The sequence below is a fragment of the Setaria italica genome, chromosome I (genome assembly GCF_000263155.2).
Source record: "Setaria italica strain Yugu1 chromosome I, Setaria_italica_v2.0, whole genome shotgun sequence".
In the NCBI taxonomy this organism is placed as follows: Eukaryota; Viridiplantae; Streptophyta; class Magnoliopsida; order Poales; family Poaceae; genus Setaria; species Setaria italica.
Window position 1 is genome coordinate 7,301,209 of NC_028450.1, and position 68,082 is coordinate 7,369,290.

The 68,082-nt window shown below is 46.4% G+C and overlaps 7 protein-coding genes, 2 long non-coding RNA genes and 2 pseudogenes across 14 annotated transcripts in view; 6 read left to right on the forward strand and 5 right to left on the reverse strand.

Annotated features, from left to right (window-relative positions):
• Positions 1-3,740, reverse strand: part of LOC101786077 (T-complex protein 1 subunit eta) — a 5,159-nt gene extending 1,419 nt beyond the window's left edge. Inside the window, exons 1-10 of the mRNA XM_004951777.4 lie at positions 3,585-3,740; positions 3,213-3,473; positions 2,271-2,396; positions 1,974-2,177; positions 1,531-1,700; positions 1,281-1,416; positions 1,079-1,195; positions 820-939; positions 640-738; positions 469-558 (exon numbers count right to left, since the gene is read on the reverse strand). Of these exons, the coding sequence (XP_004951834.1) occupies positions 469-558; positions 640-738; positions 820-939; positions 1,079-1,195; positions 1,281-1,416; positions 1,531-1,700; positions 1,974-2,177; positions 2,271-2,396; positions 3,213-3,473; positions 3,585-3,599 (1,338 nt within the window). The 5' untranslated portion in view covers positions 3,600-3,740. The remainder of the gene's footprint in view (positions 1-468; positions 559-639; positions 739-819; positions 940-1,078; positions 1,196-1,280; positions 1,417-1,530; positions 1,701-1,973; positions 2,178-2,270; positions 2,397-3,212; positions 3,474-3,584) is intronic.
• Positions 3,741-3,983: 243 nt separating this feature from the next.
• Positions 3,984-8,185, forward strand: LOC101785678 (EH domain-containing protein 1). Its single transcript, XM_004951776.3, has 16 exons — positions 3,984-4,239; positions 4,333-4,412; positions 4,527-4,595; positions 4,706-4,763; positions 4,862-4,914; positions 5,001-5,043; positions 5,119-5,180; positions 5,355-5,474; positions 5,569-5,671; positions 5,793-5,842; positions 6,290-6,418; positions 6,495-6,746; positions 6,860-6,939; positions 7,197-7,323; positions 7,401-7,544; positions 7,721-8,185. The coding sequence occupies exons 1-16, from the start codon at positions 4,002-4,004 to the stop codon at positions 7,904-7,906; spliced, it is 1,794 nt and encodes a 597-aa protein (XP_004951833.1). The 5' UTR covers positions 3,984-4,001; the 3' UTR covers positions 7,907-8,185.
• Positions 8,186-8,787: 602 nt separating this feature from the next.
• Positions 8,788-10,265, forward strand: LOC101785275 (ethylene-responsive transcription factor 3-like). The gene has a single exon (XM_004951775.2). It carries the CDS (start codon positions 9,256-9,258, stop codon positions 9,880-9,882), a length of 627 nt encoding a protein of 208 aa, XP_004951832.1. The 5' UTR covers positions 8,788-9,255; the 3' UTR covers positions 9,883-10,265.
• Positions 10,266-22,639: 12,374 nt separating this feature from the next.
• Positions 22,640-25,780, reverse strand: LOC105914046 (protein MEI2-like 7). Its single transcript, XM_012844636.1, has 4 exons — positions 25,128-25,780; positions 24,921-25,028; positions 23,414-23,555; positions 22,640-22,843 (listed from the first exon to the last, which is right to left on the reverse strand). The coding sequence occupies exons 1-4, from the start codon at positions 25,778-25,780 to the stop codon at positions 22,640-22,642; spliced, it is 1,107 nt and encodes a 368-aa protein (XP_012700090.1).
• Positions 25,781-31,091: 5,311 nt separating this feature from the next.
• Positions 31,092-34,568, reverse strand: LOC105914527. Of its 2 annotated transcripts, none has more exons than XR_001164278.2 (6): positions 34,366-34,568; positions 32,958-33,046; positions 32,773-32,875; positions 32,040-32,256; positions 31,420-31,840; positions 31,092-31,312 (listed from the first exon to the last, which is right to left on the reverse strand). It is a non-coding gene; the product is annotated as an uncharacterized LOC105914527 (long non-coding RNA). The 2 variants fall into 2 exon arrangements; XR_001164279.2 differs by having other exon boundaries at positions 32,958-33,049.
• Positions 34,569-34,729: 161 nt separating this feature from the next.
• On the forward strand, positions 34,730-38,535 carry LOC101784349 (vacuolar protein-sorting-associated protein 37 homolog 1). 2 transcript variants are annotated; one of them, XM_004951774.2, is made up of 8 exons: positions 34,730-34,994; positions 35,360-35,401; positions 35,825-36,040; positions 36,655-36,742; positions 37,287-37,326; positions 37,457-37,503; positions 37,713-37,833; positions 38,091-38,535. In XM_004951774.2, the coding sequence occupies exons 2-8, from the start codon at positions 35,376-35,378 to the stop codon at positions 38,249-38,251; spliced, it is 699 nt and encodes a 232-aa protein (XP_004951831.1). In that variant the 5' UTR covers positions 34,730-34,994; positions 35,360-35,375; the 3' UTR covers positions 38,252-38,535. The 2 variants fall into 2 exon arrangements, with proteins under 2 accessions (XP_004951831.1, XP_004951830.1); XM_004951773.2 differs by having other exon boundaries at positions 35,365-35,401.
• Positions 38,536-39,503: 968 nt separating this feature from the next.
• Positions 39,504-40,626, reverse strand: LOC105914047 (annotated as a pseudogene).
• An 11,340-nt stretch (positions 40,627-51,966) lies between these two features.
• Positions 51,967-52,765, forward strand: LOC111257648. The gene is made up of 3 exons (XR_002678202.1): positions 51,967-52,058; positions 52,157-52,246; positions 52,348-52,765. It is a non-coding gene; the product is annotated as an uncharacterized LOC111257648 (long non-coding RNA).
• A 2,231-nt stretch (positions 52,766-54,996) lies between these two features.
• On the forward strand, positions 54,997-63,874 carry LOC101783801 (translation factor GUF1 homolog, chloroplastic). Of its 4 annotated transcripts, XR_214446.3 has the most exons (23): positions 54,997-55,257; positions 55,414-55,590; positions 55,712-55,798; positions 55,948-56,004; positions 56,159-56,224; positions 56,649-56,711; positions 56,835-56,879; positions 56,997-57,097; positions 57,241-57,337; positions 57,899-57,970; positions 58,426-58,580; positions 58,663-58,720; positions 59,427-59,507; positions 59,583-59,669; positions 60,353-60,424; positions 60,557-60,691; positions 61,211-61,284; positions 61,393-61,480; positions 61,973-62,050; positions 62,615-62,690; positions 63,145-63,185; positions 63,385-63,572; positions 63,659-63,874. XR_214446.3 is itself a non-coding variant. In XM_004951772.3 (22 exons), exons 1-22 carry the CDS (start codon positions 55,039-55,041, stop codon positions 63,478-63,480), a joined length of 2,025 nt encoding a protein of 674 aa, XP_004951829.1. In that variant the 5' UTR covers positions 54,997-55,038; the 3' UTR covers positions 63,481-63,831. The 4 variants fall into 4 exon arrangements, 3 of the variants coding, with proteins under 3 accessions (XP_004951829.1, XP_022682694.1, XP_022682696.1); XM_004951772.3 differs by having other exon boundaries at positions 63,385-63,831; XM_022826959.1 differs by having other exon boundaries at positions 55,132-55,257; positions 55,389-55,590; positions 63,385-63,831.
• On the reverse strand, positions 63,784-66,470 carry LOC101783400 (thiosulfate sulfurtransferase 16, chloroplastic). Its single transcript, XM_004951771.4, has 7 exons — positions 66,133-66,470; positions 65,410-65,611; positions 65,163-65,246; positions 64,966-65,042; positions 64,442-64,512; positions 64,206-64,259; positions 63,784-64,123 (listed from the first exon to the last, which is right to left on the reverse strand). The coding sequence occupies exons 2-7, from the start codon at positions 65,433-65,435 to the stop codon at positions 64,040-64,042; spliced, it is 396 nt and encodes a 131-aa protein (XP_004951828.1). The 5' UTR covers positions 65,436-65,611; positions 66,133-66,470; the 3' UTR covers positions 63,784-64,039.
• A 964-nt stretch (positions 66,471-67,434) lies between these two features.
• The window catches only part of LOC105914048, a 6,414-nt pseudogene continuing 5,766 nt past the window's right edge, over positions 67,435-68,082 (forward strand).

Below are 68,082 nucleotides of genomic sequence, written 5' to 3' on the forward strand. Positions count from 1 at the left end.
GTTGTCAAAATAAAAAAACCATCATCACTGTAGCTCTTCCTGACAATACCAAATGCAACAGTTAGAAGATAACCTACAAATCCATAGCTAGTGCTGGACCGACATGAAACCATGCACATTTTCTTGATTTTAGGAAAACTGAAAACCTTACATTCAAAGTATTCTTAATGAGAATAAAAAGGAAAAGAAGAACATCTTGCATCTGTTTCCTCCAGTTATTTGTTTTTTTTTCCTTAAACGGCTTGCCAACAACTACAGTACAGTCTTTTAAAAATTTAATCCTTTTGTCCTTGCCTTCATGGCAAATGGACTTTTAACCAAATCAACAAGAGGTTGCAATACCACACAATCATTGTGGAGTTAACAAAAGAGATTTCTTGCTTTAGTTGTTAAAATTCAAGTGCAGTATAATAAAAGCACATCTCCAAAACAATCAAGGAAACAAAAGTACAGATCGGATATACGTACCTCAAGGGCTTTAGCAAACGAATTTACAAAGAACTGAGACTTCCCAGCAATGGTTCGTGCATGCTGTCTGAGATACTTGCTTATTTCCATCTGCAAAAAACATAAAAGGTCAGCCCAAAGTTATGCAGAAGGCTGAATGATTCATCTTGACAAGCTGAGCACTAGACATACATCAATTGCACCACCACCCGGCACGACTGTAGAGTTCTTAAGAGCTCTCCTAACAATCATGATGGCATCATGGAGACTTCGTTCAGCTTCCTCAATGAACTAGCACAGGATCAAAGAAATTTAAGCACGTTCATTTAAGTTTGTCACAAATAGGTATTGAGATGTGTGTCAATAGAAAACCTGGTCTGCACCACCACGGAGGACAATAGTTGCTGTCTGACCAGAAGGGCAGCCACTAAATATGTTGAATCTTTCATTGCCCACTTGTTTTTCCTCAAATACCTCACAAGAACCAAGTACCTTTTTAAAAAAAAGATGATCTAATCAGCTTGCAATTTACACCAGGCAACTGATATTAGCCCTCAATGTCCAGTTGACAAACCATCAAAAACAGGTGGTTCAACATATAATGAGCACCTTTAAAAAAATGATACTTTACCTCATCAATGACATTATTTACAGAAGTTTGAACGGTTCCACCAGTTGCTGCAGCCACTCGTTGCAGGTCCTCTTCAGTGACACGACCGGCACAGAAAATGTCTCGGTCTGCAAAATACTGCGTAGGACCAAAATATCTTAGATGGGATGCAGAAGTAAATGGCAGAAAAGCAGGACAATTTCAATAAGAAATGCCAGGGTACCTGTGTTGCCAGATCACCAATAGCTAACCGAGACAGAACTATCTTTGCTCCGCTTTTCACACATTTATCCAGTTTGTCATAAATAATGTTCCATTCAGCATCGACAATTGATTGGTATTGCAGAGGATCTGATAATCTACAGGTATGGTGGAAACGTTTAAATATACGAAGGCATAGAGCAACACAAGTAAAAGATTGGAACACAAACTCTGTAGTGCTCAGTGAGGCTTAAGTGACTCAGTAAGAATACCTGATCTCTGCATTTTCTTTCTCAGATTTCAATTCTAGTTCAATGTTCAACAAAAGAATCTTTGGATTTAGGAACTTCTTTGGTTGCTGCTCAAATCCAGCATATGAAAATGTCTTCTTGAATGCCACACCATTCACCAGAAATGAATCTCTCATGGTACCTCCAGGAACCTAAGATACATCACAACATCAAGCTTTAATGTCTCATGCCTAGCATGCAAAAGACCCTGAGAGCATACAAGAATTAAGAGTGCATTATATGATTGTCCTGTACCCCATGTATGTCCTTTCTACAGCTCAAAACTACATTTCTTCCAGATGAAAACAAAAGGCTTTTACTTGGTTACGTAGTGAATCGATCCTTAACACACCCGTTCTGAAGTAAACAAGATATCACTGTTCAACTGAGTATAATATCACAAAAGGGAAAATAACAGGAATTACCTTTTTAATCCCAATAAGATTAAGCCTGTCATCATTGCAAATGGCAAGGACAGCATCCACAACCATAGAAGCAAAGAATTCTTTTTCACCACCAATCAGTTTTGATGAGAGTGTTGTGGCAGCACACTTGGCTAGCAATGATTTCTTCTCTTCAAGGCTTTTCCCTTCTATGCTAACTGCCAATTCTTTAACCCTTTGAATTGCCTGATAGAAATTCATGTTAATGCATAATTAACTTTTGAGAATTGCAGAGAATCAAAATGTCAGAGGTTCAAAACAAAAATGGTAGTTACAAACCATATTGCCCGCAGCCCTATAACTGCGAATTAGACTGTGGGGGTGCACTCCATCCTCAACATAAGGTTTTGCTTCCTTTAAGAATTCTCCAGCTAGAAGCACCACAGTAGTAGTTCCATCACCGACCTGAGTAAATGAAAAATTCAAGGTCGAGCATAATCCGCGTGCCCAAGTTCCATAGTCTAACAAGCATCAATCCAACACAAACTAATAAAAGCTAAAACTTATTAATCAATCAGATAGCTTTATAACTTCGTAAGAGAAACACGAGACCATATGTAAACTAAATTGTTCTCATAAGTAAAAAAGTCTGATTCTTAAAAATGAAAAACCTGACCCAATCAAAAACAACAGGCAAGATTCAAACCAAAATCAGAAAGAGTTTCATCTTCTATGAATGTCAAATTTGACCATCTTAAGTACGCCATTTAGTAAGCTTGTCAACAGAGCCTCAAAAAGCTACAGATGACGCAATGAACTACTTGCACATAAGTGGAAAGAAAATGTAAATGGAATCAATTAATAATCAAGTAAAGATACAACAAAATGGGATTGAATAAAAGCTTTAACAGGTCCTTTCTTTGTGCCAAATGTGTGAAGATAACAGTGGACATATCTTAGCCAAACAGCACAGATCAGTAATTTGGCCAACAATGACTTAGATGTCTTCGCTTTTCAAATTGCATCCCATGCCTTATAGCTCAAATTCACAGCCTATCCACGACTAAATTATGAATTCATGAGTGATTCCCCTAAAATTGACAAATCAACCCTACTTCCATCAGATTAAATGGCAGGAAATACTGTGCAACTGATACTTCAGCGTTCTTATCTGTCTGCTAACATGGCAACTACCAATCTACCTTAGCCCAGAAATGCATCTAGTAGATCACACTGACGCGGGTTTCCACTCCAATCAATGATTTATACTGAGATGGGTACCTCGGAGTCCTGTGACTTTGCGATGTCGACGAGGATCTTGGCGGCGGGGTGCACGATGTCAAGGAGGCGCATGATGGTGGCGCCGTCGTTGGAGATGGTGACGCCGCCCTTGTCGTCGTGGATGAGCTTGTCCATGCCCCGGGGCCCCAGCGTGGTCCGCACGGTGTCCGCCACCGCCGTGCACGCGTTGATGTTGCTCACCACCTGCGCGCGCCCCTGCGACGTGTCCGTGCCCTCCTTGAGCAGGATGATCTGCGGTTGCTGCGGGACAAAAACAAACAGAAACGAGATCACGAACATCAGGATCAGCGAGCCATAGCTTGATAGCGAGCGGATTGGGTTAGGTTCGGTGGAGGTGGAGGTGGCGCTTACCATCATCGCCGCCATGGTTGGGGGCTGGGCGAAGCTAGGGTTTGGGGTGTGAGGGAGAGGAGGAGATCTGAGAGGAGGGAGGGAAAGGGTTTTGCTGTTTCGGCCGAGGAGGTTTTCTGATGGAGATGGAGATCCGGGCTGCTCCACAACAACACGACTAGTGGGCCCGCCACGGGTTTCCACCTACTTTTCATGGGCTGGTTGGCCAACTGGGCCAAAAACCAGGCCCATACTTTCCCCTTTCTAGAGGGAGTGATCATTTTTTTTCTCCCGAAAAATTTGAATCGGTTTAGCCAAGGGTTATCCTCCAAATCCCTATCCGGTCAGGCCATCGGGGAGCGTCCAGCCCTAAATAAAAAATTAAAAGAAATCACAGGGTGGGGAGCGTCTCCGTGAAGTGGGGTCCCCCGTTTCAAAATGGCATCCCGTCCGACGCGGACGAGAGGGAGAGGGAAAACCGAAGGGAGGCGGCCCGTCACGTTCCTGTGTCACCTGTGCTGCTGCAGCTGCTCCTGCTCCAATCCGCGGCGGCGGCGGCGGCCTAGCACCGGGGCGTGGCGGCGAGAGATGGAGATCGCGCGAGCTGCGGCCGGCGTCGCCTGCTCCAAGGAGCACCAGAGGATCTACGCAGAGTGGTTCGCGCTCGCCGACCCAGGTAAGGCGCACCCGCCCGCTCCCGCTCCCGCACTACCTCGAGAACTCGCGGAGGCTTTGATGCTTACGGTTCCGGCGGGGGGCTCTGCTGTAGATGGCGACGGCCGCGTCACGGGCGCCGACGCCACCAGCTTCTTCGTCATGTCCGGGCTCTCGCGCGCCGATCTCAAGCAGGTCAGCGCGGGGCCGCTCGGCTCTTCCTACTCCTCTTCTCCGGGCGGTTTCGCCTCGGGTTCTCGTTGCTGAATGGCTAGTGATGCTTCCCTGTTTTTGGATTTGCGTGCGAAGGTATGGGCGATCGCGGATTCCAAGCGGCAGGGGTACCTCGGATTCGCCGAGTTCGTCACTGCAATGCAGGTTCGTCCCCACTCTTGTGCATCAGTCGTAGCGTGTGCTTCTGATAACGAATGGTGTGGTCGTGCTGCTGCGCTGTGGACTGATGGTCTGAACCAAATTGCATAATGCAGCTCGTGTCTCTGGCCCAAGCGGGGAACGAGATCACCCAGGACAGTCTCAACCGGGAAGGTAGTGGGCTGTGAACTGAACTTCTCCTGTTTTCCCCCCTTATGTGAGTTATTTGGGTGTGGATGTTTGAATTGGACTGTTCATGATTGTTCCTGCAGACCTGAGCACCTTGGATCCACCTGTGATGGAAGGTGTGGATGAACTAGTGGCTGTAAGTCTGAAATCTTCGGATTCCGTGTCATTTTAATGAATTTACCCCTTGCCAACATGATATTATGATGGCTTCTTGCATTTCAGAGATCCAAGGCTGTTGTGAAGAGAGTTCACCCAGAAGACAATGGTAATGATTGTGTTTCCCTCCAGTTATAATCATGTGAGTGAATCGTCCTTTAATGCTACCTATATCTGTTCTCAGGCACCCCTCAGGTCCAAGCTTCATCCATTTATCACTGGTTTGGTTCAAAATCAGCACAGAAGGTATTAGATTGGCGAGTTGATTTGTAAAATCTTCCACAAAATCTATGGACTTTGTTTTCCGTTTGCTTTTCGTTGCAGCGCATGCCATTTTGTTTGTTGTTTGTTGTGTGCGGAGCATTGTGGTTCAGGTGTTCAGCAATCGATCGATTTTGCATTTCTTTTGGCACTCTGCAGGCGCAGATGCCTCTGACTGCTGTTACCTCTGTAATTGATGGCTTAAAAAGACTATACCTTGAAAAACTGAAGCCTTTGGAAGTCGCATACAGATTCAACGATTTTGCTTCCCCATTATTGGTAAATAATTCCATACGCTGTTTAGTTTTGCTGGAAGTTATATGTGATAATGTCAATACTTACATGTCGCCGCATTGCTTCTACCATTTTCCAGACAAGCAGTGATTTTGATGCAAAGCCAATGGTTATGCTCTTGGGTCAATATTCTACAGGGAAAACAACATTCATTAAGCATCTGCTGAAGACAAGCTACCCAGGTTCGATGCTTTATCTTATACAGCAGATTTGGAGTTTTAGCCTTATCCATACCATCTGTCTTGGAATTGATTTCCTCTGATTGCATCGAAATTAACTTTACGTGGCTGTTTTCAATTGCAGGAGCTCATGTCGGACCAGAGCCTACTACTGACAGATTCGTAGTTGTCATGGTAATACTAGCATGAATATTGTATTTTCTTTCAGGATGGATGTGGTACCTGACAGATGGTCGATACTGTAGCACGTATATTAGCAGAGTTTTCCTTATGTTGGCTAAACCAATGTTGTTGATCTTTATTATTTATTAGATTTTAAGAACCGCTAATGTCCCTAGGGTTAGCCATTATCATGAACCTGTGATTGCTGAAATAAACTTTTAATATTGAAAAAGGTAGGATTACTGTTGTGCTGTTTTGTTTACCCTTCTTTAAAACTTCCTTGAAACCATACTGCACACATGGGATATTGATCCATTCTGTAGTAGTTCAGAACAAGACTTTGCTGCTAACCTTTTGCAAATCCTATCAGTTTGCATTACCTGCTGGCTAACACTGTTACTGTATATGCATTTTTTTTCTAATTATTTCTCAGATTAGTTTCTGTTGTTTTTACTTCAGTCAGGACCAGATGGAAGGACTATTCCAGGCAATACTATTGCTGTTCAAGCTGACATGCCATTCACTGGTCTTACAACATTTGGGGGAGCATTTCTATCGAAGTTTGAATGCTCTCAGATGCCACATCCGGTAAGCTTTAATTGTGATAGTGGTACATGGAGAATGCATTCATTTCAGAAACTGAAACCTCCTTTGTTTTTCGTAGCTACTAGAGCATATCACATTTGTAGATAGTCCCGGTGTTCTCTCTGGTGAAAAGCAACGGACCCAACGCAGCTATGATTTCACTGGTGTAACTTCATGGTTTGCTGCCAAGTGTGACCTTATTCTTCTTCTGTTTGACCCTCACAAGCTTGATATAAGTGATGAGTTCAAACGTGTCATTTCATCCTTACGTGGGCATGATGACAAAATACGCGTAGTGTTGAACAAGGCAGACCAAGTTGACACTCAGCAGGTAAAGGCTTTAGTTGCAATTAATTTGTATGGCCTGTTATGCTTATGCTTTGTTTCTTTGTTGAAAATAAAATCTCATATGATGAATAATTTTCCCTCGTATTCATGCTACAGCTTATGAGAGTGTATGGTGCGCTGATGTGGTCTCTTGGAAAAGTGCTAAATACTCCTGAGGTTGTGCGTGTGTACATTGGGTAATTACTATGGCTATTCTTTGTTACTTTACGGTTTGGTGCAATTCTGGAGGTTGTACCAGTCTTATACACTTGTGATAAAAAAATGCATGCTGATGGAGATCCAAAATATATGTTTGATCTGCATTGGGATTTAGCTCATCTTGCAGCTGTCAGCAGTTGATTATTGAAGTATAAATGACATGTCTGAATCATACAAATGAATTTGTTATTGTTACATTAACTGGATTCTCACTTTCGAACTAATTTTGACACAGGTCATTCAATGATAAACCAGTGAATGAGACAGCTGTAGGCCCAATTGGAAAAGACTTGTTTGAGAGGGAGCAAGATGACCTCCTCTGTGACCTGAAAGATATTCCGAAGAAGGCTTGTGACCGCCAGGTAAGTTGAATCACTTATTCATCTGAATTCTTCATTTATGTACGGTACATTTAAATGAACACCACCATTCACTGCAGGTCAATGAGTTTGTCAAGCGCGCTAGAGCTGCCAAGATCCATGCTTACATAATTGGCCATCTGAAGAAGGAGATGCCTGCAATGATGGGAAAAGCTAAGGCTCAACAGCGACTCATAGACAACTTAGAAGACGAGTTTGCAAAGGTACTTCCAGACAACTGAATTGCCTGAATGTTTCTGTCTGAGTCTAATTTCAGCATAAGGTTTTTCCCAATAGTAATACTTATGCGCATGCATCTAAATTCAGAGCAACTGCCATTTTTCTTCTCTATTCCGTGCGACATCCATGTCTGACTGATACACACGGTCTGGTGGAACAGGTGCAGAGGGAGTACCATCTCCCCGCCGGCGACTTCCCAGACGTCGAGCACTTCAAGCAGGTGCTGGGTGGGTACAACATCGACAAGTTCGAGAAGCTCAAGCCCAAGATGGTGCAGGCGGTGGACGACATGCTCGCGTACGACATCCCGGAGCTCCTCAAGAACTTCAAGAACCCCTACGAGTGAACTGAGCTGACCTCTCGTCGGTTGTAAAAGAAGAGTACCTTGAGCCGTCACCTTCCGATGGTTGGTTACTAGCAGTCCCCCGTCGTGTCAAAACCGAGAGGATGCATGAAGATTCAGAGAGGCATAGCGCATAGGCTGTTCAGTCTCAGCGCCAGTGCTCTATGGCGCAGGATTGTAGTACCGTTACTCGTGGTGGTGTCGTCGCCGTCTTGCTGTGATACGTCTTTTCCCCCTTGTGAGTGTTACAGGTGGCGACGCGATAGCACGTTGCAATGATAAGTTTGCGACCATGTGGTGTTGCTGGGCGTGGGCGGCACACGGCGCGTGAATGATGCAGCAGCGCCGCACCGCGAACCCCACGACCCGTGTGGCCGTGCCGTCGGCCGCGTTTCCCGTTTGAGTGCTGGGCAAATCGTTTGGACCTGAATGGACGGTGTCCGGCTGACTCCACACACATGATAGTGGCCTTGCCCATGAACTGGGGCCGTGTGTCCCATAGTCTCGCTCAGAACGTCCAACTTTTTTTTTTAACAACAGAACTTTAAAATGAGCAGGCCGTTTTCTATAAATAAAAAACCATGCGTTTCAAATTTGTCCAGGATCAAGCATGGACTTGTAGTTTTAAACTTTTAAACACAGATTAACCTTGCTCCGCGGCCAAACTAGCTCATTTTACTCGTAGTGTGTAGACGGTCACCGACTCACTTGAACGGTCTCGGATTCAGCTCACGTTTGCTTCCACTCCGCTGAGCGCTGATCCTGTCCACAGCCACACAAGCGGGGGGTCACTAGAGGCAGGCGCGCGCGAATATGCCGCGCCCGCGCTAGTGGCGCCGCGGCTACCACCACGACACGGCACGGCGCGCACTCACCCACCCGTCGAACGAATCGCAAAAATCCCCCCGCGCCCAACCACACCGCACCACCCGTGGTCTCTGGTCTGGCGTGGGAGGGGAGAGGAGGAGAGGCGAATGCGATGCGGTGATGGCTGATGATGAGGGGAGCGGGAGAGCCAGCAGGCAGCAGGAGGCAGCCGCGGGAGGCCGGCAGCCGACCGACCCCGGGACGTGGACGTGGTGACGCGGTCGGCCGGAAATCAACCAACCAACCAGCGGACCGACGCGGCGCCCGGGTCGTGGCGGGCCCGCCGCGTCAGCCTCCGCGGCGCCGTGCCGACCAAACAGGCGGCGGGTTCTCGCGGGAGGGGGAGGGAGGAAAGGAAAGAAAGGCTACTCGGGGCAGGCCAGGCCAAACGCGGAGTCGCCGAGGACACGGTGAGGACGGCAGAGGAGAGGAGAACAGGGCAGCGAGCGCGTGGTCGGAGGCGAGGCGGAGGAGGGGAGGGGGGGATGCGGCGGTCGAGGCTGCCGCCGGTCCCGGCGCCGGCGGGGCACGGCGGGGCGGAGGTGAAGTACCGCGGGGTGAGGCGGCGGCCGTCGGGGCGGTACGCGGCCGAGATCCGGGACCCGGCGCGGAAGACCCCGATCTGGCTCGGCACCTTCGACTCCGCCGAGGCCGCCGCGCGCGCCTACGACGCCGCCGCCAGGAACATCCGCGGCGCTGCCGCGCGGACCAACTTCCCCTCCTCCGCCGCGTCCCCCGCGGTCGCACCGGTGGCGGTGGTGCCGCCTCCTCCGCAGCACCCCGTCACGGCGGCGTCGGCGGCGGCGACGTCTAGCCACAGCAGCACCGTCGAGTCCTGGAGCGGCGGCGGCGGAAGCGGCGCGCCGGGCGCCGTTACGGCGGGGTTCCTCCGCGGCGCCGCCCCGGCTGCCGAGGAGGACTGCCGCAGCTACTGCGGGTCGTCCTCCTCGGTCCTCTGCGAGGACGGCGCGTCGGGCGCCGGCGCCGGCGACGAGGCCGCCGCGCCGCCGCGGTGCTCGCCGCTGCCCTTCGATCTGAACGTGGCGGACCCGGAGGCGGCCGCCGCCGCCGACGAGATGGACTGGCGCTGCGACACGCTGCTCCACCTCTAGCCGCCGCCGCCGCCTCGGCGAACCAGCCACGAACCAACTGCAAAGCACTGCCCCCGAAATGGTACCGGATCGTGCTCGCTTCTTCGTGTTCTTGGGCTGCCTCATCCGGTGGAGCAGTGCTTACTGCCGAGTGCTATCTCGATAGACATTGATAATTTTTTTTCCTGCTTCTTTTAGTCTCTTCTACCGCTGTCAAGATTCGGTAATACTTTGTGATAATGTGAATAACAATCATGTGCTCCGTCGAGAGAATCTGTTCTTGTAATCTTCCCGTGTATCTCTACCTATAGTATGGTGTCTTCTGTATCCACGGCCTCTTGCTGTAATTCCGAAGAAGACAATGGAATTAAGAGAAATTTACACAGACCTTTGCTTCTGCTGAATCCCTGTAACTTGGTAGCTCCTGGATGTTACTTATCCGTGGATTTTGAGCACAAGTTTGAAAAGTGAAACATTACTTCTAACCTGACTCAATTATGTCCCTAATTCAGTATTGCAAGAGTATCATCTTCAGTTCAAGGCATTCAGATCCTGAAAACAGATGATCTTTCCGAGACGCATAACCGGAAGGCATTCAGATCAGCAGCAGTTGCGTGCTGCAGAAATACCAGGACCTTCCTGGTACTTCGTTGCAAGCTTCATCATTTGCACGCACTAATCAGTGTCACTTGGTCAGTAGGGGCATGGAGGTTTTGAGGCTAAAACCTACACAAACTGCAATGTCCAGTGAGTCCGCTCGCTAAGTCGTTGGTCACTTCACTTTATGCTGTAAGTACGGGTGCTATTGACAAAAGATGCAGTGTGCCTTCAGGAGAGGAGTTTTTTTTTTTTTGATAAAGGAGAGGAGGTTCAGTCAGTCAATACAGGAGCTGAAAAGGAAGTTGCAGGCTGGACGGTGCTGTTTCCATCAGATACGAGCCTATCTACGGCCCTGTGCGCTGTGGATCCAGGCTGCGATTGGGTTGATGACACGGCTGTCAGTGCTAGTGACTGGATGAGCAAATCTCCAGCGTGGCAGATAGCGTTTGCAGAGACCTTGCTTGCTTGCGCTGAATGTCTGTACTTGGTACCCTCCTCGCACAAGTTTGGAAAGTGATGAAGCACTGCTACTTGACATGATCATGTGCCTAATTCATGATTGCTGGAGTCCAAGCCCAGCTGAAAACATCCGCCTGACCTTGCTGGGGTGCATTGCAGCATCCTACCTGCAGGGCAGCCAGCCTGAGATCCATTACGATCAGCAGCTGCATCATGCACAAGTGCTGTGAGGCTCTCTCCTCTGGTGCTTCCCCGCCCTGCCGAGGGGTCGAGCCCCCACCACAAATTCAATCGCTGGAGTGGATCAGGCTAACCCAGACCGAAATTTCATTTCCCAGCTCTTCTTTTCTAGTCTGGCTGAAGCTTTTGGAAGGCACGTACAACAAGTCAACAACAATATACAACAACGCCGATCCTCCGCCGCATCGGGACGAGCCGTGTGCCTGCTCGCTCCACGGCTACTGCCTACTTGAACGACGCTCGCGGCTTGCCCGAGTAACGTCTTCGGTTCAAGGTCAGCTGAAACTGAAACACAGCTGGTCTTGCTGAGATGCATGGCGGGCGGTGGTGGTGTCCGGTCCGGTCCGGGTCGGTCCCTGACTCCCTGGAATCGGAGCAGCGCCGGCGATTGGATGAGACAAATCTCCGATTGGTTCGCCGACGGGAACAGAGTCAGAGAGAGGAGAGGACAAGGCTAGGGAGCGAATCAGTAGTTTTGTGTGATCACGACATGGGCTGGAACCAACAGTCAGCTAGCAGGCTCGTATTATTACTTCACTCTGCTTTTAGGGGCGTTCGTATCGTTAAAGTCTTCCGTGTTAGCTAATTAGGAGGACTAAATATTAAGTTAATTATAAAACTAATTACACAGAGGCTAATTCGCGAGACGAATCTATTAAACCTAATTAATTCATGATTAACACATGTTTACTGTAGGATCACATTGTCAAATCATGGACTAATTAGGTTTAATAGATTCGTCTCGCGAATTAGCCTCCATCTGTGCAATTGGTTTTGTAATTAATCTATATTTAATACTCCTAATTAGTATCTAAACATTCGATGTGACAGAAATTTTAGTTTGGACAAAAGAATCAAACACCCCCTTATTTTGTTTGTTTATAGAATCGTCCAAATGAAAATCAAGTTTTAAGCACCACCCACATTTACCTCGAGCACAACAAATTATTAGGATCCTCATGCTATATATATATGTATCTTCACACTGAAATTTTCAGCTATGTCTACATAAACAATGGCAGACAAGCATTTATCAGTTTGAAACTGCTTGGAACAAAGGGAAAGCAACAATACCCGTTCAACCAGACATAATTAATCCTAGGATACGGATTGTTCAAGTAAAAATCCATCCAACCTAGTGTCTGTTTGGTAGAGCTCCATATAATTCTGATTTTTTATGAAAACTGAATCTCTAAGAGAAGTAATTATGTGGCTGAAAGTCATAAACTGATAGAGAATCATTTCACGGAATCAGGAGAAACTACTTTTTTCAGCTCCCAGCCTCTTAGTTCATTTTAGAGAATCACTTCACAAAATCAGCAGAGAATCACTTGTCTATAAAAAACTGTTTGGCAGAGCTCCTGCTGAATTCAGCAAAGAATACCTTAGAATCTAATTGAAGAATCCCAATCACCAAAGAAGAAATGATCACAAATCGAGGAAGCATTTCAGCTAGCACTGGATAGCTGCAGCAAATAAGTTTGTATTCGAAACATGGATGTCTAGTCCGGATCACCTAACCTAAGCTGCTCGAGAGTGCATAGCTGAAAACGGCATTGTGGTCAGAAAGATTTGTACCTTCCAAGGGCCTCTTCTTGGGACAAACCATCACCTTCCTGCTGCTATCTTTTGGGCTGGGGATCGATCTTCCGCTTGTCAACCCTCATTGAGTATTAGCTGCTCTCCTTAACACGTATCACGTATGGCAATCTCTTCTCAGGATGCGAGAGGTGTCTCCTCTTGTCAAAATTTATCCATTCTTTTTCTTCTTTACCAATTACCAGAATGCATGCATGCCAAGAGTTTGCATTTCAGTACATTTCATGGGGTTCATTTTGGAATAATTAGAACATCTCAACATCCATAATAAGTCACAAGGATCATTGCTCCAAGAGTTTTCTCTACTTTGAACTGTAGATGGAGAACAGCCTGATGCACGTTTAATATTCATCCATCCTATTGCACTGTTCCAAGAGAGTATTCAAGTTGCAAATAGCTGAAATACAAGCTCTATTGTGAACTGATGGATGACTGAACCAAGAGTTCACCACATTGTACGTGGTGCAAGCTATTCTCTCCACCACGAGAAGCAATGCTTGGACCAACATCCTATCAGTATCTGACGCGCCTGCTTGGATTGTAGAAGTAAAATCTGGTAACTATCTTACTATTACTAATTGGAGGTTCCTTTTGAAACCTCCAGGTGAAGCCACCTAGGATTCCTAGATGTACACTCTAGAAAAGGAGAAAAATCCTAGAAATTCTGACAAAAAAGCAAAACATCCAACCAACAATCGATAGATTCAAATCATCGTAGCCATTGGATCTATTATGTTTTTAAAAAATTACCCACCTATGTCATTATGAAAATAGCCTAAATTAACCCCCTAAATCTATATATAAATTACCCACCTCTATCATTATATAAAATAAACTAAAAGTAACCCCCTAATCTTCATCCAAATTACCCACTTATGCCATTATAAACAATATTTAAAATAAGCCCCTAATTTGCAACTGAATTGTCTACCACTATTACTTAAAAAACTTAAAGTAACCCCTTCAATTTGCACCTATATTACCCACACATGCCATTATTAAAAATAACATGAGGTAATCCTACGTTTGAATCAAATAACCTTATTTAAAAATATAGAGAAATATATGATTCTAAATAGTCTATATCTTTCACTACTGGTATACGATATAATAATTAAGGTCTATACGCATGATGTGTGTCACCATTTATAAGGATATAAAGTGATGAGAATATAGATTTCTATGTTAAAATTGTATCTCAAACTTAGGGTTCATTAAACAAATTCAAGCGCATACATACAGTGCAAAGTGAAAAGTTAAAGATTATAAATGTGGATGAAAATATTATAGAGTAATTATTAACTAAAATCTATCACAATTGGATGAAGATATTAAGTATATATCTACATAAGTATTGTGTTCGAATATTTAACAAACGAGAGATAGCTTATGGTAATAGTTTTGTAGCAATGTAGTCTCATTTTTTTTCATTGGAGACTCCGCATTAGTTCCCACGAGACAAGCTAGAAAAAAGAGACAAATTCTCATAAAAATTAAAAACATCAAACACCAATCCTGTAAACTCTAATAATCATAGCCATTGATCTATTATATTTTCTAAAAAGTATTGTAAAAAATATTTAAAAATGAGCTCTAAACCTATATCTAAATTACCGAGCTCAGCTATTATAAAAAATAATCTAAACTAAATCCATAATCTTCATCCAATTTACTAATACACATCATTATAAAGCATAACTTAAAATATCATTCTAAAATTTTATCTATGTTACCCACGTGTGTCGTTATTAAAAATAACCTAAAGTAAACAACTAAATATTAATCTAATTATCTTCAAGTGCATCATACAGAAATGTCAAAAAGTAAACTAATATATTATTCTAAATTACCTATTTATGTCATTGTTAATATAAAAATACTAAGTTAAAGTATATGCACATGATAAGTGCCACCATTTAGACCATTTATATATGTACATGAGGAATCGATGAAAAATATTAATTTATATGCTAAACATAATGTATAGAGGATTGGAGGTGTGATACAAAATGGAAAAAGTACGAATATGGGTGAAAATGTGCATAGAGTAATTATTAATTAAAATCAGTCACAACTAGATAAAGATAGATACATATCTATATAAGATTACGTTGAAGTATTCAAAATAAAAGAGTAGTAGGTAAACAATTTTGATTATGAGCTAGGAGTTTAATTTCTAAATAATTTTCAAATACAATAGCTTCTAAACATATTAGCCTGTGCGGGAGCACGGGTTGATGAACTAGTCGGTACAAATCAGAACGAAAACCTGGGAACTATCGCCATTGCTTGGATCTAAAATAGATGAACAAACCTTGAGCGAGCAGCCTGGTTACAATGATCGCATTAGTCCTCCCTCTCGTGATGTTCGTGTAATAATCCAAAAAATTGTAATATTTATTTGAGTGAATTTTGTAAAAATTTTTAAAAAAAATTATTTGCATGGTGTGCTCATTTGAAAATGTTAGCCAATTCTTTCCTCTTCTCAAAATTTCATTTCAAAACTTGTGTGGAATGATTTGGATCTTCTTGGATTGGATTTTATTTGCATTTCATGTTTGAGTGTTTGTTTGAATTTTGAATTAGATTCAAAATTCAAACTAAATCTAAAACTAAAACTAAATCCAAAAATAAACAAACCTAACCTCTAACCCATCCAGGCCGGCCGCAGCCCACGGCCTGGACCGCTAACCTCCCTACCCACCCTATCTCGCCTCGACTTTCGGTCTGGCTCGCACTTGCCCGCCTCATCGTCGCCCCGCGCCTGGCCCAACCGGCCGCCTAGCTAGCCGGCCAGCCCAGCTCGCGCCTGTGCTGTACCTGCGCTCCTCTCTCTCTTTCTCTCGCTGCCGCATGACCCCGCCTGTCAGCCTCACCTTCCCCCTCTCCTGTGCATCCTCCACCTCCTGCCGTACTTCCCACTCACGCTCGCCGCGCGTCCACACCTCGCCCCCACCCTCGCACCTCACCGCCTAAGCTGGAGTGCACTATCGCACCTGTGACCCTCTCCATACCCCCGCTTTCGTGATGGTAGCCCCAGATGGGTGCCACGCCGCCGCGCCCGAGCCGCCGCCTCATCCCGGCTACCCACGTCATCGGCACCGCACCACTAACCCTAGCGCACCGCCGCTCGATCCAGAACCTTCCCCCGCAAACCCTAGCCACCTATCCGCTATAAATATGGACCCCAGGCGCCTTCCTCGCCATCCAAGCCACCGGGGTCCTCTGCACTGCTGCCACCTAAGAGGTCAGAAAGGAAGGAAGAGGGCAGAGGGGAAAGAGGAAGGAGGAGAAGGAAGGAAAGCAGAGAAGGGGAAGAGGAGAAGGAAGGAAGGAGAAGGAGGCCGCTCGTGGAGCTGGAGCTGCCCGACGCCGTCCGCCGCTTGCCGTCAATACCTCCACCTCTCCACCCTACACTTCACCGTGAGCTCCGCCACCCTCTTTTCCCCTCATCTCTTTTGTCTCCTAGCCACTGTCACCGTAATTGTAGGAGGACCGCGCCTCGCCGTGCCGCCGGCCACCGCAGGCCGGACTATCGCGCCCCATGCGCCGCCGCACCATGACGCGATCGAGGGCAACACCGGGACCACGCACACGTGTGGCCATGCCGCGCCACGCGCCCACGGCCTCGCGTCGGCCGGTCGACGCGTGCAAGCGCACGCGTGGCCGCGCCACACCCGCACCCGCCCGCAGTGCCACGCACTGCACCACGACGTCGCGCCCCACCGCGACGTCCTGGGCGCGGTCACCGCCGTTTAGGCCCTGCGACGTCGCGTCGCACCACCGCCGTGGGCCACATGGCTACCACATAGGCACCACAGGGCGGCGCCACGTAGGTTACACACGCCACGTGGCACTGACGTGTCTAAGCCCAGGCTTACTTGTGGGGCCCACTTGCTGGTGGGGCCCACCGGTGATGTTGCCCGTTGATCGGTTAACGCTAACGTCATCATGACATCAGCGGATACGTGGCACGCCCTCGTGCTGCCACATGGCCCAATCCGATGCTGATACATGTCACCCTTTTTGATAAATATTTTTAAAAATTATTTTAATAATTAAATAAATTCTTTAATCTTTAAAATTTCATAACTAATTCATTTTAACTCCGAAAAATATGAAACCAGTTGCATTAAATTTGTAAAATTGAGCCCGTGCTTTTTGTAGATAGTTTGATGTTATTTGGATCTTCTAAATTTGACTTTGTTGGACTTTTTGCTTAGATGTAATGTCGTTTAATTTACGTTACGTTGTATCTCGTTCTGTTCAAACCCAAGCTATGACCTGGACAGGGACAGGGACAGCACGTGACTGATTGGGACAGCTTTTGTAACTCTCACGCAAACCCAACGCACCTCACTTGGGACGAGTTTGCTACAACGTTTCGCAACCACCATATTCCTGAGGCAATCATGGACCGGAAGGCAAACGAGTTCCGCAACTTGAAGATGGGAACTTGAAGATGGGAAACATGAAAGTCTAGGAGTACGCCAACAAGTCTCAGGAACTGATGAGGTACACACAGGATGACTCCAACACGGAAAAGAAGAAGATGTACTATTTTCGCAAAGGACTTCACCGGGGCATGGAGATGCACTTGTCCACTCACGACTGTCCTACTCTACACGCACTTGTGGGCAAGGCACTCCGAGTGGAGAAGTTGAGACTGGAGTTCGAGGAGTTCCAAGGGTACAAGAGGAAGCGCCAGGACCAGTTTGGACGCTCAGGGCCGTCTCAGAGGCCGAGGACAGGACCCCACAATTTCAACGGCAGAAACCCCGCAGCTACCCTTCACAGCCGCAGCGGTACAGTAACATTGGTAGAGGAGGTGGAAGTTTAGGTACTTGGAAGCCTAGGCCCCAATAGCCTACCTCTCTTGAGGGTGCAAAGTCGATTGTCTGCTACACGTACCGTCAGTTCCGGGAAAAGTTGTTCGAGTGTCCGCAGAAGATTCAGGCAGAGGATAGAACCGCACCAACCAGTACCAGACACCAGCACCAAGAGGACCCTAGCAGAGGAACACGACAAGGACCGCACCGCCACCTATCCGAGGGTGCCTGAACCACCTGACTGCCGAGGACGCCGCAGCAGTGCCAGACGTCGCTCTTGGTAAGTTTCTTGTTGATTCAATCAAAGCTACAGTTTTGTTCGATATTGGTGCCAAGTTTTCTTATGTTTGAATTAAGTTTGTGGAAGAACGGTCTCTCTTCACTACGCCTCGACCAAGACCAATTATAACCAATTCTCCCTTAGGAGAAGTAAGGAGCACCTAGAGTGCAAGACAGTTTCGTTGGTGATCGAAAAGCAGCAGTTCCTAGCAGATTTGACAGTGGTGAAGCGGTGAAATCTTCAGGCATTGATGTAATTATAGCCATCAACGAAACAAAGTCCGACTTTCATAAATAGAGTACTAAGCGCTTTCTCCCGTGGCCTTTTCAAAGCGGTGCATAGACCAAGCTAACAGAGAATGAATCGATTCATTCCTACTAGAGGACAACGAATCTTTGTGCAGATGAATGAATCGGCTCAAGAAAACGAATCGGTGCATGGACAATAAGAATTATTTGCACGCACAGTAAATGACCAACCACTTCCTTGCAAGCTGCTCGGGTGGGAAGAGAAAGAAAGAAGTTTTTTTTACTGTATGTGATCCCAAGCGACGTTTCGCCACTACCGACTAGTTTCTTGCGTAGCCGATTTTTCTGATACGAGCCGGATCACTATTATGGATGCTCTAAGCGCTGCAGCGCTGAGGTATGAGCCGCTGGACCAGGCTTTCTCTGTCGGAACGTCAAATAAAAACCAACCGAGGTAGAATTTTTTTAGGGTGGGATGAGACGACCCTAAACTTGTCAAGTCTCTGTGACAGTATGTTTATATTTATTTTTCCTACCAGAAGCTGAACTGAAACGTCGCCAGTTCGCCACTAACCTTAGGATTGGCAGAGCATCATCTCCAGTTGATGAAGCCCAGCTGGAAGCGCCTGAGTTTTGTCTGTTGTCTACCGTAGCGCTGTGTAGCCTAATGGCGCGCGCGACCTGGCATGGTCTCAAGCGTTTTGTGGATCTGATCATTCATGATGGTCGTCATACTAATCCTCTGACGCATGCCTTGTCCTTGGCTTCTTTGCACGCACGTATCATGTCAAGCATGGAGCTCGCCAAATCCAAACTTTCAGCCAGTTCCAATAGGTCGAATGGAAGCTGCTTCAGTCTGACCCTGACACCCCTCTGTCCTGAAAAGGATGCAACTATGGTAAGCGTGCCAGTTAAAGTGCTTCACGTTTGACCATGTTTGTAGTAAATAGTATTCACATTTATGGCTCCAAATTAATTTATTATGAAAATACATTTCATAATTAATCTAATAATGTTTATTTGATATTATATATATTTATACTTTTTCATCTATAATAGGTCAAACTTGACACAGTAAATCATGACACTGTTCCAGAATTGCATTTTTTTGGGGACGGAGGGAGTACTACCGAGCCTGTTCCCCAATCCCCATCGCCACTAATCTGACACGACACGGTTATGACCCCTAACCGATCGAGCGGCGACCACTGACTGACTTACCATCAAGTTTTTGAAGCTCAGCTGCTCAGGTGAAAGCCGTCTGATCTTGCAAGATGCATTGGTCCATGTTCTAAACACCGGAGCTGAGGTGTTTGGATGTCAGGGACTAAAATTTAATCCTATCATATCGGATGTTTGATCACTAATTAGAAATATTAAATATAAGTTGAAAACTAATTGTATAAACGAGAACTAATTTGCAAGACGAATCTATTAAGTCTAATTAATTCATAATAGCACATATTTACTGTAGCATCACATGGACTAATCATGGACTAATTAGGCTTAATATTCGTCTCGTGAATTAGCCCTCATGCAATTAGTTTTATCATTGAACTATATTTAATACTTCTAATTAGTGTGCAAACATTTGACGTGATGGAACTAAAGTTTAATTAGGGGTATTCACCCCCTTAATCGAAGCTTGATCAGGTGAAAGAAAGCTGCCGAGTTCAGTCTGGCGAGAAGGCTGCGCGGCGCGCCAGTGCGGAATCGCGATCGGGAAGGTTGGCATGGCATGGCATGGCTGCCAAAGAGAGGCAGAGGAGAACAGCCTCTGTCCCTGTGTGTGTGGCTGTGTGCACTGTGCGCGTTGCACTGCTGCACCCCTGCGTCATGGCTTCGCCAAGCACAACGCCAGCGATCGTCGGATCACACATCCATCCAGGAGTCTGGAACGTTTGGACCCGTCCGTGACAGGGCGTTACGGATTTTCGGAGCCGCGATGGGGACTCGACACGACGCGATCGGATCGGCCCCCTAAAGGTGAACCAAATCGAATGCCTGTTGTTCGTGATCGCTGCAGGCTGCAGCTCTCCCAGGCCATCAGACATGGATCAGGGCAGGGAGAGGATCCCAAGTTCCCAACCCAACGAGTCCGTCCAAAGCTAAAAGGCCACTCCACTCCTTTCCCCCTCGCGCCAGTGCTGGCGAGGCCGCTCTCTCTGGCACTGGCACCGAGCTTTGCAGCTTGCATCCTTTCGACGGGGCAGACGCAGAAAAAAAGAACAGGACAAGGCACAAGCTTTTCATCGAATCAAAGAACTTAAGGCCATGTTTAGTTACTCCCAACTCCCAACTTTGACACTATGCAAAAAGAAGATTCCCCATCACATCAAACTTGCGGTACATGCATGGAGTATTAAATGTAGATGAAATTAAAAACTAATTGCACAGTTTTGTTGTACTTTGCGAGACGAATCTTTTGAGCCTAATTAGTCAATATTTGGACAATAATTCACAAATACAAACGAAACGCTACAGTGTGCTACAGTGCTGTAACAGTAATTTGGCACCTCCCAAATTCCCCAACTAAACACGGCCTAAAGCACCGTCGCTTTCGATCCATCTGTTCCGATCGATCTCCCTTGCTTTGCTGCTACTGCAGGGTTCCTCTCTTCCTCCTTGCAGGGCAGCCACTGTCCCGTCGATCGCAAGTCCCAGCTCAATCACGTCGTCCCCGGTCTGCTGCGCGAAGCGGGAGGCCATGATTGCGCCGTTGAAAATACCCTCCTCCTTGCCGAGCAACCGAGATCGGCCGCCCCGTCATCCGTCAACTCCGCAACCCGTGCCGTTGCTTCCCCATGCCCATGCGCGCGGGGGCGCGGCCGTAGCCTTTTCGGCGTAGAGGTAGAGCTGCGCGCGGCGCAGCCTTGCAGCAGCGGGGTAGGTGGAGTACGTGGAGGCCAGGGCTGTCTCGTTTTCACCTGCCGGGCCAGCGTACCGGAGCACGAGCCGCCCTCCCTGATCCGCCGTATCGGGAAGCTCTGGAGCCCCTGGGTCCGGACCGGATCAAAGGCTGCCCTCCTGCTGCTGCTGCCGCCGTCTCTACCTGCTCCTCAGGACACTTCCAGCAGGCGAGGCAGGTTCACTACCCTGCTATTGACCCCTACTGTATACGAGAACAAACCAAACCAAGAATTCGTTCTGCTGCCACCGCGCTACCCTCTCGTGCCGTCGCGCGTGAACCATTGCGGATCCATCTACACAAGAAGCATCGCTCCTGCTGCGCATCCGGTGGCCACATGCGCCGCTTGCTCCCGCCCGAGCCAACAAGGGGAGGAGAACGACGGCGGCCGGAGGAGGGAGAGGGACACTGCAGGAAACAGGCCGCCCGGACAGCGCCAGCAATGCAGCACGACCAGCAGACCAGCCGCGGACGAGCCGAACGATCCAAGGTACGTGCCGACAAACATGCTCCTGCCGAGGAGATATCGTCGCTCCCGGCTGCCGCAGCGCAGAGATCTCGATCGGCGACCGCGCCGGCCGAACGGCGAGCGGCTCCGGGTCTCAGGCGGACAGGTAACAGGTTTCAGTTTTCACCGAAGTGGCAACTGTTTGACCACGAACCCTCGCCCGCCCGCATTGATGGCGCCACGGATCCGGACACGCGCAGCGCAGGGAACAGAGATTCTCTTCGTCTCTCCTCGTTCTAGGAACCAACCACAACCAACCTCCTTGCAACTTGCAAGTGGCCATGGCCATGCATGCCACAACCCTACAACATCACAAGAGCTTCTACCAGTTCCATGCAGCAGGCAAGGCAGCACGAAAGTGAAAGTGGGACACACCACACAGACATTGCCTACCGTACCCTAGACGCCCTAGAGCCCTACAGGCAGCTGCCGCTGCTAACCCTAGCTGAACACACACAACACAACACAGCAGGTACAGATGACATGAGACACACACGCTGCACTACAGTACACGGACTACTGCTACGCTCAACGGTACAGACTACAGAGAACCGATCAGACCAGACCACTACGCAGCTACCGTCCAAAGTCCCCCAGCCTTCCCCTCCTCGCCGGGCGGCGTGCATCATGAACAAGAAGCGTGTTCTTGCAGGGATGTTTGGATAGCAGGTCCTAAATTTTAGCACCTGTCACATCGGATGTTTGGACACTAATTAGAAGTATTAAACATAGTCTAATTACAAAACTAATTTAGTCTAATTACAAAACTAATTGCACAACCCCTAGGCTAAATCGCGAGACGAATCTATTAAGCCTAATTAATCCATCATTATTTATATGATGACGGTACTCGCCATTGTCAATCATGGACTAATTAGGCTTAATAGATTCGTCTCGCGATTTAGCCTAGGGGTTGTGCAATTAGTTTTGTAATTAGACTATGTTTAATACTCCTAATTAGTGTTCAAACATCCGATGTGACATGTGCTAAAATTTAGCACATGTCTCCCAAACACCCCCGAAGGGGAAGGCATGCCTGACTTCGGATTGACCGCGCTTACACTACAACGAACGGGCTAGAGATGCACACATGCTTCCAGAGCAGCTTCACTGCTCCTTGGGCGCCGGCGTCGCTGCAGCGGCGCGCGCTGGCGCCGTCGTCGTGGCCGGACGCCGGGCGAGCCTGCCGAGGCGCTGGACGATGCCGCCGGCGGTGACACCGTCGCGCGGCGGCGAGAAGACGGCCGGGAGGAACTCGTCCTCGCACTCCAGCTTCAGCTGCTTGAGGTGACGCACCAGCTTCGCCTGGCCCTGCGCACACATCCACACCCATCCATGACCATCCATCCATCAATCACAGCCGCATCATCATGATTCTGAAGGAGAAGGGCATCGCATCAAACCTTTTTTTAAGTAAAACACATCAAATCGTTTTTAGGAGTACCCAACAAAAACAAGGCCATGTTTAGTTACTCCCAACTCCCAACTTTGATACTATGCAAAAAGAAGATTCCCCATCACATCAAACTTGCGGTACATGCATGGAGTACTAAATGTAGATGAAATTAAAAACTAATTGCACAGTTTTGTTGTACTTTGCGAGACGAATCTTTTGAGCCTAATTAGTCAATATTTGGACAATAATTCACAAATACAAACGAAACGCTACAGTGTGCTACAGTGCTGTAACAGTAATTTGGCACCTCCCAAATTCCCCAACTAAACACGGCCCAAGCTTACTCCTAGTCCTAGCTAGCTGCAGGCTGCATCATCAGCCGCCATGCATCCTTGTGGTCGTGGGGCTCATCTTTGCGTTGCGTCTTTAATAGTTTATTCAATTTGTTCGCAGGAGGAAGAGGATGAGGATATGTGTGTGTTCACCTGGATCTTGGCCGGGACGATCTGGATCACCTTCTTGGAGCCGTGCACCGTCCAGCCGGACCCCTGCAGGGAGTAGTAGAGCATGCGGGACGCCGCCGTGGTGGTGAAGTTGATGAACGCGTAGCCGAAGTTGCAACCCCGCCTGCACATCATCAATTCAAGGTTACATCACAATATCACATGGATTTGTTTGATCGCAATCGAATTCATAAGAACCAATACACACAGCAAATGCAGAAGCAAACAAGATGCATACAACCACATCAGTTCATCAAGTGGTTACTACTTATGCAGATAGATTTGAAGTAACACAAAAGCATCCGATTAATTTGTTCCTCCAAAAAATTATTGGCATCAAGTTTCATCTTTGTGTTGGTTTGTCTCTTTGTTCTTTACCAGCTTTTCACAGGGGGAGGACTGAATAAGAGACTGAAATTTGTGTGTACAAAAGAAGAAAGTACCCTGAAAGTTCACTTTCGTTAACCTTATACTTACAGGTTTCGTTCATGTGGCCTTAAACAGCATATATCCAGTAATTCGCACCAAGAAAGTGCAGTATTTTAGTCTACAAGAAAATGCTAGTGACTACTCCGTAGCCTACAGCTTTGTGGCAATGGCCAAAGTCGTCGACAAGCAAATGCCGGCAAATTAATCTACATACTTGTGGCCATTGGCCAAGCTCGTCAAGAAGAAAATGCAGGAAACTAATCTACAAATATCACCATCGGATTTTATTTGTGCACGACAAAGGGATAATTAGAAGATCATATAATATCAGTACTACTTATGGCCACTGAGCTTCGTCAAATTTGTTGTTCCATAGACAAAAATGTTAGCATCAAATTTCACTTGTGCTCTTTTGTCTACTTGTTCTTCAGCTTTTTCCAGAGCAAGGACAACTGAAGCCTGCCTTTGTGTGTGTACAAAACAAGGAAAAGAAAGGGAAAGTACTCTAAAAGTTCACCTTCCTTGCACTTTCCTACAGTTTTCATGTGCTTTCAAATATCACTACAGCAGGGACCCTCAAAGAAAAAACAGGGAGTACTACTACATATACCAATTTGCGCAAAAACATGCAGGAAATAATTCTACACTCGTGTGCAAATTGCAATGGCACAGAAAAAACACTGCAATAGTGTGGCCAGAGGAGAAATGGACGTCCAACAAGCAGATGCAGCAAATATTCAACACAAATATTCCTTGCAAGAAATTATTCTGCCCTACTATCAAAGTTTTAATCTTTCAAAAACTATCAAATTTTTTTTGTTTTGTTCTGTCGACTGTCTCCTTGTTTTATAGCCCTTTTCAGAACAAGGACAACTGAACCCTCTCGTTCTTGTATGTGTCAAAAGAAGAAAAGGAAAAGGAACACAATGTGATCGAGTATGTGACCTCATTTTTCATTCAGACTTTGCCTTTCATGCAGGTTAATTTCATGTAGTGTTCTCCCCCAACAAATTGCAGCAAGAAAATGCAGGCAGTTTTACAAGTGATCTGGACTCATCACCTGAAATCCATCGGCAGGTAGAGAACGTCGTACGCGGAGACGACGGCGCCGGCGGCCGTGTTCACGAGCTTGCAGTGCTGGTCGAGCAAGGAGATCATGTCGCTACTCCTGCACACATCAAACACCAATGAAGAATCATTTGGATGGGGGTCAAGAACAAGAACAGAACGCCGCCATTGTGATGATCGCTGCTGGTCAAGCGCGTACCTCAGCTTGTTGGGGATGTTGCGGAGCATGACAGTGTTGGTGATCCAACCGACCGCCGGCTCCGGCAGTCTCTTCCACCACCGCGGCCGCCTCGTCGTGTACTGAGGCGGCGGCGGCGAGCTCTCCCGCTGCGCCTTCGCGGCGGCGCGCGCGCGCGGGCCGGCCGCTTTCCGGGGCCGTGGCGCCTTGGTCTTGGACTTGGCCTTGGCCACGCTCCTCTCAGCCTTCCGCCGCGCCGCCCGCGGCTTGCGCGGCCCAGCCGCCGGCACCAGGGCAGGCGGTGCTGCGGCGTCGGGTGTGGGTCCCTGCCACGGCTTCACGGCCACGGCAGCCGCGGCCTGCCGCTTCCCCGCGCCGCCGAGTCCGGAGAACGCCGCCATGAGCTTGTGCGGCGGGCGGCCGTGCACCGCCGCCGCCGCCGCGGGGACGCCGCCCTTGCAGACGGCCGGCGGGGAGGAGGGCGGCTGGACGGGGAAGCAGAAGCCGATGTGGCCGGCGGGAGGGGCGGCGACGCAGCAGTAGGTGATGAAGGGGAACTGCGGCGGGCAGGCGGCGTCGACGGGCGGGAACGGGGGCGGCGCCGGCGGGGCGAGGTGGAGCCCGTAGGGGCACGGGAACGGCGGCGCGGCCGGGTTGAGCTTCGTCGCGGCCATGGTGGCGGCTCCGGTGGGAGGGGCGAAGCGGATGGAAGGAGACGGCGGCGAGGGTTAGTTGCAATGCAAGCAGGAACGCACTCTGAGACGATGCGAAGCGCGGCCGCGTTCGCTGGAGACATGGCCGCCTTTATTATGGAGCCGAGCGTGGCGAGGTGGGGAGCTGCTGTGTTGGCTCGGGCGCAGCGTTGTGTCACTGCAGGTGGGACCCGCATGCATGGGAGTCGGAGGGCCGCGAGCTCTGTAGTTCAGGTTTGAGTTTGATTGACTAAATGATTGGTGTGAATGTGTGATGCATGGTGTGTGTTCCAGATAAAATCTTGCCACGTCATATGGCAACAGGAAAACAGAACTGTTAAGATGTGAAAATAAATAAATAAATGTACAATTTTATTTTTTGCAATGAGGAGTTGTAGCACTCTACGAGAGAGCATGCACGGCAAGAGATCGAGTCCAGAGATCGGGCACGAATGCACGATCGATCAGACCCGTGTTGGGTAGAAAGAAGCAAGAGTGGTAACGTGCTTCGCTACTGTCCAAACCAAACCAAAGCGGTGTCCGGCCGCAGCGGCAGCCTTGTCCTCCCCATCGGCTGCCTGCCTGCCGGCCGGTGGATGCATGAGGATGAGGCGCTCGGAAAAGAGAAAGGGGAAGGTGTGCGCAGCGCCACAGCCTGCAGCCTCCGGATTGGCCGTGCGGCATCGCGTGCCAGCCCAGCCACTACTCCTGTCGCCGGCCGCCAGGCAGGTGTCAGCAACCCTCCTCCTTGATCCAACAGAACAATACGAGTGGTAGTGTGATACAGTAGTAGCTGAGTTTAGGATACAGATATAAGAGAGTAGAATTCGGGAAAGGGCAGCAAAGCAAGGGAATGGAAATAGACTAGAGATTCATTAGGGATCACCGGAGAAGAAGATCGGAGTACAGGGGAAGGAAGAGCAACAGAGAGGAAGGAGAACAACACGAGAGACTTGTTTCTGATAAAGTTCATCGATGCCCGCAACACTCGATAGAGTTGCTGCTCCTTTTGTAATTTCTGTCTAGGCAAGGCCCAACCAAATCACGCCCCGAGCCCATACAACGGCCCAAGCATAGGATGTTCCTAACAGCAGGTTACTGGGAGAGGACGTCGCCGACGAGGTGCGCGCGCGGGGGATGACCGGCCGGCGCCTTGCCGTGGGCCGTGGCAGGGGGAGCAGAGCAGGATCGGAAGGTACCAAGTAGCATTCTTAGCGCCCGTAATAGCGGTCGCTACCGCTACAAGGTAGCGGACTATTTAAGACAGTATGTTCGGATTTAGCGATCGCTATTGTCCACTATTGCTTGCTATTGTGGCCGCTATTGCTCATATTAGACCGCCATTTGCTACATATATGATTCAGGTGACATATAAACATGAATAATGGTAATAATAATGTTTAAAATAATTATTTAGATAGTGATAAAGGATTATGGGATAAAAATGATTTTTTTTATTTATTAATATGAGAACTTAATATTAATATATATTCATAAATTTTAATTATATCTATTTATTTGTGATTCTTACCTTGAAATGTAACCGCTAAATTAAAATTTTAGCTTTTTTAAAATAAACTTGATGCTAATATTCATATATACTCTAAATTCTGCTACTAGAACTTAACGTCCGCTATAGCACACGCTATCACGATCTGCTACACCCATCTTAATCTGCAACCAAACCGCTCAATAACTTTAGTACCTTGGATCGGATCGATCTCGTCGGCGGAAGATGACAAGACCTGGGGGAGCGACACGCACACGCTGTCCATGATCCACTAACCGCGGCAGGCGCGCGGCACTGCCATCTGATCTGATGCACGTCTAGTCTCACCGCCGCTGCTTGGGCTTAACGTAATACGGCGCTATAAAAACTGATCAAGTGCTGATGCTCACAAAAGAAACAAGCTTAATTTGTGTGCAGCTAAAAGGACTAGTGTGCTCCAGCTGCTGGCTTGCAGTTTGGCTACATTTGTACGTGCATGCAATTAATAACATACGTGCTGTGAAACAACGTTAAAAGTGGTTCTAACTATGGGAAACAGTAAAAAGATAACGCGCTTGAACTTTGAAGCGAAGCGGCATTCAGTAAAAAGAAAAGGATAATGTGTTTGAAGCGAGAATAATGCCGCTTCGCAAAATGTGTTTGAGCGAGATTGCCTCATCATGCGTGACAATCGGGGGCTGTAGCCAAGCAAAGCCACCACTATACTTGATTGGTGGTTAGCGAAGAAGCCTTGTTATTTTGGTTTGCTGACCCATATGGATCAATAAAAGGAATGTCAGTATTTTTGGGCTCGCACAAAATCGTAAGCTAGGAGGTTCTTTCTTTTTTTTTCTGAAGCGGCCGGCATTACTGCCCAGCATGTATTGATAGAGAAGAGTGTTTGAAAACTGTACAGCAAGAAAATCCAAAAACAGAAATAGAAAGGAAACATGAGAAGACGCGCAGGCTAAAAACATCAGGGATGATCCCTCTAAGCCGGTTCGCTCCTGCAGCACACCAGGTTGCTGCCTCCTCTTTTATCTTTGCGAGAAGACCTTCAGATGGTAAGCTAGGTGGTTCTTTCAAGAATAAAAAAGGGGACGCTTCCATGTGAATAGCGGCTGAGGTCAAACATCTTTCACGAATATTACAGTTTGCTTGAGCATGTCTTGTTCTTCTTATTTTTTTCCCCCTCTGCTTCCATGGTGGCATCGGCAAGGATATTCCTTTTTTCTTTCGATTCAGTAACTCTGAGTACTGCCTCTCTCCTCCTTTTCAGTATAGCAGGCAACTCTCATGCCAATTTGTTTAAAAAAATTTTAAAAAAGGAAAAAAAATAGGCATACATATATGTCATATGTGGGCAGGGAAAAAAAATAGCCGTACACATATGACATATGTGGGCTTGCCCTCTAAGAATCCTAGGAGACAAGTTTGGGCGACTGTATGATTCAATCCGCTTGAGTTTCATAATTTGGATTGCAGAACGAGCATAATTTGGATTGCAGAACGATATATGTATGTGGCGCTAACAAGTCGAACATAGCCCAACTACAGCCTGGCCCAATAAGCCTAAGCCGGGGGCTCCAGGCCTGCTTCTGCGTCCGTTTTTTTTTTCTTCAAATAATCTTCTGCGTCCGGATTGGCCGTGCGGCATGCATCGAGCTGCGGTATCGCGTGCCAGCCCAGCCAGACCACTCCTGTCGCCGGCGGCGGTTGGCGGCCGGTGAGTACGTCGCCGACGAGGTGTGCGCGCGGGTGTGACCGGCCGGCCGTGGGGAGCAGAGCAGGATCGGATCTCGTCGGCGGAAGATGACGAGACATGGCGGGCGCATTAGCAGCGACACATACACATGGCGCATTAGCGCGCGCGCACAGAGAGATCTAGAGAGAGTTTGTGGAGTAGTGTGTTGTGGGCGTGTCGTGTTTGTGGAGTAGTTTAGCTACATTTGTACGTGCATGTATAAGTGACATACGTGCTGCGAAACGACGTTAAAAGTGATCCCAACAGTAAAAAGATAATGTGTTTGAAGCGAAGCGGCACTCAGTAAAAAGGCAATGCGTTTCAAGCGAGAATGCCGCTTTGCTGAATGTTTTTGGAGCGAGATGCCTCGTGTGCGACATTCGGGGACTGTAGCCAAGCAAAGCACCACTACGGTCAGGAAAGAAGCCTACTAGTTATTTTGGTTTGCTGACCCATATGGATCAATAAAGAGGAATGTAAGAATTTTTGAGCCCACACAAAATCGTAAGCTAGGAGGTTCTTTGAAGAATAAAAAGGGGAAGCTTTCATGTGAGTAGCGGCTGAGGTCCGACATCTTTCATGAATATTACGGTTTGCTTGAGCATGTTTTGTACTTCTTGTTTTCCCCCTCTGCTTCCTTGGTGGCATCGGCAAGGTGACTCCTTTTCTTTTTTTTGGTATAGTAATTCTTCGAGTTCTGACTCTGTCCTCCTTTTCAGTGTAGCAAAGTAAAGCAGGCAACTCTCGTGCCGATTCGTTTTAAAAAATAAAAAAATAAAAAAATAGCTATACATTTATGTCAAATGTTGGGGCCGACTGTATGATTCAATACGCTTGAGTCTATAATTTGGATTGCAGAACGAGCATGCCGCTCGCGCAGTCAACCCGTTCGGTACGCAGCGCTGGTCACCTTTCAGGTGGGCGGCGTTGGCTTAGCTTGTCCGTGTGGTACTAATTGAACCCCAAGCGGCAGATTGCAATTAGCGGATCGAACAAACAAACGCAAAGTGTCGATCACAGCCCAACTAGAGCCTGGCCCAATAAGCCTAAGCCGTGGGGGCGCCAGGCCTGCTTCTGCGTCCGTTTTCGCGCGAGCGCGGCGGCCCAACAACTCTGACGCAACTCAGCTGGTACAAAACAAATCCAATGCTTCGATCTTATAAGCAACAAGATTTTGAGTTTATGTTCTTTGAATTCCAGTCTAAGATTGCAGAGAGCAAACGGAAACAGTTGCGGAGACGCCAGCTTCCAACCCCTTATTGTCCATCTGGTTGTGGTTCTAGTGAAACATGACTTCTGTGAACTCCAGCCTCAGATTGCAGACAACAAATAGCTGCGTACTGTCGACATAATTGGGTTTACCATGACAGTGTTCCAGGTCCCTAGATGCTTCTGAACCTTTCTCTTATAACAGTAACTCTTTCAGTGTGCATCGCCGATTTGCATGCGATCCGCTGCTCTCTCCTCTGAACATTGTACCCCCAATGCGTACAGTTGAATTGAAGGTTGCGATGCTCCTTTGGAGATTGTTCATGCTGAGTTCAAGGACGCCGAGGGATGCCAATCTTAGCAGCTGCGGCGGGGTGACTCCTGTCAGGTTATTCAGGGGGGAGACCGAGGTAGGCCAGTGCCGGCGAGAGGTTCCCTATCGAAGAAGGGATGCGTCCTGAGAGTTGATTGGAACCTAGAGCCAGCACGGCGAGGTTGACAGGTCTGCCTATCTCCGGTGGGATTTCTCCTGCCAGGTTGTTAAATTCTACGGCGAGGAATCGAAGGTTGACAATGCGTCCGATCCGATAGCGGTGGTGCCAGTCTCACATGGCCAGAGGGGGATGCGAGGAGGAAGACGAAGAGCAGCAAGAGAGGCTCGAGGCGCGGCGCCATTGCTGAGCAGAGGACTGGGGCTGAGCCATATGGCAGGATCCGGGATCCCTACGCCAATGCTTGCGTTACAGGATCTCCTGCTGGAGTAACTGCAAGACATGTTTCACCTCGCCGTGTCCACTGAACTTTTGATCAATTTCTACCACTACAGCACACCTTGGACACTGGACAACCTATAAATTTCGATCAAGCGCTAGTTAACTGGACGTGCAAGCTTATAAGCATCTGTTGGCATCGAAATACTGACGTCAGGCTCATCATAAGGTCTTCCTTTTGTTTCATCAACCACATTTGCAAACAAGGAAGTATAAGACTCAAGACATGACTCGGTGGTTGCAATAAACAACAGGCCAATCGTTGTAGTTGGACTCCTCCATTTCATAAACCCCTATCAGACCTGCAACAAGAGCATGGACAGTTAGCCTGGTTACTTCTCACTAATAAGAAAAACCGATCGCATCTTGTAAAGTAACAGAATGGCACAACATGGATGTTGGTGTGTACCTATGCTTCAGGTTTCTTTCTTCTGCCTCTTCTAGCATCTCGTGGGAGCTTCAACAAAAAACCCAACCAGTTCAAGGGTCGATGAAGCAAGGACTCGCCCAAACATCCCCTTTTCCTCTTGCACCCTTCTGAACTTTTGGAACTGAAGAAAAGAGCACAAGTCTTCCACCCCAAATCCTGTGACGCATACCGTCCTCTTGGAAGGACTCACTTCGATTCCATCATCTGTCTCTTGGCACACACCCACAACCTGCTCCTCTGCACCATGAAGTATGCCAAAAGAGTCTTCATTCCTTCTTTGATACTCTGTCACAGAGTACACAGCAACCAGTGGACCATGCATCCTTAAGTTATCCAGTGCTTCAGACAGACCTTCAGGATTTTTCGTATCGAACAGCTTGTAGTCCGAAATTGTGCATCGCTGGCCAAATACAAGTCATGTAAACATGTCACATGTAAACAATGATAAATGCAGTACTAACAATTTAGAACAAAAAGATTGTGGAATAGAAGATTTTTGTTATCCGGAGGAATTATTCATTGCAAGAAAATACAACAGTATACCATATTGGACTAGGTTATTCTGAGGGGCATTTGTGAACTAGGAGAGGCAATATTACCTTTGTTGGGATGCCTTCAGGATTCAGTTCTACTGCTCCTGTGCTTTTAAGTATCTCAGCAACCTTGATTAGCTCACTCAATCCATCAGAGGACGGTTCCTTCTTCATATGTGTGTACTGCTCGTACAACTCATATGGCGATAGCTCTTTGATGATATGTCCCTTCACCCTACAATTTGCTTCCAAGCTGAGGTAGTTCAAAAGAAGAGAGAAATTCCTACAGAAATCGCAAATGTTAGCATTCTCACTAGACGGGAGGATAATTGAACAGATAGACAAGGAGGAAGCTGTAGGAGATCATGCTAGCATCTAGTGGGGATGAGGCATTGACACACTCAAATCATATGACATGGCACCCACAATGACAAGATCATCTAGCAAAACCCACCCAAGGGGCAAACTGACCAAAGTTTAAAACCTGAGGGGGGTTAAATTGACTAAAAGCCACTTTAAGGGCTTATCTGCCCAAACAACCCAATTTGAAACCTAGGGGTTAAATGGACTAAAAAAAAACTTCAAGGGGTTATCAGCCCAAACACAATACTAGGTGCACTAAAAAGAATTTCAGGGTCCTACTTCCTAGAAGCTGTAAAGCAACTATTTTCCAAGAGTAGACACGGAAAGATGCCATAACCCAACAAAGTAGAACGGTGCAACATACTACTCAGAAGTCAAACCATAAATACAGAAACCCAGACAAACACATAAAAAATAAGGAGTAAAGACATTCAACCTTCATCATGATCTTTAGCATGTGATAAGACGGTTTGTCCTTCAATGACCCTTTCATGCCATGTCCATAAGAAATATGCATTGGCATACTTTTTTGACATATCCTGTGATAAGAAATAGTATCAAATATTCGAACTTTGAATATGAAGTAACAACAAATTAAGAATCATCTCTATCATCACTAACTTCAGTAGTATCAGTAGGCTGATGACTCGCAAGCTTTTCCATAGATGCTGACATGCTGTTGTAGGCAAAGATGGTAGCTCCTGTTGAACCTGCTGTTACAAAAGAATGTGTTGCAACAAAGGTTATAGCGTGGCTAAAATTTCGGGGAAAATGATGGAATATTTTAGTGCGCATATGCAACCATCCTAGTGAAGAGCTCTTCATCTGCAAGTGATATGTGGCATGCAACCCCAGATGGGTTTCTGGTCAATGTGCTCAAGGAAATAGCATCATGGAGATGCTATGGTTTCAGTCTGAACAAGGAGACTATTTTTTTTTTCTCAAACGTGCAGGAGGTGTGTGTCATTGTATTAATAGGTAGAAAAAAGCGGTCCGATTACACGCCGAATCCACGGCTGGGGTTAGTTCCAGCAAGGTGCCTCTAATAATAGCAAGAAGACTATTATGAGCAAGGTGATGTAGTTCCAGCAAGACAACATTTACCTTGATTATCAGGATTCAGGAGGGTGTATAAGATTAAGATACTTATCTAGTGCTTGCTAAAATACCAGAATGTTTTGTCAAGCAACAGGATCAGCTATCGCCAGAGCATTTCATGCTGTTACTCCAGTTAGCCTCTGAGGTAAATTTCTGGATCATGGGGATCACGGCTCAGGATAACAACAGGAGTCAGCACATGACCAGGGTACAAAGTGATCAAGACACTCGTTTCATCAACAACAAAGGCAAGTTTGTTGTTTACTGTGAATTCAGTAATGGACAGAAAATGTTTGATGAATTATCGCCATGGGAGAGAAGAAGTGGTTTCAGTCCTGGAAATTTTAGAGTGCATAATAGTTAACTGATGCTCGACAAGATGCCATCATGGCAACAAGGTGGCTTTAGCCTCTAACTATCTGCAATGGAAGGTGGTCAATTAGTGTGTGAGGAGATACCGTCATGCAGTTTTTGCGGTTCCAGTGTTGGAAGCCAAGCTGTTATCTGTGAGAAGCTGATACAATGTGAAAAGATAGCAGAGTATCTCATCAGTCTGTCCATCACTCGGCCACGGGACCCCCTGGGGTGTTTGCTACATTTTGTGCAGTGAAGTATGGAAAGGGGATGGACCAAGTTCTTGACATCATGAGCAAGCAAGTGTTGTCTTTTGCCTCAGTTCACGATGAATCAAATATGACGCTGAAATGCAGCTCAACCGAGGATAATTGTGCACAGATGAGGCTGCAGCTACTGGCGGATGATAGTGGGTTGACAATCCCTAAGGCACTGGTGAGATGAATTGCACAACCAAGGCAACCGATACAAACGCGAGGTGAGGCTCTAGCGGGCGATACACACGGACTGGATCCTTTGCAACAAGGTTCGCATTAGATTAGGGATTGGGGAGGGAAAGGGAGAGAAGAGAACTCACCCTCAATCGGTTTGCTAGTGGCGGCAGCGTAGGGTTCATGGCGGTGGGGATGCCGGAGCGACGGCTGTGCGGCGGCCGCGTGTAGGTTTCGGCAGCGGGGGATGTGGTGGCGGCGGTGGGCGGAGGCGATTCCGGTTGGCGCGATGCCCCGGAGTAGCGGCGGCGTGGGGTTTCTGACGGCGGTGGACCGAGCGATGTGGGAGGCGGTGTGGCCGGGGGCCGAGACGGTGAGGCGAGAGGTGGGCCCGTCGTGTACCCCAGTGCGGAGAGTTACAGCCCAACAACATCCTAACGCGTCGGCTTCGCGTATGGCCCAAACGGGTGTGGGTCTTTTCTGCTCAGCCGGCCCAAATGTTTACGCGTGCGGCAAAGGAATGAGCCCAACCGCGTCGCTTCGACTCTTCTCTCTCCTCCGGTTCTCTCCGTCGTCTGGTCCGGCAGCTGCCCCAAAATCGCCTCCACACTTCCTCGTTCCTCCGTCGAAGGGCGAAGCAACCACCGCGAGCGCAAGGCGAAGACTCCTCGCTGCGCGCCGCAGCCGCGCCTTCTTCTCCGTCCGAGCTCTCTTCCACTCCTCCGATTCGTGCTCGCCCAGCTCTGGTGGGTAGTGGTTGACGGCCGGCGACGAGGTGGGTCCTCCTCCTCCCTCTCTCGGATTGAGGCATGGTGGTCACTAGGTTAGGGTTTTCGGGTTCGGGGTCGTCGGGGGAGGGCTCCATGGCCGGCGGGCTTAGCCTAAGAGGAGCGTCTAGCGGCGGCAGTGGTGGATCGAGGGTGGCGAGGCGAGTGATTCAGCCTGGTCGATATTTAACGAAATGATTGTTTTCGATGATGGGACTGATTATCTAACAAGCACTAAGTACAACTGCTATGCTATTTGCATCGGGATATATTTAGGCATTCACTTCGACGTTCACGAATCATAAGGGTTCAAACATTTCGGATTGCATCACTGATCAGTTTATCGATTGACATGTAACCTTCTCTCTATCAGTGCAGATTTCTCTGCGATGAGCTGGAGATTTCCTCGTTTCGGGTATGTTGGACCTGGCTTCTTCTTTTATCTGCCTAAACTAACTAGGTTTAAGATGTTCCTGTATACATCTGGTTACCTGTTGTATTCAGAACCTCTTAGTTTCAAATAAGTTGTCTGATCACAATACTTTAGTACCTAGTTTTTTTTGTGTTCTGTACAACCCTACAGACATTTAAGAAGTTATGAAATTGCGCGTGTTTTACTCCATAAGTCCATTTGTTAACTAAAGAGAATTTATTGCTATCTGTGTCATTTCCTATGGATGCATCTTATACTGCTGTACTGAATGATTAAGGATAGCATGTATGAACTATGTATTAAGCGGTTCTGAAAATTTTGCTCTCTCTTGCAGTCTTGCTTACTACCTGAAATTTTGCTTCTCTTGCTTATTGCCATTGGCTCTGCTGAATTTTCTTGTAACAGCTCTCAGCAGCAGCAAACAGATCCAAATTTCCAGGACATACCTACGCAATCTTGGTACCCTCCCTCGGTGGTCGGCTCGTCTTCGCGTCCATCCACACCTACCTCTTCTAGTGCTAGCCCGCATCAAAGAGCTTCAGATCATCCTCAGTCTTCATCCCGTGGGCAACCATCTCCTGCTGAGGCTGCAGGGATAATTGCTCGTTTGAAGGATAAGAGGTTAGCACATATCCTTATTTTCTTTCATGATTTACTTCTATCTTTCTTGCATACAGGACTGTCTCGTTTCTTATATTTGTTATGGAATATGGATTGCTATTGAAATACTTTGTTACCCTTTGCTACAAGTTATATGTTTTTAGGGTTATCCCCAAACTGGGAGATTAGCAAAACTGTATCTAGATCTATGCCATGCGACTTCTCTAATTTTGTTACCTTAGATTATAATATGGCATGGTCCTTCAACTTATGCTATCATATCACAGATTGGCATCACACATTTGGATGGACATACGCAAGACTGGAAAATCCTTGAGTATGTTGTATATATGTTAAGGCTAGGCTGAATGACCAGAGTCAGGCAGCCTGTAGATATGTACTGCTTCTCTAAAACATGATAATTGGTGTAAGTTGGAGAACTAGTTGATAAGTGCTGTAGCATTTTGGAAGGACTGTTTGTGCATGGTTGATTTGTTGTGCTGTGTTCCTGAAATATATATGCTGAAAATGTGTTTATTTGCACAGTATTCAATTTTACTGATGATGCATTATTTGACTGGAGTCAAAAACCTTGTATATCTTGCTATCTTTTTAATCAAATCTTTTTTGTGCAGTATTGAGGAGTTACAGAGTCTATTGAAAGACAAAGAGGCATATAATGCATTCTTTAATTCACTTGATCAAGTTAAAACCCAGAACAATGTAAGCTATGTTGCATGTATCACCTTTTATACTTGTGATGTTGACATTGCCAGAGTTGTGATCCTTTCTGGATATAACACTACTTTTAATGCTCTTTGGTTCAGTGGTTCCAACAACTAGTGAGGTTCATAGGAGTGCTTATCCTCATTGGCGTTAGTTATCCACACACAACTGGTTATAGAAAATAGTTTTCAAATCTTCATGATCAGTTAATTATGTTGGAGTTGCGAACTCTTGCATACTACTCTCTCTTTTTTTCATTATTTTTTCTTTACAGTCTATCTCCTAGTGTACAATATGATTGAAAGCTTACAGATTTGTAGGTCCTAGTGTTCTAACACCTTAATACCTTATATTTTTCCTCTTCGTCCTCATCCATGTGTTGGTGATGGTTCTGCCACTATTTATATTGTGATGTTAACTGATGTTTATCTATATTAGATTGTTTTGTCTCAATGCCTTTTCTTTGGCATACCCACATAGGAAATTCCTGAAGAGTCTTGCATATTTCCTGACTTGGTGCTCTTTCTTAATGTTCATTCAGGTACATGATGAGCTTAGAAAGGAAACCTTGCAACTTGCAAGTGAGTTATACATTCTGTTTATATAGATAATGGTATTTCAGTTGGTTTCAAAGAAACAATAAGTACTCTTTGATTTGATGAGCTTCAAAATAGATATATGTAACCGGTTCTTTGGTATTGTAAACTACAGGGGAAAATTTAGAAAAGGAGCAGCGGATTTTGGAGCTCCGGAATCAGGTGCAGGACTGTAGCATGTCTTATCAAGAAAGATTGTTAACACTGTAGCCATGCTATTCATTATTAAAACAAATCATCATTGATAGTTTAAATTTGATTAATGCCATGATACAAAAACTATGCAAAACTGTTACTAAGTTTTGTTCATATTTTTTCAGCACTTCAACATTTCTTTGCTGATATTTCAGTTGTGTATATGATTTGTACAGTGCACAATAATAAGAACCACAGAACTGGCTGCTGCTCAAGACAGGTTAACTGATTTGGAGAGGCAAAAGGATGATATTATGATGTCCTATTCGCCTGCTGCACTGCTCGACAAGCTCCAAAGTAAGCACTTTGAACAGTTCACTTTTTTTTTTAAAAAAGCACTTTGAACAGTAGCCTGTACAGTCACTGTATCAGCCGCCTACTTTATCCGAGTTTGGTTACTTTCTGATTTGTAATTGATTGTAATGTACATTGAATGGTGCATCGCCTGCACATATTTGCCAGTTATGCACGGTGTCGTCATGCTAGGATCATGTTACTTCCAAGAACTTCATAAGATCTTACGTCGTATACTCACCACATTGTTGTGTGCTCAGCATCAATGGCAAAGCTGGACGAGGAGTCTGAGGAGCTGCATCAGAAGTTGTTGGAGAAGGACATCGACCTGCCTACCTTTGTGCAGAAGTACAAGAAGCTCCGCACCGCCTACCACAAGCAGGCGCTGCTTCATCTCGCCGGCCAGACCTCACTGCGCTGACATCCGTCCGTAGGCTGTCTTGTTGCATAGACGATCGTGGCGACTTCGTTGTACACCTGCTCGCTCATTCTTGTTCTGCACTCTGCTTGGCCCTGTTTTTGAGTGCAGCGTGTTGTAGGGCTTGAGAAACATAACACGAAGATTGCATGTATAGTTATGTCTGAAACGTTCCCTACGTTGTCGCGCGGTTACCTGCCGAGTGACCAGGTTGGATTTATATGCGGTAATCAAACCCATTGCCATTTTTTTAATATAAAGTGTTCGTGGGTACGTCAGTTTGGGTCTGACCAAAGTCATCGAAACTGCAATTTCTCAGAAATTTGCTTGCACAGTTTCGCACCGGGCAGAAGAATCAAAAGTAAGTTGTCGAGAAGATTCCCAGATGTCGACCAGCAAGTGTGTGTTCATGTTCAGACGAATCTGGGGTAGGCCTGCCGATGGGTATCCATATCCTCTCCTCGAAATCCACACCCATTTCAAATGAGGAGGATATGGGTATAAAATTATATACCCATTAGAAATGGGAAGGATAGGGTATGGGAGGATACAATTAATGGATATGTATATATATGTAGCATAAAGTTAATTATCCATTGGATATGGGTGGGATTGGGGAGGGTACGGAGTGAATAATAATTATTTGGATTTGGATATGAACAAGAGTGGGTTTGTCCATACCAATGTACGAAATAGCAGGCTATAGCGGCGCTATAGCGGTTGATGCTAACTGCCGCTACAATAGTGTTGTACTAATTAGCGGGTTATAGTGGGCTATAACGGAGCTATAACGGTTGAGCACAGCTCTGTGCTAAATCCCATAGCCCGCTATTTTGTACATTGATCCATGTCCTCCCCAGGCCTATCCAGGTGTACGTGTTCTAATAATGTCTTCCAAGACATGTTGTTCCCTTAGCAAAAGTAAACACACAAATATATTATTGGAAATACAATTTATCAGGATAAATCTGCCTATTGTATAAATTAAGAAGAAGAGCTTGGACGGGCCAAGTTAGCTTGAAAATATAAGCAGCAATACAAGCATAATTCCTGAGCATCGATTTCTAAATTTTAACCTCAATTTTCTCTCAAACGGCGAATCCGATTTCAGTTACTTTTAAACCATTAGATTTCTTAGAGTCAAAACTTTATGTGCCTATGGTCCATGTAATACATCGTTGTTCGAAGTGGATTTGCTTAACTGCAGACAATTACGGCACCACTTGCTTAGCTGCATGACATGCGTAATCATGAATCATCCTCTACATAGTAGACCACCAAGACGAGACACGAAGAACTCCACCAAATCCATCTCGTATGGCACAAACCTCCCATGCCGTTTACCAACGTACAGTCTCGGGAAGCAGTCCATGACCTTCTCTATCACCTTCTTCTCGAGGTCGAGGACGAAGACGCCGCCGCTCCTTCCCAGCACGAGCACCGACCCCCTGTCGAACTCATACCACTCCTCCAACCAGTGCTGCAATCCCGGGGGATCCTTTGAGTTCGTCGGCACCGCCGCCATTGCCATTGGTATGAGGAACACCTGGGTCCGGACCCACGTACGCGTCGTCTTCTCCGCCGCCGTCTTGCTGCATCCAAACGGTCGCGTGCGCGGGGTACATGCAGGCGACCGAGAGCTTGCCGTCCCGGCTGACGTGGAGCAGCGGCGTGCCCCCGGCGCGGACGGGGAGCTTCGCCAGCGAGACGCGCGCCGTGCCGCCCAGCTCCGCGCTGAGCTTGCACAGGCTGTGATCGCCTCGTGGCGCGCCGCGCGTGCTCGCTTTGAGATCGTCGTTGCACAGCCAGTGCACGGCGCCACGGTGGACGGCGGCGGGTCCCTCGCCGACGAGGGAGAGGCAGCGGCCGTCGAGGCACGCGGTGGGCGCGCCGCCCCAGCCGCGCGTGGCGGCGGAGTACGAGTGGAGGTACCGTTGGTAGCTCCCCTGCCGGGTGGCGAGGAGGAGCAGCTGCGAGAACGTGAAGCGCCCGGACGGCGGCGGCGGCGGGGACGATCCGTCGAGTTCGTCGCCGTCGGCGGCCGTGATGATGGCGTAGCCGTCGACGCACCAGCGGCTACCGGAGGAGCACTCTAGAGGCGGGAGGACGTGGCGTTCGCAGGTGGTAGGGTTGAAGAGGCCGAGGAGGAGGGGGCTGGTGTCTATCACCCGGTCGATGAGGTTGAAGGTCCGGGGCACGAGCTGCATTAGGACGACGCCGCGGCGCGCCGCCAGGGGCTGGGCGTAGTTGAAGGTGCCGTCGTCGTCGGCGACGAAGGAGGTGAGGGCGCGCTCCGTGGGGCCGAGCGGCGACCCCGGCGCCGGAAGGAAGGTGGGCGGAGAGACGGAGGTGCGCTGCGCCGCCCGCATCTTCGCCATGCTTGGACAATAATCCACCAACCGTTTAGTCCGCCGGCGGAAGAAGCCGAGGAGGCGCGCGCGGTGGCCCTGGCCCTGGCCCGGCCAGAGACCGCGGAGGAAGGACCGGTCGGTGAAGAGGCGCAGCCACCGCCGGCACGTCACGGGCGAGCAGGAAGATGTCTTTGACGCCGCCCACGCGGGAGAAGACTTCGTGGAGGAGTTCCTCCGGTAAAGCCGCGATGCCGCCGCCGTCTGTGCCTGTCGCGCGTCTCTTGGTAACGGCCGCCGCCGCCGCCATGATCGTAAGACCCTGCTGCGTCCGTTCAGGGGTGGAGGAGAATATATAATTTGCATCAAAGGGATTTGTCCTAGGAAATTTGTGAGGAACAAAAACGCCGTCTGGATATCGCGCCGAAAAAGAAAAACTGATCCGAATCGGTGTCAGTGTGCACGGCAGTCCGATTCGGAAACAGACACCGATTTTGCTCCCGCCGGTTCCCAACCCGCCCTTCTTCTCCATCCCGATCAAAGATGCGGCTCCGATCCGGGCGCGCGACGTCCTTCACCGCCGAGCCATGCCGTCGCAACGGCGGATCCACCTCGGGCAGCGGCTTCGACGAGGCGGCGCCGGCGGGTCGTCTACACCTCAAGCGCAAGTCTCCCGTCGAGGTCGAGGCTGCCCCCCGGCCCGCCGCCAAGTCAGGAGGAACAAATCGCCGCCGGTATCTCTCCAGGAGGTCACCGACAACGGAGACGATAGCTCTGACGACGAAGCATCAGTTGCGGAGCTAGGCGTTAAATTGCTCCGGCCCTTATCTCCCACGAGATGAAGCCGCCGCGACGTGGGTTTTGTCAATAATGCAAAGACTTGCATCAACCACTACAACAAGAAGAATCAGGCAAGCTCATTCATCTTGGTCTAGGCGTCTAGCATTGTCAACAATTACTGCATGTAACAAGTTGTTCCTGAGTACTGACAATAACGAAACGTCCGTATTTCGAACTTGCAGGCCAACTTTGTGTACAAGCGTGCACGTGGCAATGGGTTCTTTCTTGTCACGGAGCAAGACGGGAGAGACTACTACCACCAGAATTTTCTTGCTCAAGACAAGAACGGCCACTCCCGGCTCTTCTTTGGTGAGATCAAGGCACACGTTGCTCCTAAGGAGGAGGATGTCACTTGCTGTTGCCCCGTTTCGCCTTCTGATGCAGGTACATCATTTCTGCTTTCCCAAATGATTCATGTATAGTTATTTCACCAGCGCTGCTGCTTCGTCCGCCAGCAGAGGACACATGTGAGGAGGGAGGGGAGATATGGTATTTTCTGCAAAAATAACTGCGGTGGACTGAAACATTTTTAATGCTATTTCTCTAAATCGTTTTTTTTTGGGTGCCATAAAACCAAATTTGGCCTAAATTTTATCCCTTTTTTTGTGTTCCAGTTCTTAGCTCCACCACCATCCATTGCATGATGGTTGAATACTTGAATAATATAGGTAGTTTCACTGAATTTTCTTGAGAATTAAACACAATTTTATGTTCTGTGCGAGCCAAGGAAAAATGCAGATAGACCTATTCAGCATTGTAGTGATAGATGCAGTATTATTGTACTGGAATATCCTGAGTCTCATTGGTTACTGGCTATCTTATCTGATTACAGGTGGGAGAAGCATCCGAACCATTGAGGAGGCGCTGAAGCACGTGTACCCGGATTGGGAAACAGTGGGTATGGATTACGAGCATTGCTATGCTTGTCTTCCAAGATTTAAGCACCCAAAAGGATCATGCTACGTCGCAGGAAACTTCGCTGATACTCGACAGTACTGTGGGTTTTTTTAATTGATGTTTTGGGCATACCATCGTTCCTGGTAGAATCAGCTAGCAAAGCACTATTTGGAGTCCAGGATCGATTTTATCTGCTACAGCACCTAAGCATCAATTGCTGAAAGTATTTCTAATGAGGCTTACCATGTGTTTATTGGCATGATATGTTTTGAGTTATTAATGCTTTCAGCAATTCATATTTGAGAAGCAATTTTATAAGGGTGTCTCCAATGGTCTAGCTCAGAGGTAGCTGATCAATTTTTTTACTCATTGAATAGTGCAAAACGCATGAGACTAGCGTGGAGTGAAGATCTAATCTCGCTCACTTTTCGATATAGTTTTCTCTCAGAGCATAACCTTTAACGCTGTGGAGATACATCAACTTTAAGCTAGCAACTGACTTTGAGATATCAACGAAGAAAGTGACGTATTAGACGTTTGGAGAAGATGGAAGTACGTGAGAGATAATCTTTTGTGGGAAATAGTAAAAACATCCCTCGTTTTATGGTGATATATTTGGTAAAATAGAAGAGGCAATTCCCTACGTACCATTAAAAAAGTTCACAATCCCATATTTACCTTAAGAGCCACTACTTGAAATTTTTGTACCCTCCTATGCCACTGCCGTTACTTCCGTTACTCGAAGTCACCGTTAGCGCTATTGAACTTGCCAGAATTTTGTGGGAATAGCCAAAGTGCCCATGGCTCCAAGCCAACAGCTCCTGACGTCTTCAATGGCGATGGTCCCCGGTTGCTTGCAGGTGGGGTGAGGGCACGTGCAGCCGGGAGCCCCAAGCTCCACGGCCCGCGCAGCTGGGCTTGCGGCTCTGCGCTGCCGTCGCCGCGCTGCGCTTGCTTCTCTCCCTCACCGTACTCCATTCACGCCTCTCATTGTCTGCGAAAGCCCGAGAGCTTGCTCTCATGGCCGGCGGCACTGGACGGCGAAATCGCCTGTTCTCCGACCGGCAGCGAGGTTAGGGAAAGAGAGAGAATGGAGAGTGCGTCTCGTGGCTGCTCACGGGTGGCGGATGGCGACGGAAACGACCGGAGTTCAAGAACGACGGCGGCTCGATCTTCTTGTGACGGCGGCGCTCTAGGAAATTCATCGATGTCTTCATGTGGTTGAGGCTCAGCTCGATGTTGGAGCCGATGGGTGGCATCCAGGCTTCACGCGGTTGGCGAGGGTCCTGCTATGGAGAGGCGATGAGGACTAGCGGGCTGGGTGCGGCTTGGTGAGAGGAAGCTGGAGGTGGCGGCGTCTTCGTCCGGCGAGCGGCGGGTGCGGCGAAGGCCGCTGGCGGCGCTTGCTCCGTCAGGCTCCAAGCCACGGCGGCGCTACGCGAGGTGCGGGCGAGTTGAATAGCGAAGCATGCGGAGGCCAGGACCTAGGCATCGTCGTGCTTGCCGGATTAGCTCCAATAACGTATGCTTGAGCCATGAGAAGGTGGGAAATAAAAGAGAAAGGTGGAAGACAACGGTAAAATTGTCATTGCAAGCTGCTGTTTGAGTCAAATTAGACGGAAGTGGTTTCGAGGGGGGGAAAAATGACACTAGGTACAACAATTTTTTCAGTGGTTCAAATGGAATTGCCAGCGAACTTTTTTAGTGGCGTGTAAGGAATTGTCTCAAAATAGAATAGGTGAAAGTTCATTTGAAGTCATAATTCGAACTTTCAACATAAATAAAAAAACTACTTTATCTTTTAGAAGCACACACCGATTCAACACACACATCCGTCTCACGCATGCAGACCTGGCAAACTAGTCAACTAGACAGAAAGAAAATCATGTGTAGAGATCATTGGAAAATCGGAACTGTGGCTTTTATTTGGGGACAGGAAGCCATGGTGAGGAAACACAAGATTTGATTACTGGGAATTGGACCCGTACTGACTCCTCGCACACCCGTTGAGCTAGCCAATTGAGATGAATCTCGCTTTGGTTTTGGTACAGTAGAAAATAAAGCTAAAGAGACGACGACAAAGCATTATTTTTTCTTTCAAAGCCATACTCAAGCGTTATAAGTTCACTCACTTGGTCCAACATTTATTAATTATCGGCAACGGAAATAGCCATATCGTGACTCGCGACACGGACAAGAACATAAAATCCAATTTTTCTTTAATGAGGATTATAAGGACTGGTATAAAATCATTGGGATGTTCTACCGCTAAACTGCCTAGTAGCACCGCTGGAATCCGAGTCTGATCCAGCTGAGCACATCGGACGTAGTTAGGGATGGATTCGGATCGGATATATATGGAATCGAATTCGGGTCACTATTTACCACATTTTAAATCAAATTCGAATATGAATCTGAATCTTTTCGGATACGAATACAAAACGAATAGTTCGAATTCACACATTCGGATATTTACTCAGTTCAACTTGAAATCAATATCCTAAAATTTAACCGAGACCAATAAAATAGTGCCAAGAACATAGAAAGTACCAAATCCAATTTAAAATAAAGCAGTGCACACGTCGAAGTGATCTAAAATCAGGGGTAATATTGCTTACGATACCAAATTAAAGTGAAAGAAAGCCAAACAACAATAGTTTGTTGTGATCATTGACGTTGAATAATCAAAGTACATGTCTACATGACATTCAACTCCAACTCCAAGTGAACTAAAACTGAACAAAAACACATATGCAGTAGGCAACAGTAGGAGTTGGCAGCCGACAACATTAGTTGTAGGCAGCATAATTGCAGAACAGCAAGCACCAAGGATGAAGCAGCTCTGCTCGCCTACAAAAAAATGAAGAAATATTTGTTAACACACATGTACAGAATTGACACAATCATCTTAGCTACACTAGATCCATGCTGGGAAAAAAATCCATCATACAGAATTGACATAATATTAAAAAAATGACATTCAGGGTCTCAAAATCTACTTGGCTAGCATTTATTTGCATCTTCTTCTACAAGATCAACATTCAGTTCACTGGATCAAAAATTTATCATGCAAGTCTGTAGAATAAATAAACAAGCCAACAATCGCATTATACAGTCCCTGCATCATGCTTTCAATGGTCTATTATCCAAAACAGCAGCAAGGTCACAGTTGTCATCTAGTGAAACATCCAAAAGGAATAAGTAGTTATCTAAAGAAAGAGCAATCCTAATCTTCTTCCCGTTCCACAATGTGGTCACCGGCGACAATGTGGTCACCATCGACAATGTGGTCAGCAGCATCAGAAGCACCTACAACACGAATGATATTATATATAATCAAATAAATCTGAGATCTAAAACAGCATGCAGTCAAGCTAAATAGTCTACATACCTCCATCTTGATCGACTTTATCATCATTCACACTAAGATCGTATAAATCATCAAGAAGTGAAGTTACATTACGTAGATCTGAAATAGTAAACAAAAATTACATGGGGCAAATCAGCAGTGACTAATCTACCAATTAGACATACAAACATACAGTACTGAGAAGTATAGCAGTGATAATTACCTTTCCTTTCAGCCCTTAGCCAATCCTTTGTGCAAATAAGTGGAGGGTCCAAACGGCGATGGTATTTGTGAACAACTCTTCCTCCAGCATTGAATGCAGATTCAGAGGCCACTGTTGATGTAGGAATAGCCAATACATCCCTTGCAATTCGAGCAAGGATAGGATAATTTGCACCATGGGTCTTCCACCAGCTCAAAATGTCGAAGTAGTTACCTTCTTTCCAACTCAACAATGGTTCGTTGTTGTATTGATCTAACTCAGATTGCTCTTGACCAACTTCAATGTTGTCCCTTAGAAATGAACTTAATCTTTTTCTCTTTGGCTCCTCATTCAAGTCCGTATAGCACTGAGATGTTCTAACATTTCTAGCAGTTCTAACTGACCTTGTGTTTCTTGAAACCATGGTTATTGATCTACTTCACCTTTTCCCTTTACTTCTAGTTCTGTAAAACATAAGGCTAGATATTAGAGAGGCTGGTCAGATTGGATCCGATATTATAGCTATCTAGTTCTGTAACAAGCTGCTCTATTTATATTTTACAAAATCGCAAAGATCAACCAGGCAAACAAACAGCTCAAAAACACAAAAGCATAACAGGCTTCTATATATTTATTTTACAGATATGGATGGACACGTATGAAGTGGATCGTTAATACACACAAATTCAGAGATCATTAATCAGAGTACACACAAATTCAGCTAATTGGTCTTGACCGCGCCTGTACTTCTTGCCCGCAACTCGCTACGCCACTCTAGAGCTCGCTGCAGCCCGCAGCTCAGGGAGGAGGGGCGCGTGCACGGAGGAGATCACGCCACCCGGCCCGCACGCCGCCGCCAGTCCGCAAGGGGTATTTTTGTCCTCCTTTAACGACACCAAAGAGTAACTCGACAGAATGGTAAATAAGCTAACAGATCAATCTTTGAATGCTATTTTACGGATTCGGAATCTTTCAATGATATTTTACGGAAGAGAAATGATCTTTCGGTGCTACAAAACTAATTTTCCCATGAGAAAATGAGGAGCTGCAGCAGCCAGCAGATTATATATGTGAGTCGAGTCAATTTTGGCACGTGTCAAGAGAAATCGTGGCACGAAGCGGAGGCGCGTAGGGCATTGGTTCGAGGGGGGAATTTTTGCTCGAGGCGAAGGTGGGAGCGGCCGGGCACGCGGCTCGCGACGCTGGAAAATCCTAAGATTTTTTGCGGATGCCGGATACATCCGTTTAATATCCAAATCCGACATAAATCCGGATACATCCGACAGAAATCCGGATATCCGAATCCGAATTCGGATTTGCTTGTCGATGCTTCTACCCTGCCATCCACATTCAATTTGAATACGAACATGGATATCCATATTTATATTTTTAGCGAATAATATGAATTCGGATAATTCGGATCTTCATGCATCCAAATCCATCCGTAGACGTAGTAGAAAAAATACGCCTGGCATCCGAGTCCGACGTTTTCAGTTTTTCTCCCATCCGGCCCATCTCATAAATAAGCACCCATATACTCCCTCCCGCGAAAAAAAAAGAGGGCGCGCGGTTCCTTTCCCTGCTCACTGATCGAAGATGCTGCTTCGATCCGGACGTGCGACGTCCTCCACCGGCTCGACCACCAGGCCACGCCGTCGCAACGGTGGATCCACCTCAGGCGGCAGCATCCATGGGGCGGCGGGTCGTCGTCTCAAGCGCAAGCCTTCCGTCGAGGTCGAGGCTGCCCCTCGCCGCAGCAAGTCGCCGCCACCGTACGTAGCCTCACGGTTCCCTAATTCTCTCCTCTTCTTCCACCCAGCCGCCCCTAGCTAGCTACGCGTCGATCCTTGCGGCTAACCCCATGCCTGTGCAGGTCGCCGTGCAGACAGCCGCCCACAAGATGCTGCTCTGACGATGAAGAAGCATCAGCTGCAGAGTTTGGCATTAAAATGTTTCCTGAATTCCCACCAGATACTGCTGCTGAGATCTGGATTACATTCGTCAACAATGCCAAGACTTGCATCAGTCATTACAACAGCACAAATCAGGTAAGTTCATTCGCCTCCTCTCTTGTACGTTGGTACCTCACTCAGTCAGTCGGGCACTCACTATTCCTCATGCCCCAATAATAGACACTTTTGCTGCCCTCATACTAGCATGACATGCGATTATTTACGGTTGAATCGAGACGTACTGCTCGAGAAATCCTCCAGATTCAAGTGAAATGTGTTGTGAATGTTAACGACTTGTTACTAACAATAATTGAAGTGTCTACCCCACTGTGCAGGAAGCCAGCTTTGTGTACAAGCATGCACTTGGTAATGGGTCCATTCTTGTTGGGGAGCAAGACGGCATCCGCTATTTCCACCTTAATTTCATTGCTCAGGACAAGGAAGGACACTCCCAGCTCTTCTTCGGTGAGATCAGGGTGCGCGTCGCGCCCAAGGAGGAGGATGTCAGTCGCTGTTGCCCCGTTTCGCCTTCTGATGCCGGTATGCCATTTGCGATCCAATTGCTTCGTGCACTCTCATATACTGACTAGACCTTTGTGAGCGTGAGTTTACAAATAACAATATGTGCACCACAACTCAAATATCTTGTCATATTTTTGTCAGTGTAATGAATGGATGAAAGTCGCACATCATTTGCGGTGTAGTGTTTGGTTCAAAATGCAAACCATCATCGTTTAATTTGATCATTGCAGTGTTAGGAAAATACTATATTAGATGTAACATTATGACAGAGTACCTTGTGCCTCATGGATTGTAGGTGGGAAAAGTATCCGAACAATCGAGGAGGCAGTGAAGTTTGAGTTCCCAACATGGGGAACGGCGGGTATGGATCAAGAGTATTGCTACGCATGCCCTCCAAGAACGAAGCACCCGAGAGGGACTGCCTATGTTGGAGGCCACTATGCTGACTGAAAGAAATCAGAGGCGCGAAGCGTGGATGAACGTCGCCCCAAATCTCAGGGTGCGACGGCTGCGTGTTTCAAGGTGCCAAATAGCACAACGGGGGATTACAATATGTAGGCGCAGGGATGTAGTCGGCCGGCCCTAGATTTACAAGAGTTCTGTTACAACAAGATACAACAAACTATTCTCTAGAATATGTCTACAACTACCGGCCAACAATATCTCCTGAACCATATCTGTTCGTTACAATATGAGTAATCTAACACTGACTCTCGACAGCACTATATGTTCTAGAACGAATGTTTTGGGAGTAATTAAAATTGCTTCAAAATATAGAAGCAGCCGGTAATCCGAGACGGGACAGAAAAATCAGCTCTGCTCACGAGCGATTATCATAGTATCTATTTTCATGTCAGGATTGCAATGGGGCTAGCATGCATGTGCTACTGAAAGGACTTTGCATTATGAATTGTACACGTAATTCATCATTGTGCGTTTCGCTGTAATGTAAAATTATCTTTACATTCTACAACTTATCACTTATCTGTAGCATGTAACTGTGACAAATAAGTACAATGCATATATTGCTGCCGGTAGGTAACAACGGGAAGTGTTCTTACTTCTTACCCAACCTGAAGTGTGTGTTGCAAATTTTAGCAACTAGTATCACAGTACATTCACTAACTGTTTGAATTTCTGTCACGCTGAATTTGCTGCTGCTTACTTACGAAGGTAAGCTTATTTCAAAGAAATTAGTCGACAAAGGCTTGTCATGCTCAATCAAAGCTTATTTCACATTTTTCACTAGCAGGGGCTGCTTATCATTTGATGGTGCCCCTTATTCTTCGAGTTGCCCGTCCTCTGCTACTGCTAGCACTTCTTCTTTGAAACCTGCTAGCAATTCTTCAGGTGAATACTGGAGGCTACTTCTTCCTTCAGAGACGTGTTTCTTTCTCTTCCTTTGAGGACATGGTCCTGCTCTTTCTTTCTTTCTTCGAAAAATACTTTGATACGGAAGGCGCGTTGATGCAATTTCGTCAGTTCGAAGTCAAGAATTAAATATGCAAGCACGGTAAAATAAAATAAAAATAGGGCCACACAATTTCCATAAAACGTCCGACAAAACACAATTTATACCAAAACTCACAACAAATTGCAATTCCTCATCAGAAACAATACTGAATAACAGGGTATTTGGGCAGTTATGCTGTTTGTTATCACAACGAGTTTCAGGTCAATTTGCTTGCCATGGATAAATTAGAGGAGGACGGTATGCTACAGGTCAATGCATGCGAGTCCGGCAGTGGGCGATCGGATGACGTGCAGATTATCTTCTTCCTCCGTCCCTCCATGTGCTTTGTCAGCAACCCTGCTTACATACAAACACTGAAGCCTGAAGGAGCTGATGCATCACCGAACAAGGCTGACGCTATGGCGGGAAGGAAGCCGGGAACTGAACCGGGGGAGCGCGGGAGAGTTCAAGCAGCGCATTTCGGGCCGGCAAGGGAGCGCAAGCGGGACTCGAAGCCCAACCCACGAGGCCACACGATACGTATGATGAGCTTTTGTTTGTACGCGTGGCCCATTTTCTAGCCCAACACGAGATTGTCGGCCTAGGGGGGCTAGGGGCCCGTTTCAGCTGAACAGAAAAGACCGAGCCCACGAAAACCCTAGATGTTCGATCACAGCTGTATAAACGGCCGACGAAGCACCCCCAAATCCTCGCATCGCCGACCTCACCGATCGCCGCCGCGCGATCTGCGCCCTTCTCCTTTGCTCCCGAGTCGAGTAGCGACTTCGTTTTTTCCCGTCTCGATATCTCCTATGGTAATCTTATTGCTTAGCGATTTTTTTAAAAATATTTTCTTGGCGATTTGGAAGGGAATCGATGGGAGCAGGTGACGAGAACAAGACAGGGACATCAGAACCCTCTGTTGGGCATGATAGACTCAAGTCTTCAATGGGAATCTCTCTGATGCTTTTGCTTCCCCGGAACCAAATCGATATCTCTGCCCTTTTTCTCCTTTTGGATCTCTCGGATCTTTGGTTTTCGAGTGTTTGTTTCAATCGATGTTCTCGGAGCCGTGGTGACGCCGGCGCGGTGACGCTCCGGCGAGTCGGAGCTCTCATTGTACGGAAATCCCCCAATGTTTGCATTAAACCCTTGATTTGGATTGCGATTAATAGTCACGATCCGACGTATATGTCAAATATGATCCGAACATTTTCACAAAACCCGCTATTTTGGATCGTGAATAGAGTCCGTTCGGTAGAGATTTGCTGCAGCCGGCTGCAGCAGCTGCGACATCCAAGCAAGCATTCTGAGTCTGAGTTGTGCTGTCCCGAGTAGCTTCTAATAGTCGCGATCCAAATATTTTTACAACGTGATCCTGGTATTTTACAAAACGGTCCACTTTTGCGGCCGGCGCGTTCTCACCCTTCTGCTCCGGCAATGGCGACGTCCGCCTCGTCGCCCCGAGTGGCCTCCGGTTCTCCCCCATCACCGCCACCGGTATGCTGCCTCTGCACTCTGCTACTGCTGCTACTGCTGTCTCCATCCGTCGCATTCTCTTCCTCCCAGAGATGTCGGGCGTGTAATCTGGCGGAGGGTTCCGGTGGGATCGGCAGTGGGTGGTGGTGAACGCCAAAGGGCGAGCCTGCACCCAGCTGGTGGAGCTGCCGCCGGAGGCCTTCGCCGAGGATTGGCAGCCCACGGCTGACGACCACATGGGTATTCTTTGGCCTCATTTCTCTGATGATTATCTCCCCATGTAGAATAGAAATACAATAGCACTGCAATGCCCCAACTGCTGGTGCCTGTTACTCATCTTGCCCGCCGTGACGGAACGAATTGTACAAACAATCTTAATTCATGCTGATCAATCTACAATTGCTAGCAATTATGTACTGAAAAAATGTTCTCGCTCTGCTAAATGCTTGCCAAAAGTTTATCTGTTCATGAACAATGCATGCCAGTATGAAATGTGCACTATTTGCCATTAGATTCCCATAGTTAGTTTCAGAGGAGAACCCTAAAGACACATTTTTTTTTCATACTTCTCCACATCTTGCATCTATCACAGCACCTGGAATGGACCCATTTAAGATTTCTCTTGCGGTGGAACACACCACTATTGATAACGTCTCTGTGTGGGACAGTGGGAGTAGTCTGGCTCTGTGTATGATGAAGGAACTGAAGCGACCGAATGGTTCTCCGCTTACTTTGGGAAGCCAAGTCTACTAGTGCGCTTCAAAGAAGGTACAGACCAACAAATTTTCCCTGGAGTAGTAGGTTTGCTGATTTAGATGATCTTCTCTGGTACTTATGGACAGCTTGTTTCGCTGCATTTTTGACAGCATCGGAAACTAGACCAACTGATCCTGATTATGCCCCAAGGTTACAAGATCATGTTTATAGATTGTTTCCCGTTCCTGGTAGCCTCTCAGGTACAGTTCGTACTTCTATTCAGTTTCTAGATGAATTCCCTGTATGAATGTTGCCAAACACAAAACTTGCAGTTCGTAATACCTGTTTAATTGTGTTGCAGGGCTCACTGGATGCACTAAATGAGATTCTTAAAAGAACCTGCACCAATGAACCACTTCATCCCTCATCGACTCGTTTTTTTCCCATCCCGATATCTCCTTTGTTTGTCTTCGTCTTGATATCTCCTATGTTAATCTTATTTCTTGGCGATTTGGAAAGGCATTCAGTGGGAGCAGGTGATGAGAACAAGACAGGGACATCAGAACCCTCTTTTTGGGCATGATAGACTGAAGTCTTCAATGGGAATCTCTCTGATGCTTTTGCTTTCCCATAACCAAATCGACATCTCTTTGGATCTCTTGGATCTTTGGTTCTTGAGTGTTTGTTTGAATCTGCTGTTCTCAGGCAATTTTTCGACTGGCTGCCGATGATGCACAAAAACATGCACGTATTATCGGATTGTTTCATGACGATCTACAAAAAAAATGTCGCATACTCGTAGATCTGCAATCTTTTTCTTCATTAGAACTCTTTTAAATTTTGTGTCTGTTTCTTTTAAAGTTTCAACCTTTGTTTATCTAGGTATGTGTGATAGGAGCAATTGAGCAAATCGCCAATGATGGTGTTAAATAATAAATATACTCTGTAGCGTTCTCGCTGTGAAATAAACTCTAAGCTGAGGCATTTGCATTTCAATTATCGCTTACCAGTTACCATCGATCGGTGAAGCAATGGGCCTAGCACGATTGTGCGCCAGGCTGTAAGAGTGAAAGCCCAAACTGTTTTCCGAGATGGCGAGCGGGCCGTGTAGGAGAAAACCGCAGCTAACTTCTGTAAACACAACACTCCTCCACAGGTCTTGGGGAACAGCAGGCATGGATAGAGAGTGTTGCTACGGGTGCTATTGAGACCCGGAAGGGGCGAGCTATGTCGCTGGCCACGTCGCTGATCCCCGGCAGTATTTTGTGCCGGACAAATGATGTCGTCTTGGGCACGTACCATTGTTTGAAATAGTAGGAGAGGCTGACAATACCTGGGGAGCCCAGTCCCCTTGTGAGCGCACAGAATGGATCCAAAGTATCCAAGAAGCATGTCATGTCGCTGTGAAAATGATGTGTGTAAGACACTGGGAGGTATTCTCACCAAACCTGAAGCTGTGAGCAAAATACTAACCAATTCAGGAGCTGTTAGTTGATTATTGGAGTCTTTTAGCCAGAAAAGGAGCAAAAAAGAAGCAGGCGTGCATGCAGCATGCGCAACAGCTGAGCTTCACATTTCCCAAACAGACCAGAGATACGCCTCTCCCTCCAGTGATCGCTTCTCGTTCTTCATCCCGGCGATGCGGTTCGCCGGCGGATCCACCCCGCGTCTCATCCAGCTGTGGGCGGGCACATCCTGTGGGACGACGAACCCGGAAGATCATCTCACCTTCTCGCCATGTCCCAAGTTCCTCAGCACGAATTCCTCTTTGGCCTGCTTGACAAGATGAGCCATGGGGTCGCCCCACCGGACCCTGCTCCTCAGCATGGCGTCCAGCTCGGGATCGCCCTTCGATCGCGCGAAGGGCTTGCTCCTCTCGGCTTCGAGCTCCCGCGACCTGGCCGCGGCCTCTCGCTTCTGTACCAGCCCGGTGCCTCGTCTCCTTCCGTTGGCTTCTTGGGTTCGTCTGCGGTGAGCATGTGTTGCTTGCTGATCCGCCTCCCGTGCTTGTCGCGGAACACCGGCTCTGCGCCTTTGCCGGTCAGGGAGGGATCCATTGCTGCGATCCTGAGCTCCTCGTCCTCCTTGGTCTTTCTCACCTCCTCCCGGAATTCCATCGCGGTCAGCAACCCGGCGAAGCTCCTCCTCGCCTCCATCGAACCGAGCCGCGCCCGACGCCGAGGCGGCGGCGGAGAGGCGACCTTGTTGGCCTCCTCATCCGGATCGCGAGACGAGCGGCGCTTCGTTGGGGAACCGAAGGGGCCTTCTCACCTTGGGGACTCACGCGGCGGCGAGGGATCGTCTCCGGCGCCCTTGCGCGGCGGCGTGTCTCGCTGTCGCCGCCGTCGCTGTCTCTGCCTCGGCGGCGAGGGACTCGTCACCCCGGAAGAGGAAGGCAGCCTAGGCCGGGCTTCCACTTCGTCGCCCACAATCCCGGTGAGAAATCCACGCGAGGCTCGGTGGATGATCCCGCTCCACGGCGGGGCCTCCGACCGGGGGATCGGATCAGGCCGACGAGGCCGCCGCCTGCAGAGGAGTTGGCAATTGGCATAGACGCGGCGCGCTTGGAGCGGCGGCGGGAACTAGCCGTCCAAACTCCCAACTTTGACACTATGCAAAAAAAGATTCCCCATCACATCAAACTTGCGGTACATGCATGGAGTACTAAATGTAGACGAAATCAAAAACTAATTACACAGTTTTGTTGTACTTTGCGAGACGAATCTTTTGAGCCTAATTAGTCAATATTTGGACAATAATTCACAAATACAAACGAAACGCTATAGTGTCGCATTTATGGCAAAATACTAATTTTGCAACTCCCACCTTAGGAAGTAAACAAGGGCCCTAGTAGGCCTGGTGGGCTGTCTCGAGCCGGGCTCGGGTTCCGATTTCCGACTCGGGCTCGGCCACTTCCGGCTCGGGTCGGTTGCAACGGTTAGTGGAGTGGGACCAGACAGCCCGCTGCGTTGTGGATAGAGAGAAGAGAGCGCGGCGGCGAGGCAAGCAAACCTCTTTGCGGCCCGCAGGCTCTGGCGCTCCTCCACCTCTCATGGCCACCGCCACCGCCTCCCGCCTCGCCGTCCTCGCGCCGCGGCCGTCGCCGCCCGCGCCGGGGCGTCGGCGACATGCCCCTGCTCCCGGTTGCGCCCCTTCGCGCCCGCGCTCTCTCTCTGCCGCTGCCGCCCCGCGCGGCCGCGTCCTCTGCCTCGCGGCCCCTGCGCCCGCCGCTGCCTCCACCATCGACGCCGGCCAGGACCGCCTCCTGAAGGTGAGCCCCCGCCATCCCTACCTAGTGGTTTAGTAGCTTAATTACACGTTGCTCACCTAAGATGCTAAGAGTCGAGCACGACCGGTGTGATTCCATTGTGCGTGCCTCTGCTCACTGGCGTGTTAATTCAGTGGCCGTTTTGGTCTCTGCTACTAGGTGCCCATTTCGAATATCAGGAACTTCTGCATCATTGCGCACATCGACCATGGCAAGTCGACGCTGGCGGATAAGTTGCTCGAGCTCACCGGCACGGTGCAGAAGAGGGAGATGAAGGAGCAGTTCCTGGATAACATGGACCTGGAGAGGGAGAGAGGGATCACCATCAAATTGCAGGTACAACTACGTTCTCGTGTTTTGATAGTTTCGGCTGCCATTTGTCCTTTCATGGATCCTACTAAGTGAGGTTTCCAGTATATTCTTCATATGCTTGCTCTTCTTCTAATTATTTTTTTAGGCAGCTCGGATGCGTTACGTCATGAATAAAGAGCCTTACTGCCTCAATTTAATTGATACACCAGGCCATGTCGATTTCTCATATGAGGTATATAATCACATTTCTCATACCACTCTCATACATATGAAACTTTGTTAAGGGAAAGATATCTTGCTTCCGTACGGTAAATTCGGTCTTACCATTTTCAAGATTGGAAGCTGATTGAAATATCCTTGAACTATCTGACTGGATGCTAGGTTTCCCGTTCTCTTGCTGCTTGTGAGGGTGCACTTCTGGTTGTTGATGCTTCTCAGGTGCAATATATATTTTCTTCCTGTAAGTTTCATTAGATATCTATTTGAAGATATTTGCCTTCTGCTTGCCAATGCACAGAAGCCAGCCTATGATTTTGCTGGCTTCCAATACACATCTGCAGCAAAGTGAAAGATGTCTGATGGCATGATGCAGGGTGTTGAAGCTCAGACGTTAGCGAATGTGTATCTTGCATTGGAAAACAACCTTGAAATCATACCGGTTAGTTCTAAAATTTAGCTCCCATTTCCTGTGAACAAACTGAGCTTTCAATTTCGAGTTTCACAAACGGTACCTTTCATTGCCAAATCCATTTACATTGGACTTTGCCTGAGACTTTGAGATGGTAGCATTCCTTTTTGGTATTGCCCTTTTGCCTTAGTAAACATACAAACTGACTAAGACTGACAGCTACTGTACTGTTTGAATTTCCCCTTCCGGTCAGACAGACATAAGAAATTATTCTGTAATGTGGATAAGGACTTACTTAATTTTGCTCCATGCTGCTTCATAAAAAAATACATCCAGGCTTTAATTGTCTGATTGTCCCTATCAAACTGAAACGGTAAAAAAACTATTATTGTGATATCCAGCTATATATTCTCATTATTTGTCTTTTTGACAATGAATTTTTGTTCTAGTTTAGGTTCTAAACAAAATAGATCTTCCTGGTGCTGAACCTGACCGCGTCGCACAGGAAATTGAAGAGGTATTCTGAAAGCTGCAACCTATCTAAGACTTGTTCTCTACATCCTGTGGAGACAGTTTATCATTTTCCACTTGAAGTTACGTTATTTGTTCTTAGAATTACAAATCCATCCTTGTCTCCCAGATAATTGGATTGGACTGCAGTGATGCAATTCGGTGTTCAGCAAAGGTTAGTTTTTCCTTTCACCACAAAGTTACTTATATATTGGCTGCAAAAATAAAACATCACGTCGCCTTTATGAACAGAAATAATCGTCATATTAACTTCTATTTTTGTGTTCTGTAGGAAGGTATTGGCATCACTGAAATACTAGATGCCCTCGTGACCAAAATCCCCCCACCAAAAGATACATCAAAAGATCCTCTCAGGGCTCTTATATTTGACAGGTTCCCTTTTTTTAACTAATTGAGCTCCATAGAATCGGCTAATTAATGTTCTAGAATTTGTACACGGACGACATCACTACTATATCTCCAATAATTTTCTGCATTTTCTGAACTACTGTTATATGTTATCTTTGTGGTTGCAGCTATTATGATCCATACAGAGGTGTAATTGTGTACTTCCGTGTTACTGATGGCAGTATAAAGAAAGGGGACAAGATATGTTTTATGGCCAATGGAAAGGTAATCAAAACAAAACTTAAATCTCACCAGAGATTTAGTGTGTTTGCTATTGGTGCAATAATTTTTATTGGAAAAGTTAGTTCCGTTGCACTGTAAAAGTACCACTGGTAAAGATGCTGTCCAAAGTTTCCCTACTAGTAATTATTACACCACACCAAAGTGCAGCATTTGTATTTTACCACTTTAGGTATTTCTCATCATTAAAAATTACTCCCTCCGTTTATTTTTATAAGGCGTGATATGACTTGACACGGTCTCCTAGATTACACTTTGACCGTTCATTTATCTTACATTATTTATAGTTATAAACTTATAATCATTGGAGAGTACATTTGATTACGAATCTAACCATATCAAGTTTATATTAAAAATAAAAAAATGTTGGCTAAATTATTGGTCAAAGATTGTAAAGTTTGAATCTTGATATGCGTGTGCGCCTTATAAAAGTAAACGGAGGGAGTAGTTTTCAGAAATCAATTCTGCGCCGTCTTCTTCAATCTTCATCATCCTTGTGTATGCAGTGGGTAGATGCTGAGGTGTTTTTTTTGTCAAAATTAACAGGAATATGTTGCTGATGAAATTGGTGTTTTATCCCCAAATCAGATGCAAGTTGACGAATTATATGCTGGCGAGGTAACTTTGGTGTTTTAATGTCTCACATCTATGATAGCTCAGGTGTCTAATTTCGTTTTCTCAAGGATATTGCTCAACTGTCTATCGAACTATTTATTTCAACTATTAACTATGAAATGGATCTGCTCATTCCTGATAAAGAAAAGTACATCTGCCATGTATTAACCATGCTAGGTTAGAAAAATTAACTGTTGCAGCCATAACAATTTAACCAAGCCTTTAAACTTATAACTACATAAAATTATGAGCAGTCTTTGTAATTCTATGCACGGTCTGGTTCAGATCAGAGATGCTTTTCTTCAATCTGCACAGAAAGGAATACCAAGCCTTAAAAACTGTATACATTTTTCATCAGTCTTTGCAATGCTCCGCATATGGTCTGGTTTAGATGTTTTTCTTGAATCTTTATCGTGCATTCAAATAAAATATCTTGATAGTTGATCCCTTGGTAACAGGTCGGTTATCTCTCTGCTTCTATACGATCAGTAGCAGATGCCAGGGTTGGTGATACAATTACTCACTACTCAAAAAAAGCAGCTTCTGCTTTACCAGGATATTCAGAAGCCACTCCAATGGTTTTCTGTGGCTTGTTTCCCATAGATGCAGATCAGTACTGTATCTTCCCCTTATATTGAGTTTTCATTCTTTCTGTCAACGCAGTGTTTTTACATTAAGATTGAATTTGTCGATAGGTTTGAGGAGTTGCGTGAAGCGCTGGAAAAACTTCAGCTAAACGATGCTGCCCTAAAGGTGGACTTCCTGACCTACCTATCCATGCTGTCATCATTTATCAGATTGGCATGAATTTGTTGCCTTTCTAGTATCTGGAGTTTGGAACACATCTTTTCCGCGACTCAAATTGTGGATATTGTGAAATTGATATAATACAGTCCATAAATTGAAATGCTGATGCAAGCATGCCAAGATTCTTATATATAGTGGCATCGGCAGAGGCTCAAATACGATGCACCATAGCAAACCCAAAAGTGGTTGTACTAACAAGTAGCGACTAATGTAACCAATAATCTTCAGTTTACACAGTAGCTGAAACACACATGATTGGTATATTGATATACTTGAATATGAAGATAGTTTAACTAAACATATACGCAGTAATAGGATAACCTGGATTTGACATTCATGTTTCTTGATTCCTTGCTAATTTTTGTATTAAAATACGACCAACAATGCTGATCAATAAAGTCAGTACCTTCAGTTATGAATATCTGACCAAATTTCCACTTTAATTACTAAGAAGCGCGTTAGAATTTCATCCCATTTTACAAAAATGTATGGAGCAAATAGCTGCATTAAAAGGCAGATAACAATGATTGATAACAAAATTTAGGGGAGGAAAAACACAATGCACATTTGGATTATGTAATATTGATAATTGAGTATGCATAAGTATTTTGTACGATACTTCATTTTCTCTAAGTTCATATTGTTGATGCAGTTTGAACCAGAATCTTCTAGTGCCATGGGGTTTGGCTTCAGATGTGGGTTCCTTGGTCTTCTTCATATGGAAATTGTTCAGGTTCTTACAGTCTACTCAGTTCATGGCAGTGTAGTAAAACCACAATGACTCAAAATAAAGTTCTCTAATTTTCAGGAAAGGCTTGAGAGGGAGTACAATTTGAACTTAATAATTACTGCACCGAGTGTGGTTTACCGTGTGAACTGTGCAGATGGTGAAACTGTAAGTTTTTTATAATCCTGAACCCATGTCTTTCCTGGAATCCATGTTGCTTAAGAGTTATAGGGAACTCTTAATAACTCCCATTGTTTAAATCAGCATCTCTTGGAAGTGCAGGAACTAAGCTGTATTAATAATGAGAAAATGTTAAAATAATTTGTGTTAAGCATGTTAGGATAGCATCACACCCTTTGAGATATCACATATCTCAATCTTAAATATCGTCACGCTAAGGATATATGGTTTAAGAACTTTATAGAGCATGAGTTTATGGAAGTGATCTGTAATTGTTACTTGCACAACTAATGAAATAGTGGTGCTGTACAGAAGTGCCTACTTTTGTATTTGCACAAAATAACTACAGAAAAAGCTTTGTTACTGTTATCTACTAAAACACAGAAGTACATCACTGGTACAGTCTGAGGGGAATGTACAGTTCAAGAGACCAAATGGCATCATTTATGATGCTGTGTAAACCGTTAACCATTTGCAGTTACCTAGTGTTTTTACCCTTTTATTGCTTAGTACTAAAAAGTTCTATGGTGCATCTTGTGAGCGGGTAGCTAAACCATCTCAGTGTGTATAAATTTGCACTCAGACCAAAATAGCTGAATGTTTTTAAAAAAAGCACAAACCAGTCAACTTTATTTGCATGTACAAACATGATTTTTACAGTTGTCACATAGGTTGAATGTTCAAATCCGTCTTTGCTTCCGGAACCTGGGAAACGGAGGTCTATTGAAGAACCATATGTAAAGGTTGTATCTGTAACTTGATTTTCACCATCCTTTTGCAGTAATATTTTTTCTGCTGAGCTTTGGGAGCTGTAGTATTCAGTATTCTGTACATGTCTGAGTATCCTTTTTGGCATCTGGCTTTTTCCTCTGTAGATTGAAATGCTTACACCGAAGGATTATATTGGCCCAATAATGGAGCTGGCTCAAGATAGAAGAGGCGAATTCAAGGAAATGAACTTCATCACGGAAAGCAGGGCAAAAATTATTTATGAGCTACCGCTAGCAGAGGTGCGTTGTCATACTTTTTGCACACACAAAAATCCACACGATTTTCTACCCCTTTATACCTTGTGAAATGGAACTATTCTCTTTGCCGTTAATGAAAGAGAAAAACTTGTAGAAGTAACATTCCTTAATGCATTTGCAAAATATACAAAAAAATAGGAATTCAAGACACAGATATAGGGTATCTGAAAAATTGCTACTTCATAAATATGACTATACAAAAAGCATCATGATCGGCCTTAATTCTGCAGCAACCTGATACTGTATTACATGCATCTCAGCATTTCGAGTAATCATGCTGTATCCGTTGCTTCTTCTGTAATGTTTCTCTTGCGCTTGACTATGCAAAAGATGCTTCTCTGTTTTGTGTTATAGTATGTTTGACTTTAACATTGAAGAAGGATGTATCTTGCAAAGCACTTGTTGCATTTCATTGATTCCAGTATACCAAGGAGTTGAAGAAACTTTTCCTATGGCTCCATGAAGATTCTATAGGTATTGATGTGTATAAATTATATGCAGATGGTTGGTGATTTCTTTGACCAACTGAAATCTCGAAGCAAAGGATATGCCAGTATGGAATACTCACTTGTCGGGTACTCATTGCTACTATTCTCTTGTTTCTCTGTAGTTGCAGTTGCAGCCTTTTGGTAGCGCTCATGTAGACCTGTGAAACAATTAGCTGAGGTATCTTTTCTCTGCAGGTACAGGGAAAGTCAGCTAGTAAAGTTGGATATACAAATCAATGGTGATCCTGTGGAGGCATTGTCAACAATTGTACATAGAGATAAGGTGCTATACTTGATTTGTCATCTATGCATAGAACTTTCAGAAAAAATAAACATTGATGTGAACATATGTTGTTTCTGATTCATGACATATTTTTTGGAATGATAAATAAATATACTGTGGCACAGTTCAGTTATGATTACCCCTGACCATGAAAAAGAAATATTTCCATCGATTTTGTACTTATGGCAAGCTGCAAACGGTAGATGGATCTTAGAAATGTAGCATTTTGTGGTAATACATATTGTCAAGGATACATTGTCTTAAGTCTAGTCATGTATTATCTTTCCTTTGTACTCTCGTGTACTCAACTATATAAGCATGCAGCCTAGAACAGTAATGCAACACTTGTTGTATGGATCTTCTTTTGCAATGAACCGTATTTATTGAGCGTTTTATCCTGCCGACTTGATTCCAGGAAAAATAGCTTTTATTTATCAGTTGTCATGGAAAAGCTTCTCGAGGCAATCTGACTTGTTGAATATCTTTTTCTAGGCATACTCTGTTGGCAGGGCGCTGACACAAAAGCTCAAAGAACTTATACCTCGACAAATGTTTAGAGTTCCTATTCAAGTGAGATTTTATCTGTCTTGTTCTCACATATTCTTTTAGCAATTATGTACATAGCACAATAGAGCAGAGTACCATGGGAGAGTTAAGAGCACTCCATACCAGCATGAAGGGAGGTGCAGGTATGGACTGAAGCAGAAGCATGGGTTGCTCTCATGAGTTTTGCTCGTGCTTGAGACATGCTAGTATATGAGAACCATAACTCTTTTTTTAATCTCAAAGTATGAGGGAACATAGTAGATGATGAGGCTTGAATAAAATATAGGAAAAATATATTTAATGAGGGAGAATATGATGTGGCACACCTGCACTATTTGTGTTCTATCTGCTATGGTCAAGGTACCCTAAACTTTTTCAACCTACTATCTGTAAGGTACATCAAAAATCAAGAGAGAAAAATAATATTCATCTTGCATTTTAGTAATGAAATTTAAAGAAGTAATTGGCAAATTTACATAAACTGCTTGTTGGAAAATATAGCAACCAATCCTTTTTATGGGGTGATAAAATTCCTGTTTACAGTCCTGTTTTTCCATGGTAATCAGACACTAATATGAACCTTGACAGGCATGTATTGGCACAAAGGTCATTGCAAGTGAAGCCCTGTCGGCCATCAGGAAGGATGTCCTGTCAAAATGCTATGGTAAACAGAACACTTTACGTGCACTTTGAAAGCATCTTAAGCTAATGGGATGTGCTATCTTATTCGTGTCTCTCATTTTTGTTTTTTTTTTGAGCGAAATACAGTAGGGGAAACCCCTACTGTGGTATTTATTATATAGATTAAAAAAAGCAGAGGTAAAAAAAACTAGAAAGAGAAAATTCACAGAAGGCTGTTTAGCCAAACAGAAACACTGTGACTAAGAGGGGGTTTTAATCTGTGCACGTGAAGCTTTACTGTCTGTGCAAAGCAGCTTTTCCAAGACTCGAAAGAGGCCTGACTTCCTCTGAAGATCCCTGTATTCTCATTTTTCTCACAATAGCAGTTAGTACAATGGTGTTCTTTTTTATAAGATAAGGAAAAAGAAGAGAACATCCCTGTATTCTTGCATTGCATTACAGACTTTATTCAGAGCACTGCTGTCTTTGACTTGCAGGTGGTGATATAACGAGAAAAAAGAAGTTGCTGAAGAAACAGGTAATCTTTCTTAGAAACTATTGATGTTTGGCAGTAAAAAATAATGGGAAAATTTATTGATTTTTGCTTGGTCAAAGGTCAAAGCTAATTGCTTTAAGCTTTGCATATAATACCTAAAGAGTAGAGTGGGCACTGGAAGTTCTTTTCACAAGCATTTTTTAGCCATCGGATAATATGGTCATGTAATATTTGCTAACAGGCCGAAGGAAAGAAGAGGATGAAAGCGATTGGAAGGGTTGATGTTCCCCAAGAAGCATTCATGGCTGTGCTGAAACTGGAAAAGGAGGTGCTATGAAAGAGCTCATGTAATCTTTCTAAAGTCTCTCCTTTCTGCTGTAAAGATCTCTGCTTGGGAGCGACACACGATTATACAGTCCAAGAGAACAGGTCGTTGCTTTCAACTTCCCAGTTCCCATGCTCGTCCAGACCCAAGCAATTAACCTGATATTCACTGGTATTACTTTGTATGCCAGGTTATGAAGCCAGAAAATTTCGTATGGCACAATTTTGGCAGGCAAATGTACGAAACTCGTCAGCTTTGTGGCGAAGGCCATTACGTACTTCAATTACATGTAATGCTACATTATGACATGTTTCATAGTTGAATATATCTTCTGAAATTTATGTAGCAAGCATCACCTCTCAACATTCATTTCAGAGTACTACATCATGAATGTTCATTACATCACTATTCACAAATGTGTCGTCCAACATCCTGCCAAAGCAGGAATATCGCCATGATTTCACTGGGCTGTTCAACTAGGCCCAAATAGTCCCTAGTTTATTCCAAACAATGGACACAACGAGCGCACACAAACTGGCATCCCCAAGCAAGCTGAATTAACTGGTGGTGGCTACTGCTGTTGAGCTGGCTGCTGATTTGCACTCTGGAGAAAGGAGCGGTAGCCACCTTGCAGGTTCCTTGCATTCTTGAACCCCTGAACAATGAGTAAGCAGCTTGTGTGACCCTCAGTTATCAGATTTAGTCCTAGATTAATAGCTCAGATGGCCTGGATTTACCGCGTTTAGAAGGTCTGCAGTAGCGAACCTGGATCTGTTCCCCGTGTTGCAACCCTAAGTAAATATGAAGTTATTTTTTTTTGACTCATGACAAATGATGGGTGATGCTATTATGCAGGCACAATTTAATTTGGAGCAAGGCACTGTTATATCACTAGCCTAAGTTGACCAAACCATACTTGTGCGATGCTAATTACTAATATGAGTATATATGATTGATGAAGGTAGTAACCTACCACAATGAAGACATCGTCCTTCCCAAAGAGTGAAGCCACTTCCTCTTCGAACTGTGGATTCTTCTCCTTCCCTGGGGATCAGCAAAGAGAACAGATTAAATAATAAGCGATAAAAGAATGCGACACCAGAAATCTTGTCATAAATGGGGCATGTTTGATTAGAGTGAATTAGGCCAGTCTCAGTGCATAGTTTCATTGTACAGTTACCAAGACTAAGAATTAGGTAACTATGCAGCGGAGTGACATGGGGATGAAACTCCTCTCACATCTAATGAAACTCTCCTCATAAATGACCTTGCTAAGTCAGCAAAATTGCTGATATGGTATAAAATTTAATGCCCATGAAACTCTTCTGAAATTTCATTGAGACTGACCTTAGGATCCAAATCAATAGGATTTAGTGCAAATTTGAACTAAATCTTACAAAGTCCCCAAATGAAAGTTCAATTTGGAATATATCATGAACTTTCCAATAAAACACCCCAATGCAAACAGGCACGAGCAAGCGGGATCAAGAAACTGACCTTGAGGCGTTACTGACAGGTAGTAGGGAACATTGCGAGAACCAGGTGCGTGGCCCTTGTCAAAGTCCTCTCGCATCCTGAAGATTCATTTCATTTCATACCCACCAGTTAATTTGCAGCCGTGGATCATATGACCATGGAAGCTTCTCCAGTAAACATGAACATTACAGCACGCATGGATCAGTTGAGTAACGCACCTGACATCAATATAGCCATGACCAGAGCTCAAGAGAGCATGTGCTTGGTCAGCGTCGATGGTAGGGATGACCTGCTCCTTGTCACTGCAAATAAAGATAAACTGGTGGTTACAAACAGAACTGTTCGTACTTGATACTCTACAAAATCTATGGACCAAGTCGATGTCAAAGCAACAACAGATGCAGTCAAAGTTATATGAGACATGGGTAAAGATGGCAGCTGCCTTTGCCTTTCTAGTGTAGTTACCTGCTGCTGGTGTCTGCAGACGCCATTGATACAGGGATGATATGTTGCTGTGAAGCCTATCTAGATTCTTGTCTAGTAGTGTTCCATCCCTTCATTTATGTTGCCAGGGCAGGATCACCAGGATGCATGACTGCTGGCTAACAGCTTCATCCCATCGTTTTCGCCAAAGTCTTCTCTGACCTTTGATGTTGCGTCGTCATTGCTATTTATTTGCAGAGACAAAAACAACTGATTAAAGAGAACATCTTACCAAGCAACAGCTTGGATTGGGTTGACCTGAGCCGATATTATGCTTTCTTAACAACCCACTTGGTGATATATTTTTTCCCTTTGTTTTTTTCATATAAAAAAGGAAGAACAAAACTTTGAGAAGTCCCACTTGCAATGACAGTTGACTAGTTCTCAACTGAGACAAATTGCAGGAAACTCAGCATGTGTCACCTAACACAGAACAATGAACCACGGCCAGTATTTTCATTTGCTTGTCAACGTTCAGCGCTTGTGAATTTCTGATATGGTATTTTACAAGTTAAAGCTAGTCTGCAACCTGGATGTGCCTGTAGCAACTAGCAATGTGCTTGAGAATTCATAAGAAGGATTCGTAGCTAGCAATTAGAGGTAAAAGATTACAATAACGAAGATCGTTGGTTGGAACCTGAAGGTGAGTCACACAATGCAAAATGACAACCATAAAATCAATCTTCGACGCTGGGTGGAACTCACTGGAGATGATTGAGCACTTCACGGACGGTAGCCTGGAAGAAGCGCTGAAAGTTTCTGCGGCAGTGAACTCGCCCTCCGTGACTCGGCTTCGCCGCCATCGCCATCGCCGCCGCCCCGCCTCCTCGCTCCTCGATCTGGCGGGGAGACGCGGGGAAGAGGAAGGGGTTCGGGGAGCGGAGGGGCCTTTATGCAAGGAGAAATGGCTCAGCAGGGGGGTTTCTGAGAAATTCCTTCCCACTGTACTTTTCCTCCAACGAATCTGGACCGCTTGATCCTGATCGGACACCCCGAGTGGCCGGCTCGCGGCTCTTCCCGCCCCCGCCAGTCCCTCCGTCGCCGGCGCCGGCGGCCTCTGCGGGGCCGCACGGGGCGACCTGCATCCAAAGTCCGCGTGCTCGGAGGAGCACTAGAACCGCCCGCGGGCGCCGCCGCCTTCTCCTTCACACGGAACGCGCGGGCTCCGGGCGGTGGCGGCGGCGGCGGCGTCGGTTCAGACACCGCGCGTGGGACGTCCGTATTGCTGCAGGATCATCTATCCGTCGCGTCCTCTCCGCCTCCTCCGATCTCAAATCCCCCATCTCCGTCCACTTGCATGATCCGCCAGCTCGCCGGCGCCGGCACCGTCGACACCAGTCTGTTCTTGTTCCCGAACAAACGAGAGACCGCGCACCTTCACAACCGCAGATCACTCTGTTCGAGTTCAGATTCAGACTGAACCATCCCAAGGAGAGGAGACAGGAGTGAGACGGCCTGACCTGACCCCTGACGGATCATCATCTTCGCCCTCCGTGTATGATCAGCTTGTGGTTCCAACGGAGAAATTTCCAGCCCGCCCAGGCCAGTAACAAGTGACGAACGGGATAGCGACAGAGATACAGACTGCACGCCATGTTCCATCAGTGTTTCAGAGAATTCAGACCCGTAACATCAAACCATGCCTTTTTTTTCTTTCCGTGCACAATGGACAAAACGCCTGATAAGTGCAACTACAGCGACCGGCATGTCAACCCTTCCTTGTTCAAATTTCAAAAAAGGGAGCCACAGCTATCTTGACACTGGCGATACAGGATGCGAGTTACGCTTCCTCGCCCGGCGCGAATTGCTTGTGATCTCCGTCGAGTCAACACTTGTTTATGCTCTTACCCTTCATTGGTGTGCTTCATAATCATACATTGCAGAACTATACAGCTCAGCAGAACCTGAACCTTATTACTTTCCTGTCCCTCCATGCTAGTAGGCTTCATATGAAAAGCATGCAGCAGCACACATTAGCAACAAGAAACAAGCAACCAGCCAACATCCATGCCGTTCTCCGGCATCGCCCTCGCCGTGCTGCTGCTCTCCATGGCCTCCCATGCCAAGCCGTGCTCTGATCAGGAGAAGACCTCCCTGCTCCGGTTCATTGCGGAGCTATCATGGGACGGCGGCCTCGCCATGTCGTGGCGGAACGGCACGGCGGGCTGCTGCTCGTGGGAAGGCATCGCCTGCGACGGAGACGGGGCGGTCGTTGAGGTCTCCCTTCCCGGTAGAGGACTCCAGAGCCCCATCTCGCTGGCTCTTGGTGAGCTCACCGGCCTGCGGCGCCTCAACCTCTCCCACAACTCGTTGTCGGGCGAACTGCCATTGGAGCGGCTCTTGTCCTCGTCCCGTGGCTTGGCCGTCATCGACGTCAGCTTTAATGGCCTTGAGGGACAGCTGCGAGAGCTGCCGTCTTCGGCCACCCATGGCTGGCCAGTGCAGGTGCTGAACATCTCCAGCAATCGATTCACCGGAGAATTTCCATCATACGCCTGGAAGGCCATGGTTCCATCATACAACCGATTCAGTGGACGCATCCCAGCTGGTCTAGGAAATTGCTCTGCGGTTAAGGTACTCAAGGCTGGGCACAATCAACTAACTGGGATGCTCCCAGATGAACTGTTCTACGCTTCCTCGTTAGAGTACCTCTCT

What these genes read in the sequence shown, in the direction of transcription:
- LOC101783801 (XM_004951772.3), top strand. Translation starts at nt 55,039, where the DNA reads ATGGCCACCGCCACCGCCTCCCGCCTCGCCGTCCTCGCGCCGCGGCCG. An exon ending in ACGAATTATATGCTGGCGAG is followed by an intron (nt 57,971 to 58,425) that starts GTAACTTTGGTG and finishes CCTTGGTAACAG; the next exon opens with GTCGGTTATCTCTCTGCTTC. An exon ending in TTGAAGAACCATATGTAAAG is followed by an intron (nt 60,425 to 60,556) that starts GTTGTATCTGTA and finishes TTTCCTCTGTAG; the next exon opens with ATTGAAATGCTTACACCGAA.
- LOC101785275 (XM_004951775.2), top strand. Translation starts at nt 9,256, where the DNA reads ATGCGGCGGTCGAGGCTGCCGCCGGTCCCGGCGCCGGCGGGGCACGGC.
- LOC101783400 (XM_004951771.4), bottom strand. Translation starts at nt 65,435, where the DNA reads ATGGCGTCTGCAGACACCAGCAGCAG. An exon ending in AGGACGATGTCTTCATTGTG is followed by an intron (nt 64,260 to 64,441) that starts GTAGGTTACTAC and finishes ATATTTACTTAG; the next exon opens with GGTTGCAACACGGGGAACAG. An exon ending in CTGCAGACCTTCTAAACGCG is followed by an intron (nt 64,124 to 64,205) that starts GTAAATCCAGGC and finishes CTCATTGTTCAG; the next exon opens with GGGTTCAAGAATGCAAGGAA.
- LOC101784349 (XM_004951774.2), top strand. Translation starts at nt 35,376, where the DNA reads ATGAGCTGGAGATTTCCTCGTTTCGG. An exon ending in TTTTGGAGCTCCGGAATCAG is followed by an intron (nt 37,504 to 37,712) that starts GTGCAGGACTGT and finishes TGATTTGTACAG; the next exon opens with TGCACAATAATAAGAACCAC. An exon ending in ACTGCTCGACAAGCTCCAAA is followed by an intron (nt 37,834 to 38,090) that starts GTAAGCACTTTG and finishes TTGTGTGCTCAG; the next exon opens with CATCAATGGCAAAGCTGGAC.
- LOC101785678 (XM_004951776.3), top strand. Translation starts at nt 4,002, where the DNA reads ATGGCATCCCGTCCGACGCGGACGAGAGGGAGAGGGAAAACCGAAGGG. An exon ending in GGACAGTCTCAACCGGGAAG is followed by an intron (nt 4,764 to 4,861) that starts GTAGTGGGCTGT and finishes TTGTTCCTGCAG; the next exon opens with ACCTGAGCACCTTGGATCCA. An exon ending in ATTTTGCTTCCCCATTATTG is followed by an intron (nt 5,475 to 5,568) that starts GTAAATAATTCC and finishes ACCATTTTCCAG; the next exon opens with ACAAGCAGTGATTTTGATGC.
- LOC105914046 (XM_012844636.1), bottom strand. Translation starts at nt 25,780, where the DNA reads ATGGCCGCGACGAAGCTCAACCCGGCCGCGCCGCCGTTCCCGTGCCCC. An exon ending in AACATCCCCAACAAGCTGAG is followed by an intron (nt 25,029 to 25,127) that starts GTACGCGCTTGA and finishes TGATGTGTGCAG; the next exon opens with GAGTAGCGACATGATCTCCT. An exon ending in TCGTCCCGGCCAAGATCCAG is followed by an intron (nt 22,844 to 23,413) that starts GTGAACACACAC and finishes ATGTGTGCGCAG; the next exon opens with GGCCAGGCGAAGCTGGTGCG.